General features: G+C 39.3%; 4 protein-coding genes and 1 long non-coding RNA gene across 6 annotated transcripts in view; 2 read left to right on the top strand and 3 right to left on the bottom strand.

Annotated features, from left to right (window-relative positions):
- The window catches only part of LOC307155353 (macrophage mannose receptor 1-like), an 11,725-nt gene extending 11,013 nt beyond the window's left edge, over nt 1-712 (top strand). The window contains exon 4 of the mRNA XM_079865959.1: nt 1-712. This exon is cut by the window's left edge and continues 50 nt beyond it. Within this exon, the coding sequence (XP_079722085.1) occupies nt 1-426 (426 nt within the window). The 3' untranslated portion in view covers nt 427-712.
- A 14,260-nt stretch (nt 713-14,972) lies between these two features.
- Nucleotides 14,973-35,637, bottom strand: LOC307155034 (uncharacterized protein). 2 transcript variants are annotated; one of them, XM_079865337.1, is made up of 7 exons: nt 35,594-35,637; nt 35,391-35,508; nt 35,161-35,249; nt 24,677-24,730; nt 17,607-17,697; nt 16,819-16,852; nt 14,973-16,604 (listed from the first exon to the last, which is right to left on the bottom strand). In XM_079865337.1, exons 2-7 carry the CDS (start codon nt 35,506-35,508, stop codon nt 15,713-15,715), a joined length of 1,278 nt encoding a protein of 425 aa, XP_079721463.1. In that variant the 5' UTR covers nt 35,594-35,637; the 3' UTR covers nt 14,973-15,712. The 2 variants fall into 2 exon arrangements, with proteins under 2 accessions (XP_079721463.1, XP_079721464.1); XM_079865338.1 differs by lacking the exon at nt 35,594-35,637 and having other exon boundaries at nt 24,677-24,727; nt 35,161-35,424.
- An 8,512-nt stretch (nt 35,638-44,149) lies between these two features.
- On the bottom strand, nt 44,150-45,749 carry LOC307156561. The gene is made up of 3 exons (XR_013820735.1): nt 45,470-45,749; nt 45,253-45,372; nt 44,150-44,215 (listed from the first exon to the last, which is right to left on the bottom strand). It is a non-coding gene; the product is annotated as an uncharacterized lncRNA (long non-coding RNA).
- Nucleotides 45,750-48,898: 3,149 nt separating this feature from the next.
- On the bottom strand, nt 48,899-55,262 carry LOC307155328 (uncharacterized protein). Its single transcript, XM_079865925.1, has 10 exons — nt 55,034-55,262; nt 54,364-54,858; nt 54,204-54,273; nt 53,998-54,098; nt 53,436-53,519; nt 53,159-53,220; nt 52,992-53,078; nt 52,843-52,897; nt 50,286-50,474; nt 48,899-50,157 (listed from the first exon to the last, which is right to left on the bottom strand). Exons 2-10 carry the CDS (start codon nt 54,487-54,489, stop codon nt 49,285-49,287), a joined length of 1,647 nt encoding a protein of 548 aa, XP_079722051.1. The 5' UTR covers nt 54,490-54,858; nt 55,034-55,262; the 3' UTR covers nt 48,899-49,284.
- Nucleotides 55,263-68,244: 12,982 nt separating this feature from the next.
- On the top strand, nt 68,245-71,489 carry LOC307156248 (uncharacterized protein; the record flags this gene model as incomplete). The annotated part of the gene is made up of 3 exons (XM_079867542.1): nt 68,245-68,341; nt 68,453-68,810; nt 69,893-71,489. The coding sequence occupies 3 exons, from the start codon at nt 68,245-68,247 to the stop codon at nt 71,487-71,489; spliced, it is 2,052 nt and encodes a 683-aa protein (XP_079723668.1).
- Between the last annotated feature and the right edge of the window lie 600 nt (nt 71,490-72,089).

Genomic DNA, 72,089 nt, shown 5'->3' with positions numbered 1-72,089 from the left:
GCTCAGAGTTACTGCAGACAGAATCACATTGATCTGGTCAGTGTGAGGAACCACAATGAGAATCAACAGGTTAAGTATTTCATTAGTGGTCTTGGGTTATCAGGATCACAGATCTGGATCGGTCTGTTCAGAATCAGAGACTCATGGCAGTGGTCAGATCAGAGTAACTCCTCTTTCAGATACTGGAATACTGGTGAACCTAATGGTGGAGGAAATGAAAACTGTACAGTGATCAGTCCAAATGCTCAGGGTCAATGGATTGACATCTCTTGCAACAACCAATATCCTTTTGTGTGTCATGAAGGTGAGCAGATCCTCACAAACACACACAATCCATCCATCATCTCCAGATATCTTAAAGGGTTAGTTCACCCAAAAATGTCTGTCATTAAGTACTCACCCTCATGTCGTTCCAAACCCGTTTGATCTTCGTTCATCTTCTGAACACCACTGACAGCTATTTAATTAACTCTTTGAAGGCCCAGAAAGGTAGGAAAAACATTGTTAACCCTCTGGGGTCTGAGGTGTTTTCTGGCCCTGGAGGTGTTCTGACATGCTCTGACATCAGTGTTTATTTCTGTTACTTGTGACATTTTCATGGCTAAAGTCTGATTACACTGTATTTAGCACAAACTCTGCTACAATAATATGTCAGCAGCATGTGTGTAAAAGTTTGTAGTTTTGAGATAATGACATTTATGCCTGGTTTGTGAAAAAAAAAAGAAAAGAAAAAAAGTCACTGAAATAAGGTCATGAAACCCATACTGATTATTTAGTCACAAGACTTTTGAAAAGTGTATCTCATAGCCTAGAATATTTGCTTCAAAACTATGTGAAAATCATCCTGACTGCTCATTCAGATAAGACAATATATTGATTTAAAATTTGTAAGATGTGTTTTGTGTAAGAAAGCTTTATGCGAGTAGGTATAAACACATCATTAATATTTAATGTCTTTCACACCTGAGAAAGACAAAGATACTCCCCTAATGGCCCTATTAGGAGTGATCAGGCCCTGTTATTCTGAGCAACCTTGCACAAAGAATGAGGAGATTTAAAAAAGAATGGCTTTTTGATTGTTTGGATTTATTTACAACACAACATAATCCAAAGATGCACAACAAATGACAAAAAAGCACACTATTGAAAACAATGATCCAAAGACAGAGACCCTTGTGCCATTCCTAAAAACATTGTACATACCTTTCATTTCCAAGATGTTTGATTTTTCACTTTACCATGTTCATGTACAGAGACTCATGTGAATGTTGAAGTCAGCAGGACTCATCAGTGGGGCATCAGGTCCCTGTAAAAACAACAACAACAACAACAACAACAAAAAAAACCTTTGAACATGCTGATATCAAGAGAAACTATAGGGCTGCACGATTTTGGGAATAGATTTTAGATTTTTCTGGTTAAAATTGCTTTTTAAAATTCACAGAATACACACACACACACACACAAATGTTTCCAACAATATATAATGAACACCAGGTTTGTTGTGCCTTGAAGGCATAGGCTATGCGCAGTGCTGCATAAAATAATAATAATAACAACAATAACCTATAGCAGCCTATAAATCTTTCAAAAGGATCACCTCAGTAACAACTACGCTAGAGAAAAATATATTGATTATCAAATGTTACTTCAAATGTTTTCATTCGTTATGATGATATGAAATGAGATAATAGTAAAAACATGAAGCCTAATGTTTGGTGCGTTTTGCTTTTCAAAGCATAGCGCGCTCCAAAATATGAAACATTATGGTTACCATATTATACATATCTACGTTTGAGCAGATATCCACAAACTCAGTATTTAACAGTAAATACGGTCTAAATATTATAATATTCACCATATATCTACAGGCGTGCTCAACTCCCAAACCGTTTATGGGTGCGAGTTATAAAGAAAATAAGATATATTCACATCATCAGTGTGTGGCTTAGGTTGAAACGCGTCTGTGTGGACATGGTATAAATAAATATATGAGAGTGCGGTTTTTCATCTTTATTTGATTGTAAGTGGACACATACAAAAGTAGACATCTCGCAGATTCTTTTTTCATATTTCTTTTTTCTGTATGACCATAAATGACGTTTATTGTGCTACAATGTGAAGAAAATCCAGCAAAACGCGCGGGCATGTTTGCCAACCTCAGAGGGTTAAAATAGTCCATGTGCTACAGTGGCTTATCCTTAATTTTATGAAGCAACAAGAATACTTTTTGTGAGCAAAAAAAAAAAAAAAAAATTGACTTGATTCAGTTATTTCTCGCGCGTTCACGAGAGCACCATGACGGATGTGTGTGTTGATGATGCAGGATCTGGCGTTCTGACATATGACCCCAAGCAGAGGAAGACGCACACGAGGTCACGCATGCATCGTGTTGCTCTCATGAACGCGACTCAGAGACTAATACGGAAGAGAAGAAATTGTTGAATAAAGTCGTTATTTAGTTTTTTTTAGCGCACAAAACGTATTCTCGTTGCTTCATAAAATTAAGGTTAAGCCACTGTAGTCACATGGACTATTTCAACGATGTTATAAGAATAGATTTTCCTGCTAAGACAAAAGCTGAGATAAAACTCACCATACAATAAAGCAATAAAACACACCCTGGACAGAAGATCGCAAAGAAAGAGCACAGGACATTGTCTTGTCCAAACTTTTCTCCTTCCTTATCTCTGCATCCCCCTCTCCCTCCTCAAGTCACTAAGTTCACTAAGAATGTCTATATATCACATATGATGTATCTTGTGAATCTATTGTTTTTCCTTTTCATGTTTGGTGTCATTTTAAATGTCTCAGTGCGATTGGTAAAATTGTCTTAATTTCATTGCAGTCATTGGTATTATGAGAAAGATTGAGAACTTAGGCGATCTGTTCTCCTCTTTGGGTGATGACTCTTCAAGATATCTCTCGAAACCAGGTGTTACCCCCTGGGGTACATGAATTGACCCCAAACAACCCTAAAAAAATTTGTACAAGCCTTTTGTTCTGGTCTGGGTATTTTAAGGGGAAGTGGCAAAGCAGACTTCGGGAACCTGTAACCAGGAAACCCCCATACAGTGCTGTATCAGTGTTTTCTTACACTCGTAACACGCTCACTGTGGAATGCATTGCTTACTTTTTGAGTCATCTTTGAGTAATTGATGTCATGTATTTATTATTTCTGAACTGGCTTTTAATCACTTGTGTAATTGGCATGATACAATTTTTCCTGACAAATTAAATGTTATATATGAATTATTCTGCATTATTCTGAAATCATTATTCCTAGTAGATTAATGTGTAGTCTGGTGTTCCCACAAATCACTATGAATGGAGCATGGGGCACATCATTAAGGAGACCTTCCGATTACTGACTATCAATGACTATAAATGACAATGACAATAAAAAATTACACCTTTGTTATGAGTCAGCAGTGAGCGGCCGCTTAGGGTAAAATAGTTGCACTGCACCCTCTGACTATTTCAGAACTGGCTAGTTTGTGATTGTGAGCGCACATTCGCGACATGACGTCTCAAAGCGACACCGGGTCCAACCCAACCCCCCAACCCATCGGATTTCTTCAAAAATATCTTAATTTGTGTTCTAAAGATGAATGAAGGTCTTTTGGCTTTGGAACGACATGAGCGTGAGTAATTAATTACAGAATTTTCATTTTTGGGTGACCTAACCCTTTAAAGTTCACCCTACATGTCTGACATGACAGATTCCTCCACAGTGTTTGTTCTGCATGTTGTTTTTGATCAATCTCTCTCTAGTTTTTGCTTGTGGTTTGTTTTGTGTCCAGATAAACTGATTCTGATCAAAGAGACTCTGACGTGGCCTGAAGCTCTGAGATACTGCAGACAGAATTATACGGATCTGGTCTCGGTTCATTCAGAGGAGATGCAGCGTCGTGTGATGAATGTGGTTAAACGTGCGTCTACTGAGGCGGTGTGGTTGGGTTTACGTCACTCCTGCACTGTGGGCCTCTGGTTCTGGGTGAGCGGAGAGACCGTGTGCTATCAGAACTGGGCTCCAGGGAACGGCACAGGAGACGAGGACTGTGTGTCTGGAGTGAGATCTGGAGCAGTTCAGTCTGGAGGAGATCAGCGCTGGATCAGCCGTCCTGAACACGTCAAACTCAACTTCATCTGCAGCAGATCTTAGGAGTGAAGGATATGTTTGTGTTGTTCTTAAGCAAAAGATTTTTTAACTGGCAAACACTTTTTTTGTTTTAATCATCAGATAATGTGCTTATATCAGTACTATTAAATTAAAGGGATAGTTCGCCCAAAAATGAAAATTCTGTCATTCTGTTGATGGACCCCATTGACTTCCATAGTAGGAAAAAAATACTATGGAAGTCAATGGGGTCCATCAACTGCTTGGTTACCGACATTTTTCAAAATATCTTCTTTTGTGTTCAGCAGAAAAAAAGAAATTCATACAGGTTTGAAACAACTTGAGGGTGAGTATATGATGACAGAATTTTCATTTTTGGGGCGAACTATCCCTTTAATTTCTGTAATTTAAAAGTATCATATGAGTCTTTTCTCTATCAATGTAATGTTCTTTGGGTATTTAAAATACTAATGTACACTATATGTTTCAAAGACCCCATGACATCAACATGAGTTTTCATCTGTGGCTTTTAGAAACATTTACATTTTAAATTCGCATTAGTTCTCTTCAGAAAAAACGGCTCATTATTTTCAACACAGACTGTTCAGTCAAACATAATTGCTGTTAAATATAAAGTAGAAGATCATGATTCGAGGATGTGGCTCAAAGTATATTGGCTGTTTAAAATAAAAGCAAAGCACAAGCCACGTCTGTTGATTTCATGAGATCTTGTTATTCTGGTGGTGTGGCTTCTTTCTTCTCCTCACTCCTGTGTTTTGCACTAGTCATATATTTACTAATTAAATATTTATTAAATAATTAAATATGGATTATTCTTAAAGAAAAACTGAAAGTTGAGTATAAAGTATCTCACAACCTGTAATTCAAAGGAGTGCTCAACAACACCAGCTCAAATAAACTTATTTACAAACAGCATGTTTGTGTTGTGACATTTATAAAACACAAATATATATTAAATTTTAATAATACAAAATGTTGAATGATTGTAAATGTAACAGGGACGACGAATGTAGTATTCTATGTATATGTTACTCTACAGAGGTTAAATTTGGCCTAGGTTCGGCTCTGGGAGGATTTAAAAGTAAAAGGGTGGACCAGATCAATTTCAAGTAATTAACAGCCAGCAATTTTATTTACAATGATTCACATTCAATATTGTCACAGTTGACTCTTTGTCTGGTTTCCACTCAACACTATGAACCAACAACAAACATGGTTCATATCAAACCCGAAGTTGAATGGGAATACCAAAAATAAAATAGAATAAAATGAAACAAAATAAAACACAGTCTCAATAATTTGTTCTGGATCCTTTGTATGTAAAGTGCTCAAATGTCCATATGTATAAAACTCAAATGTCCATATGTAAAGCTCCAAAGGTCATGTGTGTGTAAAGAACTTCAATGTCTTTGTGTGTAAAGAGCTTCAATGTCTCTGTGTGTAAAGGCCTTTTGTGTTGCTACCCGGGTAGTGTGTATGTGCTTAGCTCTCTTGTGTACATCCGTGATGGACCACGATGATTCTTTGAGTGGCAGATCAGGGTCTGGCTCGCCGTTCAAATGGTAGATCACTTGACAGAATCAGCATTCAAAAAAAAACAATCTGCATAAAACAATGCAGTCACATTAAACATTTTTCAATATAAACAATTTCTACACCGACATTTTCTATTAGCTGCACAAAATGTCCGTCATTACCCGTGTTAATTCAACACGTGACAATATAAGTGCAAATGAACAGCTTAAACGCATAAAAGTATTTAAATATGCAATATATCTCTCTCGTTAGAATATTTCGTTAGTTGTACAACATTTCTTTTACCATTTTCTGCATTTATAACACTTGTAGAAAATAAAATAATTTAACTAAACAGTTAAACTAGCGTTATACACGGATAGATTTGACTCCGTATCAATTTTACCTTATAAACATACAAAAAATACATTCTTAAACATAAAATATAACTCTGATTGGCTTTAAGATATATAAAGAAAAAGGAATATCACTTTGGAAGTTAAAGTAATGCATAAGCAAAACTCACCAGAGTTCTTGTAAAAGAAAAACCAGTAACCAAAAGCATTGACCGGTTGTTTTCCTCACCAATAGGATAAATAAACTACCTCGACGATTAATATTATCCTTTATAAAAGAATATGCACATTGAACCGAAGAAACAAATGGAAATTAAATCATCTTTGCAGCTACACGATGACCTCGTGCGTGCATATTCAGCAGGCTTCTTCATCTGATTTTTAACATACGTTGACTCTCAACATACCACAGTGTTAACCGCCCTCTAGAGGTTAATGATAGTACCACACCTAAAATACAGAACCTTCATTTTATGATATATAATCAACCTTACTTACTAATAAACATACTTTAGGACTAGGAATAAAGGAAAACTATAGATGTTAAATTCGAAAGGGTTACATAAACATACTTCATTTTTATTAACAACTCAACATTCTACACAGTTAAATGGACACTACTCAGTGTATGTATGGGTCCAATCTACATTCCAAAACTTCCGTTAATTAGATAATTATGTGATTAAAGTTTGACTTTATCTCAGTCATACGTCTACAGAAGTTCTTTTGGTTAGGGAATCACCCATTTAAAAATGCAGAAGAAAGGAGAGTCTGCTGGCAAAAAGAGAGGCTGACAGAGCTTGTAATAAAACAAGAATCAACATAAGCTTGGCTTTTCGGAAGATGAACTGCGAGATGCGAGAACTGAAGGATTTGAAATGTGGTAAAAGATGCAGAGATTGTGTTTTTATTACTCAACGGGTGAGTAAGGTATTTTATTGAGCAGATAAATTGCCATATGTACTGTAGCTCTAACATACTTCACTGTAAAGCATTGTCTATTGTAATGGGTAAAGCTTTCTAGTCAGCTTGAGATCCTTATTCACGAACTATACATACTGATTTACCATTTGATAAAACTTATAGTTGGTTAAATTAATTCCAGGCGTCACCTAGGTGAAGTGTACAGTAGATCAATAACACTGGAAATAGCCTCATTACATTAGGCTTGTTTGTTCCCTGCATTGAGATGACTGAAATAAGTGCAGTCAAAATGGACAGTTCTCACTTTTAGTAATGGATCAGATCAGAGTCGAGATCAAAGACGGATATTGTGTGATTCAAAGCACATTTATCAGTGCTTTGTTGCTAATAAACTGGATGAAATTTAAGTCCTGTTGATGCCAAAACTCAGTCACATCAACAAACATTGGGCCTCATTTATAAAATGTTGCGTAGAAACTGTCCTACATTTGATCTTATGATAATTTCTCAAATGTGCGAATGTGTGTCAAAGAATGAACATACTCACAGAAAATGTGCGTACATCTCTCTTCCAGAAGTGAAATTTATAAATTGCAAAATAAATGAATCTTTAAATTAAAGTTGAAATTATGCGCAGCTGAATGGTTTACAATCCCCTCTTTGTAAATGCTGGCTAATTAATGTCATTAACATATAACAGATCACCAGTCAACATCCAAATCCTTCACTTGAGAACGGCGAGCGGCAAGAAGTGCTTAAATTCCCAGATACCTGCAGTTCTCCGACTCTGTTTTTGTTCACTGTTCCTTGCTTGTGGAACGAACCCATTTACAATCTCCCTATTCTAGCTTATGCTACTCAAAGCAATATCTAAAACTTTGTCTTTTGAGCACTTCTTGTGTTTATTTGCCTCTTCACAATACATCGCTTACTGTATTCCTCATTTCTAAGTCGCTTTGGATAAAAGAGTCTGCAAAATAAATAAATGTAAATGTCCTGTGAAGTGGATCATAAAATTTGCATGAAATTGTCTTTTCGGGTGTAATTTTAGCTTGACATTTGTATGCCAGAGTATAATTTCAAATTCAAAATCAAACTTTTATTAGTTTGTACTTGGTTGGGTTTTTTTCTGTACACATTCTGATATGCTGAAGTGGCACATTTCTTTCTGGTTGTAATTATTCTAAGACCACACCTGAATTTACGTTTTTATTCAGCGATCGCCAGTGTCTGTCTTACACTAAAATCTCGTCAGACCTGCTCATGTATACATAAAAAAAAAAAAAAAAAAAAAAAAAAACATTAAAGAAGCCTGGGTTTGACAGGTCAGTCACTCTGTTAATCCTCAATCAAAACTCACAAAATATCACATATTTCCGTTCAAGTGCATTATACAAACACAGTAGAAAGAAACATTACATTTATCAGCTACTCACAAAGACAGGAAAAGTTTTTTGCTTACATTTTCAAAACATCATGTAAATAAAGGTCACGTCACGTCCCAATGTACATTGTTAACAATTAATTAGGAGTGAAAATGCTCCTTTTTTTGCTTCCTAAATTTTCTTTGAGCATTATCCTAACCAGCGATATTGATTTAGTGACTTCACTATGAAAACCCGAATATGGACCATTACCTAACCTTTGCTACTACTACTGTATAATCAATACATATTTCTACGATGAAAGAATATACTGAACATTACAAACTGCCAGCTCTGATAATTATTAGTTAGAAGTGTTTCTCAGTTTGGGTGCATTGCGTTTCGTAGTGTATCCAGGATTGCTTGAAGCTCCTCTGTTGTCTCCTTTATTTCTGTGACAAATGTCATGGTCTCAGACTTCAGCTCTTCTGCTTGTCGAGTGTCTGAGGGCAGCAGATCTGCTGTGTCACTGTTATTTGACGTCTTCTCAGTCGACCCAGTGGTTTGGTTGCTGGTGGATTCTGATTCTGGTTGACTCTCTCTTAAAGCGTAATCTTGGCGGAGTTTGTGGATTTCTCTGGAGTCGAGAAAAACAAAGAAGACGTCAACAGCTACAAAAAGTGCAGATAAAACTCCTGAAGCTGTTTCAGCCACACGGACGACTCTCGCAGCCTGAGCTGCAACTTTCCCAACATTTACAACTTCAATTACACGGAGAAGCTCTGGAATTCCTCCCAGTCCTCGTCCAAGTCGAGCTCCAGCACTCGTTCCAGCTTGTGCATTGGGAAACAACCCATTGCTTGTGGAAAACTCTTTTTCTAAAGTTTCCACTGCTATTTGGATGTTTTGGATACAGCAAATTGTGGAGGTAATTTTTTCTTGGAACTCTGTTATCATCATTTTGATCTTTTGTCGGTTTGTTTGCTGGTTAACCATGTTTGTTATGTTGCTCACACCAGATGTTACTCCACCAGCTACAGCTACACCGACTCCCACTCCTGTTACTCTCAGAGAAGCTCCGAGAGTGAACGGAGCCAGAATAAGCCCAACTACAGATGTGATTCCTCCAGCCAATCCCACTACACCTCCTGTCAGACTGCTGATGGTTGTGTTGAAGTGGACCTTCTCCAAACCATCTGCCAACTCTCTCAGTACATCTAGAGTCTTGTAAAGGTCTCCAATAGTTTGTAGGCTCTGAAAAAAAAAAAAAAAAAAAAAACAATTCTCAGTTCAGGCTTCAAAATTACCAGATGGTGCCATTTTTTCACTTTTGGCCTATAAAGCAAATACTCGCTTTATTTCTGTTTTCTGCTTTGGCATATTATAGAGCCAATTGGATAAATTATGCAGCGATAATTGTGTAATAAAAAAAAAAAGAGTGTGTGCTTGTAATATTTGAGAGACAAAAACTCTTCTATATTAAATCACAAATCCAACCGCTGTGTGCACCAGTGGAGTTTTGCTGCATTTAATGGGGAAAGTTTGGTACTGTGCCCAAACAAGATCCCACTGAAAGCTAATTTTTTTTAGATATTATCCTCAAATTTGGAACACAACTTGTTTAGATTCATGGCTTTGATTTTCTAGCAGTGTTAGATTTTAACATGTTTCATAAAATACACATTTTATATAAATTGTGTATATATATATATATATATATATATATATATATATATATATATATATATATATATAATTTATATAATAAATTTAATGTTCATAAATCTTTTTCATGTCTTTTTCAATGTTTTTAATTCAGCAATAATCTGCCAAGGGTCTTCTTTAAAATTAGACCAAAGCTACAGTTTTATAATGAACTGCACTTTAATGAACTAATAATGAACTGCACTTCTACAGAATTTATTGATCTTTGTTAATGTTAATTTCAACATTTACTAATACATTATTAAAATAGTATTATTATAGAAGTAAAACAAAGTTGTACAATTAAAGTTTAAAAAAGTTACATAAGTTTAAGTGTATGAACATTTTAAAAATATAAAATACATATTGCTGTATTTTATATAAAGTATATATATTTACAAAACATTTTCAACTTTAAAACTCCATCTATTTATCTATTGCTGTAATTTCTTTTGATAATGAGTCTCCAAATATAGGCTAAATAATAGAGTCTTAAAGCTTTCAAATTATAGTTAGTCAAGATTACTTTAGGTTTAGACTAAGATATTATTGTTATAAATGTAGAATGGCAAGTGAGGGGCAGTCTTAAAAATCGTGGTTAAAAACATTTTAATAAATCAGATATTTATTCTTTGTATTGTGTGAAAAGTATTGATATTAAAAATGTATGTTATATATAGTGTGATTTTTGGGGAATTGTATTGAATCCAGTTAGGCTCAATTTGACCCGAACCATACAGTAACCTGAAATCTAACAGTGCATGAGGGTCAACGATTTACTGACCCTTCGCTAAGCCAACCGTAACTAGGCACGGGAGGTCTGGCAAGCTTTCGAGCGAGGGAAACATGCCAAAGCTTTGAGTGTATGGATTGTGCAAATCTGATACCCGGTATCCTAAAAGTTTGGACGAGGGGATGGATTTTTTTCCCTTCCCGAAACCTAAAATCCAAGGGGAGAAATGCCGGGCGTGGATCAAGCAGTGTGGGATGCCCCATTCACAACTAAGGCCGGTGACACACTAGCTGCGTGGCGTGAGCGTGGCGTTTTCCATGTCTTTGCACACCAGAAGCGTGTCTGACGCGGCGCTGCTGCTGCTAGGTGACATAAGCCTCATTGGTGATATATTTGACATATGGGGAGAGAGTTGTAGAAGGCCTATACTTCATGTTGAAAATGTTTTGGCCTAAAAAACGCGTGACATGACTTAGCACCTTTAAACGTAAATATATAGCAGCAAAGACAACGTCGGCAGTGTTGACGGCAAAATAGGCTACAGAATATTTCGTTCTGTATTGACAGGTGCAGTATTTGAAAATCAATAATATTTTTTGAAATTGCATTTATATTTGCATTTATGTCAAACCCTAGACACTTTCAAACATCAAAATGACATTTATTAATATGTATTCGTGTCAAAATGTCATATAAACATCTTTTCCTATTCAATTTTGCCTGAAAACGCTTCCAAGACGCTTGCGTGTCGCGTGAAAAATAGGCGTCGGTTCTATTTCTAGCATGCATGAGTTTTCCGCGCGCCTCACGCAGGCAGTGTGCAAACTCTATCCTGTTAACATAGGAGCCGAAATAAAAACGGACACGCCACGCAGCTGAGACGCTTATGCCACGCATCCAGTGTGTCACCGGCCTAAATGTCGACAGGATTAACAAAAACACCTACGTTTGCTCCAAGGTAAGAACACGCTAATGTTAGCTAGCTAGCTAACTCAGCACAGCATTGCTTGGAAATAATGATGGTTCTTTGTTCATAAGGCATATATTTGAACGTAAAATAAGATGATTAAAGGCAAGACAGAGGCTCACTGACATACTTTAAAATATATTTCAGTATTTTGTAAATCGATGTCTACCCGAGTACCCCAGTCGGATCGCGGCTCTCCCAGTGTTAGTTCTAAGGAGGGAACATCACAGGGCTTGCCGGAGATCTCCAAGGAAAAGGTTGGTATGCAAACTTAATCAGTTCATTAACAGTAGTCACTTATGTGCTGGCATACCTGTTTACTATCGTGTTGACTTTATTTGGGCGAGATTTATTACAGAACACAGCATGCTCTCATGCTTTATACAAAGTGCATTTTATTTGTTTCTTGTAAGAAACATAGGATCAAAACCCCCAACAAAACAACAGTGTGATAAAGTGTTATTCCATGGGGTATCAAAAGTTAAGTTATTAGAAGGGTTTGTTAAACTTTATTGATTTCATGAAGACAACTAAACAATTGTTAAACTGATTGTTTACTGAATCATGTGTGACAGGAAGCCAGCACCTCAAACTCCACCAAGGACACATTTCACAGTACCTCACAACAGAGTGACTCTACCTATGGTAAGTTTAAACCACTATTTTTTTAAATCTGTTTTTAGTTACTGATCTAAGTTGATAGGGCTCCCTGAAGTGATCCCAAGTACGTCGTCACGTCAACGTTATGTAGAACGTGAGCGACTGAAAGGGAATTGTCGCTCTGTGTAACTGGCCTGTACCACTACACTCGCAATCTTCGGAGCGTGTGTCCCCCTTCCTTTCACATAATGGTATGATCCTAGTCTGTCCTCCCATGTGATTGGCCGCATGGTGTGCCCATCCAAATAAAGTCCCGCCCCAAATATTCATATATCTGGTTCATAGTAGTAGTGTTTCCATGTGGCAATTGTAGTAGAAGCACAGTAAAAACAACACTTACCATGATTTTACCACAGTACCCTTAGTTTTACTGTGATGAGTGTAGTAAAAGGACAGTAGCCTCAAAATGTACCATGCTTTTCCCATCGTATTAGTAGTTTTAATGCAATATTTGTTGTAAATAATATAACCACAACACTTACCATGCTTTTAATGCCTTTAAATGTAAAATCCAAAAATTGGAAAGTAAATAGTACTTTTTTCCTATATGTAATCCTATATATTATATATTATGATATTTAATTTTCTCTTTGTTCAGCTGAAAAGACCAAAAGGGCCTTTCGGACTCAGTCAGCCCATTACTGTTTGAGGAGAAGTAAATGGAGGAGACTGACAGCTGCAAAGGCAAATATTTGCAGTGGTATGTGTGTGTTGGTTTTAACCCATTATCAAACATTAAACATTTGTTGTTACTTAAACTTATTCTTACATAGCCCAATCAGTATTAACATGGTAACACTTTACAATAAGGTTCATTAGTTAACTACATTAATTAACATTAACTAATAATGAACTGCACTAATACAGCATTTGTTAATCTTTGTTAATAAAAATAAATACTTTATTAAAATCATGCAAACATAAGTTAATGCACTGTGAACTAACATGAACAAACATTGAACAACTGTATTTTTATTAAGTAACGTTAACAAAGATTAATAAATACTGTAACAAATGTATTGCTCATAGTTAGTTCATGTTAGTTTATACATTATCTAATGTTTAATAAATGAACCTTATTGTAAAGTATTACCAATAACATAGTCTCAAAGTTTGTAATCGTAAATCAGTGAAACATTTATTTGTAAATCAGTTGTGCCCCTTCTTGGAAAGTAGTCGGATGTCCCACACACTGTCAGAAAGTTTATATTAATTGCATTGTATTCTTTAAAATTATTACAAATTGGTCCCTGTCTGTTCATGTTCCAATGATACATGATGTCTCTCCACACCTCATAACCTACCTCTGTTTGCAAGAGTGGAAAATAGTCCAGTCATTTTAAGCCAAAATGGGGGTCAACCTTGAACAAATTGCAACAGAAGCAAACTCAACTGATTTTGTATCCTCAATATGTCCTGAGTAAGGAAAAAAAAAGCCTAGAAGAATCCCATTAGGGGAAAGTTCCGAAAAAGACCCAAGTATAGCCTATTCATTCTTTCTCTTACGTGAATAGGGTAACATTTTTAACCATCATGAAATGTACTGAGTTGATTACTTACATCAAGACAAACAAAAAATGTATTACAAGTTTTTTTAAATGGTTTGTTAACATGGACAAACGGTGCATAATCTAATTATGTATGTGCTAATTTGCATAAATACCACAACAGATCTAAACATTGGGTATAGCCGGGTGAAAATGTCTTGTTGACACATAACAGTAAAATACTTAATGTTAAGGTCTGAGTGGAACCCATTTAGGCTACCCATGAGCATTAATACAGAGAATCAGGAAGAAGTACTTTAGAAACCAGCCTTTATTCACTATTATTGCAGAGATGGGGTTTGGGGCTGGGTCCGTGGGACTGTTTCTGGGGATTTACTTTTTATTTTGCCTACCTTTTGTCTTCTGTATTCTCCTTACCATTGTCTCCTGTTCTTGCCTCAGTCTCGTCCCCCAGAAACAGTCCCACAGACCCAGCCCCAAACCCAATCTCTTAAAAATTAATATAGGATGGTTTCTAAAATCACTCTAAATCACTTCACAGCAGCGCTCAAAGGATCTGTGCTTATGTTGTTTTAGTTTGGTAATTTAAGAAATTAATAGTAAATAATAATAAAGCAAGATACCCTGTTGAAATATGTGAGATGTGTGGTTTATATAAACTGCAAAGGTAAAGTATAAATTAAAATGATTGTGACCAATGTGAAGGGGGAGGAGAATTTATTCGTGCGTCACGTTTAGTTGATAAAACTCTTCCACATAGGAGACACCTGTGTATCCTCGCTCATAACTCCTCTGGAAGCTCCTCACGGTGCAATTAGAGAATGGAGATGTCCTAAGATGGCGGAGCTCGATCGGTTTCCGGGTCATAGGATGGATGGAGGACGTAGGAGAGAGGAGACGGGGAGGGATACTGAGAACCACCCAATGTCTTCTGAGCAGAAATGAGTTCAGAGGTCAGAGGTCTCATCTGCTCTTGAGCATCATCTGGTGGTCAGGGAATTGCGGAACAACGGTATTGATATTTTTAAAATGATATGCTATATTTATATAACAAATTAAGTGTCCTGGAAAAAATACTTCATGCACTCTACTATAACATATCTTGTTATATTTTTATTGAAAATACAGCATTAGTTGCAAACTTGTAACTTTTTCTTCCAAAAAGCAGAAGCGCTGTTTGGCTCACTGTGTATTTATTTGGCACGAAAATAATGAAGATCTCAATTTGAACATGTACATAGCTCTAAATATTACAATATAAAGTAAATAATTACAAATACAACTAGTAAAACAGAAAACACTAGGGATAGACTGATTAATTAGCAGTGAATAATCCAACGAAATAATAGGTTAAGAATATGTCATACAAAGAACATGTCAATAATATCAGTCAGATACTGTATTTAAAGGTATATCAAACATGAACAAGGTTAAATCCATTTTTCAAATACTTTCTTTACTATTATTAACATTTAAACATATTGGATGCAATAGACTACAAGGACAGACAAAATAAAATAAACAAACTGACTGTTAACGCAAATGAAATAGCAATATAGAATAAACAAAAATGCAGACACTTCTGTCTCTCCTAACAGACCAATAAACTGGAAAAAAAACTAAACATTTTAGTTTTGATTTTTAAAATAATAATAATTTTATTTTACTGAAAAAAAAATAAATAATAATAATCCAATTAAAATTCCACACGGAAAAAAAATCAGAAACACAAGAAAAAAATGATCAAATAAATGTTCAAAAATTATCAATGTTTTCCATCTTCATTCACATTTTTTATCATCGTCTCTGTGTGTTTGCCAGGCCTGAAAGGTTGTTTTGTCTACGGTACGGCACTGTCTACGGCATCTTTAATTTTTCCCACAGTCTTCTTAAACTGATCAGCTGCTGCTTTTGTCTGAAGAATATATTTCAGTGTTTCTGATGAGATTTCTTCTTTTCTCTTGTCTGCTGGTTGATTCATTTCAGAGAGCTCTACTGAATCTTTAACAATATAGTAAACATCAAGAGCAAGAAACACAGCAGAGAGTACGCCAGCGAACGCTGATGCCGTACGGAAAAATGTGGTCGTCTCTGCAGTCGCACGCACAGCTCTGGCAGCCGATGCAGGCCCACGCACAGCTTTGACAGCCTTCACATACACACGGATTTCTTTGGCAGCCTCTGCACATAGTTTTCCAAGTATAGCCAGATCAGCTACTCCTACAATCTTTACTACATCATCAGATCCATCTCTTGCTGATCTCTCTTTTTTCTTCTGCTTTTTTAATGTCTGCTCCACCAATTTAATGTCCTCTGTGATGTTATCAATTTTACGCAGAAGCTTTAACATTGGCTTGATTGTGTTCTGTAACTCACTGATGATATTCTCAATCTTCTCACGCAGGGTTTTCTGCCTGACCTTGTTAGTGAAGTTTGATGCTCCACTTGTTACTCCTCCAGCTACTCCAGCAACAGCACCAACACCAGTAAGAGCCAAAGAAGCACCTAATGTGAACGGGGCGAAGCACGCTCCTGCTATGGCTGCGATTCCTCCAGCGGCTCCAACTGATGATCCGACCAAACTGACCATTATAGTGTTCTTGTGCACGGACTCAAGTTCATCAACGGCGTCATCCAGCTCCTTTATTTTATCATCGAGAGTTTGATGATTTCTGTCCAATTCTGAGTTCAGTTCTTCAATGCTGCTTTTCAAATCATCATTCATAAGTTCCCTGAAATATCAAACGTTTTATCACGATTAGAGTATTTGAAATTAGTTTTGAGTGCTCTATGGTTTTATTGGCCTCAAAAAGAGAATTAATTGTGTTAACTAATTGCTATATAAGAACTAGTACAAGTGTTTAACCACTAACTATGAAATATTGCAGTCCTTCTAATAACATCAATAAACAGATCAAATCAAATCTTAGAGCAAGACAAACTTACCATTTAAGAATGCCTTCTGTTTGATTCCCATCACCTGCATTACCAAACATTTATGAAAATAAATAATGGGCAATATAAGTAACTTTGAAATTTGTCAATATTTTCGATTGCAATTCATTGTTATCTTATACGGGGCTCCAGACCGTGCCTAGAATAGTCTTTTTGGCTCTCTAGAAACTTTTTTGCACTTTATTTTAATTAGGGTGTTTACTTTAATTTTACAGTTTTTGTTTGGCAGCCGTAGCTGGCGGTCACTGACCGCTTTTTATGATTTTGTACAGTGTAACAAGACATGACAAGGTTTATAGGATTCCTTGAGGAGGAGGCCGAACTACAGGTGTAAACATATGCCAGGATATCATGTTCCTTATAAAGAAACTGCATTTTAAATCTTATTTATCTCTTGGTGCGGTTTAACTTTGACTGAAAGTGAAAGCATTTGGAGGTGTTTTCAAGCAGCACAATATTGTGTATGCTGGCGCTGGGAAACTTCCCGCTAAAAATGTTAAAAGAATGTTTTAGAATATAATGTTGTAACAATGTTATCACTATATCCATGGCTCTCGTCATAATAATTTATCTCTCAGAAACACAATTTGGAGATACGTCTTAAAAAATTATACCACATATATAACTTCATAGAGGCTATTATAAATAACATTAATTATGAATTTCAGTTATTACTACATTATTTGTGAAGTAAGATTGTGGTTTCTGGTGGTGATGTGATGATTTATGCTGCTGACACAAAACTGATGTTGCTCAAATTCATTATGAAATTTACTCACAACTGAATGAAGGAGGTATTCCAATGCTTTTATTGCTGTCATCGCTGCAGTCAGAGAGTGCGCTGCTAAGATGCATCGTTGGGAAACATTCCTAATAAACACAAATTCACATATAAAATATTGTTCATTGAGCCCCTTTAGTGTTCAGCATATAATATCCTGACATATCATGCTTTTAAATGATTCCTTTTTACATATAAATCATACATTTGTAGTCTATATAAAGCGGAACTGCAATGCTTGGGTCTGAATTCCTCATTATTATAGCTCCACAGGCCCCTTTTCTACCCCTTTTCTGATGTGCGTCTGAGAGCAACTCGTTTTGGTGCGGTCTCTTTAAATACAATCGAGACACTTCATACCCCGCCCCCTCTCCAGGATGCAGAGGTGACACTCGGTTCAACTCCACCCCGTTCTGCCATTTTTGTAGTCTGATAGCAGAGATAGGATTATCTAGCGGCACAGAAACTTTTTATTCACACGTTATTAACAAAATGTCAACAACGGAAGACTTGTCCATCCAGCCTTACATGTTCGAGCCAGAGTCGGAGCCGGAGCGAGATGAAAATGAAGACGACGAACCTGCAGATCAACGTCTTCATATGGATGTATCGCAATGGTGTGTTACTGTATTTACACATGAAACTTTGGTCTTCCGACCTTTTACCACTGTGTCGATTTATTTTGATTAATATGTGCGAGGGAGAGAGAGCAAGACAGCATCTAGTTTGGAGACAGTGTCTTGTTTACACTTTCGCCTGGCTCCGAAGAGAGAGAGAGTGCGAGCGCGCGCGAGACCGGGTCTCTCTCTCTCTGCTCGTTCTTTCAGTTAAACATGCGCCCTGTCACAAGCGCGGCAGTTCATCTATATTAGACGGTGTAATGAAGCGTGTGGGTTACTACATCCAACAACCGAACATTTTAACTTCTGCATCCTTTAGCTTGGACTACAAAATTGCAGCGAGAAATAAAAATGGCGGATTGCTCGAAGTGTTGGGCTGGAAGTCAATGTCCTTATTTGGCAGTTCCGCTGCAAATACTGTGACGTAATAGTTCACAAAACGTCATAGATAACAGAAAAATCGGAACAGGTTGAAAAATAAGACCAAAACAGAATATAAAGATATCAACGAAGCACCTGAAGAGAATAATTTCAACTTTTCTGTACTTCTAAACACTAACAACAAAATGCATTTAAAGGCTAAAAAAGTGCATTTAGCATGATATGTCCCCTTTAAGATCATCTTATGAATGAAGGATGATTTTGTCCTTAATATCTATATATGAAGAGTTCAGATGCAAAAACCTCTAAGTGCCATCTGAAATTTCCTCCTAGAATGATCATTTTTATGAAGCTTGTATATTTAAGTTCAGTAATTTCACTTAAATGGCAACGGAAATTACCTATTAATTGCCATTTAAGTGAAATTACTGAACTTAAAAATACGAGCTTGATAAAAATGATCATTTTTAATTTTCAGATGGCATTTAGAGGTTTTTGCATCTGAACTCTTAAAATATAGGTGACATTAAGGCATAGGTTCTCAAAGTGCGGCCCGTAGAAACATTTCTGGCGGCCCGCGATAACATCTGATAACATGATGTTGAGATGTACTGATGTTATCCGTATGAAAGGTGCATTTCTCTCTAAAAGCGCATCTGCTTAACAGCGGAGATGGAGATATGTTTTTACCCGACATTTAGTAAACAATAGTTTATTAATAAATAATTAAAATGCCTCGCTGTTTTTTCAGACACATTTATTATCATTATTCTATAACTCACCTTTCTGTGGGCTGTGGTTCCAGAGACACAGGCTAGCCTATATTCAGCACTGTGGGAAAAATATCAATTCCAGGTTCTAATTTGGCCTTAGAAAACCAGTAAAATTGACATGTTTTCCATATTAATTTGTGAATATTTTAAAAACAAAAATCTGAAAATTCGTCGATATTTACTTTTTTTTTACGGGTTAAAAAGATCGATAATAATAGCGCAAAACATTTGCGCAAATCTGTAATAATGTAAACGCGACTGACAGGCAATTATAGATATGAATGATGATGACTTGTTTGGTAAGCTTCTATTTTAAAAGTCTCTCTCTCTCTCTCTCTCTCTCTCTCTCTCTCTCTCTCTCTGTCTCTGTCTCTGTCTCTGTCTCTGTCTCTGTCCCTGTCCCTGTCAGGTTTTCCTGTGGTGCTTTGGTAGCTGGAATTGCCCCTGAATAAGGCCTATGCTGATAAGAAGCAAGGCACACTGAGGCTGTTTGTTCAAAATAAGTTTGTTCTTGAAATGGACTGCACACAGGACTGTTATATCCCAAATTTGTCTGTTGAGGGTAGAGAACCCCAGGGATTTTGTTTGCATTGCATTTTTCTCAAGATTTGCTAGGTTTAGCCTCAGTTATATAATAATAGCCTCAATAAATGTAAACTGTAGAGATGCAACCTGGTCATTAAAATAATTTCAAATGGGATTTTCTTTTCAGTATTTTCTTTTTCTTTTTCTTCCCCACCCCTTTGGCGGCCCTCAGTTCAATGTTGGGTTCCTAAATTGGCCCTCACCTATCAAAACTTTGAGAACCCCTGCATTAAGGGGTGCTGAAACACTGTCATATTAACCAATTAATGAGCTACAGGGGTGAGATGCTATTATTTCTAATTCCAAAAAAAATAAAAAAATAAAATAAAATAAAGGTTGGGAAAAAAAACAGCCTTCCCAGACGATATGGGAGAGAAACAAGAACTACATCTGACTTCAGCCACAGCCTTAGATGAAATCAACTAAAGATAAAAGAAGACATTAAATCTGTGAAGATCTCAGCAGAGGAGGATTGAACAACTCCACTAACAGCATTACCAGCTTCACTTATTACTAACCAGACTGACTTTATTTCTGTCAGACGTCTACAGAAGTTCTTATGATAATTAACAGAGCGTTAGACTATTTTATAGACGTTTATAGCAGTAAAATAATCGTAATGACACCACACAATTGAAGATTCTTTGGGCAAAAAGTATGTGAAAAAAGTGTTTGTGATATTGGCCCACATTTATCATTCTTGCGTAGAAACGGGCGTATATGTTGGCGTAAGATTATGCTTACACTCCTCTCACCGCCTGATTTATGAAGCTGTGCGTACCTCTGAAATTCTGGTGTACGCAATACCTGCCCTTGATAAATGCCGCGGCTGAAATCGATCGTCATTAGAATAACACGCCCCTATATATTCAAGTCTCCGCTTCCCCCACGCCCTCATTTTACATGGACACACGGAAGACGGCAAAGAAGAGAAACTTGGATGAGCAAATGACCTATCACAATGCATTATTTTACAGCACGTGTTTTGAAACAATTAGCATTTAATTTCGTATAACGTCACATGTATTGGGGTGTACAATAGTAATTATGTTGTGATGTGGAGTACCATTCATTCACATTAATAATTGCATGACAATTTGTAATATTCTTCTTATTATTATGATTTTTATTATTAATGACGCTTATTGTTATTTAGAAGAAGAATGTCGTTATTATTATTATTATTATTATTATTTAAAAGAAGAAGAATGTCATTTTTATTATTTTGTCAATCTGAATTATTTTTTGGTCATTGAAAGCCTTTAATTTCTGAACCCAGTCCGTGCGCACCTGCCGGGCCTAAACCTGGCCTAACCATCGTTTCAAAGAATAGTACGACGGCGAGCGCGTCGAGTATAGAGTATAATAAACAGAGTATAATATAAACGCCTCGTCCGTTTGGGGAGGTGCGCGCGCAGTCTGCGGAGACTCGCGCTGCGGAGCCAGGCGAAAGTATAAACAAGGCTTGAAACGTCAGGTAAAGCGCACAGGCTCGCAACTGAAGGAATACATATGCCTACAAATCAAATGCTTTGGTAAAATCACACAAATTAAACATTGAAGCATGTTGCACAAAAATAAACACTGAAGTTTATAATTACTATGTTGTTGTTTTTTTACAGTGGGTCATAATATATCATATATCTTTTAGTTTGTCAGTGCGTTTTGTGGTGTTAGGAATTGTTTTTCTGCGCATTCCCGCACTCAAAACGTGTGTACATGTACACCACCTCCTGAGCTGGCGTAGGATTTTAGTGTGCCGTACGCCAACGTCCATACTGATAAATCTCAAAGTCAACGTGGTTTTGGGTGTACGCTGGAAATTTGGTGTACGCACTTTTGATAAATGAGGGCCATTGTGAGCTAGCAGTCAGGGCCGTCGCTAGTGGGGTGAAAGGTGGTGACAATTATAGGGGCCCCCACTGCCCAGGGGGCCCCACAAAATCCAGCAGTTATACTATATAGGCCCCTGTTGTGTGAATAATTCTAATATTTATATTAGTTGTATGCCTGAGATTTAAATAAAAACCACGAAAACATGCAATTTGGTTAAATATTTTTTCAAAATATTCTCTTACCTCCCTATAAATGGTTTAGTCCGGTTTAGTATTTATTAATTATTCAGTCAGTGACAAACATCAGATCGACCCTATGGATCGACCCAATAAAATTGTAAGTCCCGCCCCAGCTCGTGAACAGAACCAATCAGAGTTGAGGCGGCAGTGCCTGAAGTTAACGATGAACTTGGTGGAAGAGCAGGAGATTGACTGAAAATGTCGGGGAAAAGAAAACATAACTTAGGGCACCAGAAATGCTATGAAAAGAATGAGAGGGAGGCCAGGAGAGTTGTTGTATCCCAGTCGATCAAGACGTTCTTTGAAGACAAGTTGTATTGTTATTTCGCTGGAAATAAGAAAACTACCGTCTACAGCCTGTCGGGTAGGCTACCGGTACTCACTCTTCATTATCTATGCGCACCACATCGACCGAATGATTACGTGTTCAAAATCCCTGTCTTTTTACACTATTGTAAACAGAGTTAAAAATTGACACGAGTCACGACGCATTGCATTATGCACCTAACCTGCCGGCTCATGATGTATTTATTATAGCCTACATCAATAAAACACGAATGCACTTGAATGAATAAATTTTAGCTTTATTTAATAATATTATCTTTATTAAAAAAATAAAAATAAGAGGTTATTTTTTAAATTTGACTGCATTCTTGTAATTCTTGTATAAATGTTTACTTTTTGATTTATGAATTAGACTGTTTCCCTGATGGGGGAAAAAACATTATTTTGCTGTTACTTTTTTTACATTGGTTTTATTATTATTTAACAATTTATTTTTATTAGTTGTAATTTTTATATAAATTTAACTTTTAAAATAAAGGTTTTACAACATCACCTTCTTCTGTTATACTGTATGTGGGCCTCCATGCTCATCTATTGTACAGTATATGATATTGGTGGAGGATGGTGGGGGCCCACATCAATATTTTTTTCAGGGGGCCCCGAATCCTCTAGCTACGGCCCTGCTAGCAGTAACTGCAAGCGCTCTGAGTTCATTTAAAGTTTGTAATTTCAATGGTTTTGCTCAATATAGTGAAGTTTCAGCTATTAAGTATTTGAATGCAGTGTAAAGTTTAATTGTATATTAAAGAATACCCTTGTTTTAGTGGACTCAATTAAATAAAATAATTTTAGAGTACTCATAACTATTGTTTTTAGGGATGCTCCGATACCAGTTTTTTCAGAACCGATCCGATCCGATACCAAACATTCTGAGTATCGACCGATACCAGTGCAGTTTTTTTTTTAAATCAAGTAGAATTTCTGTAACTCTGTGTGTTGAACTGATAATCACTATTTTGTGTTAAACACAATCTACTTAATACAGACTAGACAACTTAGTTATAAAGAAAAACAAATAAAAAAATGTATGATCATAATCTATGACAAAAATGCTATTATAAACTAGATTAGTGGATAATTTATCAGTAAAATTTATTCTAGAAAAATCACAAGTGTAGTAATAAATCTGGTAAAACTTTAGACATTGCAATTTGTATTGTTGTAAAATACATTCATGAAAAACAAGTTTAAAAAGATTTAAAAAATGAAGGCTAGCCTACTATAAAATTAAGATTTTTTTTATAGCGCAGCTGAAGCAGCAACATATGAAAGATAGGGCAGAACAAGAAAGTCTATTAATAATCTTTCATTGCGCAAAAGTATTATAATACGAAAGGCTCCAATACAGTGCGGCACAAAGCGCTTATGCACAACCCGTGTGCAGAATGATGCGCTCGAAGCAACACGAGTCACAGCGCGCAGCTCAAAGCACTTGAACTTGAATTTAACGACTTAAATATTAATTTCTACCTCATATTAGACTATTAAATGTCTTCTGAACACTTATAATATAGTGCACGAAAACGTTATAGTGCTTTATAATACATTTGTGCCTTTTGTGGGGCTTAACAATGACAGAATAGTAATACGCATAATATCGGATTTGGATCGGCTTCGTCTGATCGATACCCGATCCGGCCAAAATGGCAGTATCGGAGCCGATACCGATACTGAATATCGGATCGGCGCATCCCTAATTGTTTTTTCTAAACTTAATTGAATTGAGATAATCGGTGTCCTCAAAATAAATGAGTTCGCTTAACTTGGGTTTTACAGTGTATATTTACCCAGCCCATTGACTATAAACAACCCAACTGGGTTATTTTTAACGCATTTTTTTTTTAGAGTGCTGTGACAATGCGTTTGAAAAATGGCAGATTATCACAGAGCTGCTCCTGTGGAAAAAGTGCACAATCCAAGCTGATTAAAGTTGCGATTATATTCTTCTGTGTATATACTGTATATACTGTTAGTATAGTATGTGTATATTCTCTTTTTTTTATTTATTTGTATTTATTTATTTTTATTTCTAAATTTTTGCTGCTGTAACACTGAAATTTCCCCACTGTGGGACGAATAAAGGATTATCTTATCTTATCTTATCTTATCTTATCCATGTATTTGTTACTTGTTACAGAACTACCAATTTCCTATACATTTTAAAAAAAGAAAACTAATCAATAAAACTGATTATATAAATAGATTTTTTTATTCAATTAAATGAGAATGAAACCAGAGAAATAATTTTACTCTCCAAAATAAAGCGCATTAATATAAAGTTGAACTCACCTGTAATTTATCCATGTTTCCACCTCGCAGAAGACACTGACAACTCATTTCCTGCTAAACACAAAATAATATTTATTAATAGGTCTATATGTTTTTTAGGGCCCAAGCCCTGAAAGGGCGGAGGCCCTATTGTTTTCGTAAGGATTATTATTATTATTATTTATTTATTTATTTATTTATTTTTTTCATTTTTTTTTTTTTTTTTGCCTTTTTGCCACTTTTGGGGCCCTTAACATGCTCAAAAACTCTGAAGAGGTCAGAACCCGTGGCCATCAGGGCCGGGCTGAAGCTGGTACCCGGGCGTGGCAGGGGGGCTCGACAGCGCCCCCTGGAACGGGGTCCGAAATCTTGGTCCATAAATCAAACAAGCTTGCATGTAATAATAAGAAACTCAGTACACATATAGATCTCATCGGGCCGCACAACTTTCGTGCTCTAAGTTTTACAACAGGAAGTCGGTTATTATACGTTGTTTGGAAAACGCATACAATGGAATGTGAAATACTCCTCCTAGGGAATTCATCCGATCATCCGAGTGTGAATGAAGTCAAGACATTGAGGATGAATTCTTGCGAACAGATTTTTGATATCTCGAACGGTTTGGCCGTGGCGAGGAAACAAATTTATGGCGAATAATGGGACACAGGAAGTGTGTTATAACTTCTGCATACATTAACTGATCTTGATAAAACTTCTGCAGTGTATTCGTTGTAAGAGGCCGATCACATGGATGTGACCTTTGTGAGTCAAAGTTATAGCGCTACCAACTGGCAGCAGGAAGTGTGTCACTTTCAAAATGCTTTGAAATCACCCTCTTATTTTTACCCGATTTGCTTCAAACTTTATGTGTATAATGTAGACACACGGCAGATGTAGACCTGTGAAAGGATTATTGATATCTTAGATACTGTTGCCGTGGCAACGCATCAAACTTTAATATTCTTTTCGGATGCTTTTGAGACTCTTCACATGCTTGAAAATGCATGAAACTCGACAGACACATCACATTTATTATAAAGTATGTGCAAAGTTTCAGAAACGGGCGTGGTGAGGGGCTCAGTAGCGCCACCTTTAGTCAAAAATGGGGGCTTAGTTTTTCCTAGAATCACAAAACTTGGTAGGTGTATTGTTCTCATCAAGCAGGACACCTTTCTAATTTACAGTCATAACCTCAGACCCACAGGAAGTCAGATATTTTGGTTTGAATGTGGATTTTCTGGAGAATTTTCTCTCTCTCTCTCTCTGTGTGTGTGTGGGGGGGGGGGGATTTGTCTGTTAGGATAAAGTTGCTTTTATAATTGTTTTTTTAAGGTTTCAGGGTCTTTTGGGGCCCTTAACGTGCTCGAAAACTCTTGAAACTTTGCACACAGGTCAGATCCTGCGGCCATCAGGGCCGGGCTGAAGCTGGTACCTGGGCGTGGCAGGGGGGCTCGACAGCACCCCCTTGAACGGGGTCTGAAAACTTGGTCCATATATCAAACACGCTTGCATGAATTAATATGAATCTCGGTACACATAGATCTCATCGGGTCGAAAAACTCCGCCCAACAGGAAGTTGGCTATTATGGGTTGTTTGAAAAACGCATGCTGTGGAATTTGATGTACTTCTCCTAGAGAATTCATCCAATCACCTCCAAACTTGGTCAGCATGAAGGCAAGACATTGAGGATGCTAAATTGCGGACGGATTTTTGATATCTCAAACGGTTTGGCCGTGGCGAGGACACGAATTTATGGCGAGAAAAGAGAAACACGAAGTGGTATAACTTCTGCACACATTAACTGATCTTGATGAAACTTCAGCAGTGTGTTCATGGTAAGAGGCTGATCAGATGGATCTAACTATTGTGAGTCAAAGTTATAGCGCCACCAACTGGCAGCAGGAAGTGTGTCACTTTCAAAATGCTTTTGACAAAAGTGGGGGGGTTACTTTTACCCACAGTTACAAAAATCAGTACGCATATTTGTCTCATCGAGCCGGACAACTTTCTAATTTACAGTCATTAGCTCCGAGCAACAGGAAGTCAGATATTTTGGTTTGAATGTGGATTTTTTGGGTATGTCAGACTCTGAGTTTTTAGCTACTCCTCCTAAGTGGATTATTTTATTCACACCAAACTTTTTCAACATGATAAAAATACATTGAAGATGTAACTAAAGGTAACTAAAGGCACCAGGGTTGCGGTGCCACCGGCTTGGGCCCGTAATCGCTGCTTGCAGCTATATATATATATATATCTTTTTTTTTTTAAATACTCTTTTGCTCTTTGATTCTCGTTCACACGGATCCGCAGAAACAATTAAAAATGCTGTATTATGCAGGCCAGACAAGTAATTTGGCGATGTCACTTTGTAAAGAAAGACTATGTGCCTGTCGCATAGTACACATTAAAATGTGCATCCCTATAGTCCAAACGCACGAGATACACTGAGATTATTGTTGTTTTCAAACTTGTTTTTTTTTTTTTGTAAAACTAATTACACTTTGGAACCTAGTTAAAATTTTGTGTTCTGGGCCACTAGGCACCGTTGTCGTGTGGATGAACGGCCAGAACGCATGACATTTTTTTTTTCAGTTTTCAGTTGAAAACGACCTCATTTAAGCGATACCCAAGTTAATAAATAATGATTTTACAACAAAAATGTATCATTTTTGATACATTCCATTCATTCCACTCTGTTCCATTCATTTCCTATTATCTCTGTGAAGCTGCTTTGAAACAATCTGTATTGTAAAATCTGTATTGTAAAAAGCGCTAAATAAATGAAGGTGACTTGACTTGACTGCATATTTCATATTTGCATTTATAAACAACTAAATATATTTAATTTTCAGGGCCTATTTACACTTGTCCTCTTCATGCATTTTCACTGATCAAAAAGCTATCCAATCATGCAAATTGGTGTAAATGCCCTCTAAAGAACTTTCGGGGCAGAATAAGGGGCATTCCTGACGAAATTGGACAAGTTTAAATGTGTTTGGTTATTGAAGCCACATAAATGAAATAAATGAAACCTTATGGTAAAATGATACTAGTGTCTTTTTAAATGGGAAGTACGTTTTCCATGTTTAATTTAATGTTTATTTTGCATTTTAAAATAAAAAGTATATTTGGCATCAAATATCCATACTCTGCGTCTTTAAGTATTTGTTACAAAATTAACATGAAGTGAGCTATCTTATTCCTTTGGAATTAAAATAGACCCACATAATCACATACACTTCACCAAGATTGGGATGGAGTACTTTCCATAAGATCATCTCTCAATGCAAATCAAACTAGCTATTAGGCTAACTGAAATAAAACCATGCCAATCTCTAGGTATGGTGAAGGCTCTGTGATGATGTGGGGCTATTTTAATTCCAAAGGCCAAGGGAACTTTATCAGGATGCATAGTATCCTGGATCCATGAAGTAACTGGCCTTTAAAAATAAAAATCTGCCTGCCTCTATGGGAATTTAACATAGGGGTGTCCAGACTTATGCACCCTGTATTTAGGGAAGAACATTTATTTATTTACGATACATTATTCATTCACAAAGAAAATTGGTGTCCTTAAAGGTTGGATTTTTCCTAATTTCCTAAAAGGCATTAAATTCAGTTTCCAAAAGATGATTTTTTATTCCTCTTTTTAGTCAACTTTAGCATGGGTGTCTAAACTTATGCATAGCACTGTACATACATATAATTGACATAAATATAGACAGTCTTAATTTAACCAATATAATAATTTTAACTAGTTTTTATTATTGTTATTTTTCACTTTTTGCAATAATCTTTCATTTTTAAAACAGATCCAGAAGATTTTCATAAATATTTTAGATTTATATCTTTGGAAATATATATATAATAATATATATCCATTTTATACATATATACATTTATATTTTAAACTGTTGTGACCTGTGAAATATTTGCAGATAATACATTTTATGAACTTAAGACCTATTTATGCATCTTTGTTGTTTGTGTTTGTTTGTTTGTAAGTAATGTTCTGTAATGTTGAGAATAAGAGTTTTTGTGTTGGAGTTTTGGGGGTCACTAGTGGATTGTAGTACATACACTAAGAAATGATTCTGTGGTCATGTAGATTTGAATGAATGTTTTTTGGTTAAAATGTATTCAATATAATTGTGTTTTTGATATTGAGGCAAATATTTAATTAAATTTCAAATACAAATGTTTGGAATAAAATCTACCCATTGTAGTTAAATAAAACTTAAGCATTATATTTATCTAATCCCAAATGGAGAGAATATTGAGTAAATTCAAATTAATGTAATCAGGCAAATTTTAATTGAAAAGCACTTCCTGTCAAAGTGCGCCATTAAAAAAAATAAAATGCAACAGGCTCATACTGTCTATGAGCAGGCTACCTAGTGTGGTCCTAGGTAGGTCCTTCGCGTGTTAATATCATATCCTCAGTATGTTTTTATGAAATTGCGTAAATAAGTACATTGGGTTTAATTTTAAGGTTCCATAAAGAGAAACCTTTGGGGTTAGAAGATGAAGAGCATCTTATATTTCAGACGGCACTTGACGCACTTCCGTTGGCTTTATTTACCGTGTGTGGAGCTCGTCCTCCCGAGGCAGGTAACGTAACTTCTCTCTGTTGTTTCACTGTTTTGTTGCCACTTGCAAATGTGAAGGTAACTTAGCTAAATCCACGTGAAGTCAGTCTATTAAAGGAGAACTCCGGTCACTTTTAACATTGAGCACATTTTTTTGTAAATTTGTAGTTTTTGTAAATTTTTCAGTTGAAGTCCAAAGTAGTCGATTGCCGAGTTCACGCGCGTGATCATAGGTACTAAACATATGCGCGTGAACTCGACAATCGACTACTGTGGACTTCAACCGAAAACAGGATGTAAACACAGGTATTTGCGCTGGCTTAAATAACATCATTTTTATACATATCTTCCACATCTACTGCAGTCAGATCCACTCGTGTTCACTCAGAAGCAGGCCAGCTGACAGTCTTGCCTGGGCCCGGGACGAGATAATCTTTGATGGGCCACCCCCCCCCCCCCGCGCCCAGATCTCTCCTTTTCCCTTGCTCTTCCTATCCTCTGCATTAACTATGTTAACAAATACAACTTTTGATTTCAATAATGTAGGCTATTAATAGCCTAAATATTAAAATGAAAATTAACAATGCTGTAGAAGTGCAGTTTATTAATAGTAGCCTATGTTAACTAATGTAGTTAACTATAGTTTAAAGGTGCTCTAAGTGATGTTGGGTGACCTCACTTCTAGTTGACGTTTAAAGTATTGTCAAACAAAATGGAGGCTAGCTGGACCCTCCCTCCTCCTCATCCGCGCACTAACCCCCCAAACCCCACCCCAGATCCTTCTTGTCGGTTATTGGCTGGAGCAGTTTGTTATGTTTCGTGGTGCGGATGAGCCCAGTTGGTTTTTCTTGCTGTTTGTGGAGCTTGGGTTGTCTACAGAGACCGCGTTTTTTTTTTATACAGTGTGTTCAGGGGACAGGCAGCTAGCGGATGGTGAGGAGATGTTTGTTGTATGTGACAAAAAAAAAATGGCCTAAAAAACGCTTAGACATCGCTTAGAGCACCTTTAATAAATGAAACATTATTGTAAAGTGTGACCGATTTTTTTATACACCAATTCAGTGTTGGACAGATCAGTTGTTTTAACCATTCATTAAAGTGAATGGTTCAAAGGAGTCATTTGTTTGCGTATACGGCACGCATTGTGTGATTATCTCGGGTGTTTAGGACATCGCACAAGATTTGTGTCAACACAGAAAACATTTCATCACTGGATAGGTTTTTTCGTTTACTGAAATTGTGGTTATGTCAGCTGAATGGGCGGAACGCTTTTTGGAAAAGATAAGGCAAAGTTTTTTTTAGCACAATTCACACCCCGCGTAATTCAAGAGGAAAAATCTCCCAATGCTCCACGTGCAACTGCGGTCTTCCGACCTTTTACTATCGTGTCAGTTGACTGATTAATATGCGCGAGGGAGAGAGCGCAAGACAGCGCTGGTGTTGTTTGAAGACGTTAGTGCGCGCGCGCGGCCGGGGCTCTCTCTGCTCGTTATCGCCCTGTCAAGCGCAGCAGTCGAATTCATTATATTCTACATAACTCACCGATCAAATAAGGCTTTGGCAGGACAAAAAAAATTTGCTTAAAAAAAAAATTAAATGCAGGAAAACCCCTAACAAGTCTCGTAAACGTTGGCTGCGCTGTTTCTACCTTGCTCTACGTTGACTTTACTAGTTACAGCTTCACCGTCACCACCTTTTTTTAAATATTTGTTTAGAAAATCTCCCAGGGCTCTATTTTCTTCTTCTCTTCTTCTCCTCTTTTCTTTCCTTTTCTGAGCACCGGACTTGAGCTGATCGGACATTTTGAACTGAACTGAACTTCAAAATTCAAATCAAATGACAACATCAAATTTTGATCAGTGGCCAAACCATTTTTGTGTTGGGGGGTGGAGGGGTTCTTGACCACTATTTCAAGGACAATAAGGAAGAAAACAAATAAAAAGCTTTTATGTAACTCAAATATTACATATTTATTTCCACAAATAGGCCTATTTAAACAAAATAATTTTCAATTATTCCATAATTGAATGAGGGCCCAGTTCTGGGCCCCCCCTCTAACCTGGGCCCGGGACAACAGACCCGTTTGTCCCCCCCTGTCGGCGGGCGTGCTCAGAAGGAATCACTCACATTTTATGTGCACTTGTAATGACACATCAAGGATGTTAAGAGGCTAAAAGCAGGTTTAAAACTTGCCCCATTGAAGTCAACAGGGTGCAAATTTTAAAAAGAGGATAACACGGTGTAGGCAACACCGATTTTTGTCGTTGTTCTCTGTATTGACAGCACTCCAAATGTACAAAAACTGGACTGGAGTTCTACTTTAACAGTGTTATGTTTTAGAGCCGCAATTTTATTTCTTTTAATGCATAAATCTGTTAATTTTAGTGTGGTAATGTCCGTCCATAGCGGCTAGCACTTAAGTTAGTTAGCTTACGTAACTTTAGAAGGAGGGGAGGACGCTTAACATGGCACAAACTCTCTCATTTTACAGCTAAACCGTACACTAAAAGTTTCTGAAAACATTTTAGTAACAGAATACTGTTTCATATCTGATTAGCGGTGTTTAGTTTGATATTTGGAGTTTCGTGAGCCCGGCCGCCGAACTCCAAAAAAATTAACAATTTAACATAATTTAACAGAAAGATGACAGGTGATGAATGTCTTTTAACTAGCTAGCTAAACCAAATTTTACTATTAATAACAAAAGATAAGCTAATGTGTATTATACACAGTAATTTATCTTTTTTGACTTATTATTTTTTTATAAATATATATATATATATATATATATATATATATATATATATATATATATAAAGGCTAAAGTGTGAGGCTTATCTTTTTAAGATCTTTTTTGTCAAAACTTTATTTGAACTTGTATATTTTAGTGACATTATATAACATGTTGCAAGACACTCTTTTAAAATCTGGCCATCATTTTTTATGTTTTTACTTTGTTTATGTAAACAAAAAGTACATTTTGATGCTAATTGTATTTGTTATTTGGTGATTTGATTTCATTGAAATTTGTGAGCAAACTTCTGGCTTGAAAATGAGACTGTAGTTGCAGTGTACATGTTTTGCTACACAATGTTTAGCTTCTACAGAGCTTGGGAATTGCACATCTGAAAGTGCTATGTTTGTAAGTTAGCACTGATTTGGACTCTTATCCCACGAATGTCAGTGAGATTTCTAGTTCAAAGTACGAAATGGTTTTCACTCCGTACAAATTACACTTTTCTACTTTTGTTTTGGTACATGCACCTCTGGAGGATTTTTCTTTAAGATCATTATTGACCCAATTTAGTGGCTAAGTGAGGTGAGAAAGCATGTAAACAGGTTTATGGACACATCACCATTCTGTAATATGGCATTTATTTTTGTTTTTACAAAATATTTTGAAGTCAGCATTCTGTCCTTTTCAAATGTCTGGTTTGAAATGCAAGATCCAACTTCTGGCTTGAAATGAGACTGTGGTTGCAGTGTACAATGATGTGCTACAATGTGTCGAAAGCACAAAAGTAAATTGTTAATAAAATTATTATTTGAGTATTTAAGTTCTGTACTTTCTGGGCCATATTATTCATAAGAAAGGAATATTTAGATTTAATTCATTGCATTGATTAAATTCAAATCAATGTGCAGATTAATGTAGATGATGATTACTCAATTATGATATGTAGAATTAAATAATTTTTTATTAGTACTATTTACACATAAGGGAGTTTATCTTTTTCAAATCAACTCAATATTTTTGTTTAGGTTATAATTAATTATGTACTATTTTCTATTTAAATCTACTCATATTAAATGGATAACTATTAAGGGTCTCATTTAATTAATATTTACTCAATACCAAACCTTGTGAAATTTAATTAATAATATTGCTTGTAATCTGTTGCCTCATTTTTATTGAGTAGATATGGTGTATCTTTTCTTACAGTGATGGTGCACTTTTCTGTTTTGAATTTTAAAATTCACAATAATACACAAATGAACTGGTAGGGCTATTACCATATAGCATAACTGAGTCAGAAGACTTAAATAATAATCCACATCTTAAAAGTAAGTCATTTTGTCCAAAAACTACTAGAGAATTTACAAGCCTCTCCATAGAAAGCTATACAGGCATCTAGTGGTTACACCATGAAATAACATGCTTTATTATATTTTCTCTCAACCGATGGAGCTTATCTGAATTCAAAAATTGGATTTAAAAGGCCTAGTCTCTATATTAATCTGAAATACTGCATTAATTGAAAAAATATTTTTAAAAATTTGAAAAACTTTTTTTAATGGAAAAAATGAACCATAATTATTGCATAAATGTTAATACGTAACATCAAATCCTCTCAAAATACAAACGAAAAAAAAAAATATTATTGAACAAAAATATATTACATTGGTTTTACGGGGTGGGGGGGGGGGGGGTTCATTTTTAGGTGTCTGGTCACTTTTGACTGGGAAGATAACAAGTGTGACTCCCAAATGAGGAGCACCAGAGGGTTAAGCACATTTATGTCAGGAATATTGTAAACTACAGCAATTAAAAAAAAAAAAGTTGGCTGCCAAAAATATCAATATTGTGAGCTGTCATTACAAGTATGGTTTAAAGACACATCAAGAAAATATTTATTTATTAGTTTGTTCAATATTAAAATAGTTCAACATAAACCTATTTTAGTTAATAGCTACTTTGATGATTAACTTTACAATGTAGTCTTTACAGTGGACCTTACATTTAAGATAAAGACTTTCGATGTGTTCTCATTAACCGCTAGAATCTGAGTTTTCATAGTCAGTGTTGCAATTCGTGTTAGAAAAAAAAAAAAAAAAAAAAAAAAATATATATATATATATATATATATATATATATATATATATATATATATATATATATATATATATATATATATATATAAATTTTAAATATTTATTAACTTTACTGGTATATTTAATAACTTCACTGCCACACGTGAATGACGTCTGACTGGACACGTGATTTGCGTGATTTTACTCGTCTGCGCCTTGAATTGAATAGCAGAATTAAAAAAAAAATAATAAAAAAAAATAAGACGTTGAGTGAGACGTTCGTGAGTGCATGTTGCAAAGTCATATTGAAAAGTCGAGGGGAACGCCATACAGATTCACATGGAGGTCTATTGACACGATACGTCACTGCCTCAGCAGACCAATCAAACATCTCTGAGGAAGCAGAGCACAAATCCACAGTGCGCAAATAAAACAGCCAAAGTTCCAAAATCAAACCTTCAAAGTCTCGGCTTTCAAATGATGTCATGTTTCTACACCAAACAGTTGTTGAGCACGATATGTTATAATATAGCCACTACACTTCATTCATGTTTTCTCTTCTTGCTAAAATAACGTAGGCCTATTAAAGTGGAGGTCTGATTGCAGTGGAGAGAGCTGAATTTAGCAATGAACAGGCGATCTTCAATGTGCCATATACATTTTCTTCTTTTTTGTCTCATTCCAACTCAACATAATCCAGCGCGTCATATAAAACTAATCACGAGCTCACATATATGGCGACTTTTATATACAAATTTAAAATCAAGAGAATCCAGCATGCGCTGTCTCACGATAAAGTTTACAAAAAGTAAACAAATTCAGTAATTGCATGCAGTTAAGGATATCCACTTTTGCGAGACAATTCAATTTAGGCTATTGCTACAACACTGTTAATTTAGATTATGGAAATACACATGAAAAATAAATAAGCATATGCCTGATATAAAAATGTCGCCCCAGTCTAGTTTCAGTTCCGTTAGGTTCTTATTGAAAGTGCGTCACTACTTATATTCTCAAATAATCAATACAACGTATTGCAAATTGTACATTACTGTCCCCAAACACACTCAAATACCTTCACACCATTACACTAGACTAACCTTGTTGCAGTCCTGATTGAAGCTCTCGAGTGTTTTGCGTCTTAATGCACGATCGTGAGAAGCGAGTTCCACACGAGAGAAACTCTGAGCTTTAGGCGACAGCGCGACGAAAAAGACAATAATATTACACTTAACATACAGTAGACCAAACGATCCAATTTAGTTTTACATAATTTGAGTAACACAAATAAAACATGAACAAGGCTTAGGCCTATATCGTTTAAAGTTACGTAAAATGAAGTTAACTTTCAGCGTTTTGCTCCACCCTTCTTTTTTCTTTGCGTTTTGCTCCTCCCTGGGGTCTCTTCCAGTAGGGGTTTGCACTTTGCGATATCCAATCACTAGCATCTAAAGAGTGACAGCAACCAATAATGCCAAACAGCAACCAGATAAAGGAGGCTGAGATACTTATATAAGAATATAGCCTACTTACACCCACACACACACACACACACACACACACATTTATTCATTGTCTGATGACATCCTGCAGTTATCTAATGTGTTTCCTGTTGAAATATGATCCACAGAACATGTGATTACTTTATTATTTTACCTAACGCCATGCTTCCAGCTCGGAGCCCTGTAAGCGCATCTGTAATCAGCAGGATACACGGACCCGAACTATGCTGCTGTTTTTGTCTCCTTTATAAATTTGCTGTGTTTTGTCTATTTATTTTTATGGGATCTGTAATTTAAGTGGGTTCTGTGGGTTCTCCCTGGGACATCTGAAGGGGGGTATTTGGCCCATTTGGGGTGTAGCCTAGTGTTGTGTTAAACACACTTGAGTGTGGATTTGTTTCATTGCCTTTGGGACACTAGCGTGTGTGGGTGTAGTGAGTGATTACTATCAAGGTGGGTCAGACATAGGTGTCATTTACACTGGGGACGCTGGGGACATGTCCCCACCACTTTTTGAAATGGCTGATTTTGTCCCCACCACTTTTTGAAAGCATTTGGTTAAAATGTTCTGAAAAATCAAGCGAACCAAGAAATGTTAAAGATTTATTTATCAATTATCACTTAAAATACTACTAAGATCCATATTACTATCACACGAGCCAATGGCAATTAAATGCACGGATGCATAGTCAGATTAATGAATGAAATACAACTGTTCACGAACAGAAGATTGTATTTGACTCATGCTGCATACACATACGCAATGACAGTTATGCCTACTGTAAATATAGAGTTACAACTATGATTAGAGTTGTTTGCATAAAATGCACCGTGAACATTCACATGTTTGCCCTGTGATAGGCTACAATTTATCTCCATAAATACTATTTTCTCAATTCTGCGCATATATTTTTACTTACTTACATCAATTGCTCGATCAATATTATCATCACATATTTTATTTACATTTTTTACTGTAGGTACCTGTAAACAATTTAATATAGGTTAGTTTGTGTATATTTTACACGTAGTTCAATACTATGTGCTGCTTTTAAACACCAGCCAGATAATGATTTATGAAACAGATCTATACTCATCTCACTTGCACAAAATAAATGCAGTAATAGAAAGCATAGAAACGCACTGAAAATGATATGCAGGGGCATATTTGAGTAGCCTGGTAATACCAGACTCTGCTACTTCACTTTGCTTCGTAGAGAGAGTCTGGAATAGCATAATAGAGATGTGTTTTCTCTCTCGCGGGGGGGCGCTTGTCTGAAGTTTAAAATCATTGGTTACCCGTAAGCCAATCACATAATGTTTGGTTATGGCGTGTGTTATGCGCATGCTCAGCCACATCTAACTTCCACTGTAAACACATGTATGATGCGAAAACAAAACCATCGAGCGAAATACCGGGGTGAACATGGCTGTGAACGACTTTTGCAGATTAAGTGAAGTAAATCTACGCATCCACGGTACAATCAGCGTCTACGTCACGGCTCTCAGCCCGCCCTCTGTTCGTTGATTGGCCCGGCTGTTTTCAGGCCGGTGGAAAACTGAAAGATACGGTGCTATCTCAGACTGACTACAGGAGCGAAATGAAATTAGCGGAAGTAGGAAGTCTGACGTAGTCAGGCTAATATTTGAGGGGCATGTGCTAAAATTGAAAAAGGGCACCCCCCTCCCTTTTTTTTATATCAAGATTATTTAGTAAGCCTACATAAAAAGAAGAAATGGTCACATCTTCATGACAAATTCAATAACACAAAATCATAGTCTCAAAAGCTTTAGATTTATTCACAATTAATAAAAACCATAATAATAATAATAATATAGATAATATAGATAAACAGGGTTTTAAGGGCTTCTTTAAACCTAATTACAACAGCAACCTTCTGTGAGCCAGGGATGTTAGTCTCTTGAAGGTCTCTTATTCACTACACTTTCCCTAAAATAAGCCAGCAATGAAAAAAAAAAATATATATAGTGTGAAAAGTACAGTTGCAGTGAAAAGCATTTCTGAAGGATCACGTGACACTGAAGAGTACTGAACTGGAGTAATGATGCTGAAAATGCAGCTTTGATCACAGAAATAAATTACATTTTAAAATATATTCAAATAGAAAACAGTTATTTTTATTTTGTAAAAATATTTCACAATATTACTGTTTTTGCTGTATTTTGGATCAAATAAATGAAGCCTGGGAATGAATTAAATCAGGAATTACATTCTGCATGATAAAATATAAATATTTCACAGTGATCTCCTGTAATGATTTTTTTTAGTTACTACTACAACATTACTGTAGTAAAACCATGTTTGTAACATTACATTTTCATCAACAGGTTTCAAACTAGTTTGTTGTAGCTATATAGGCCGGACGCTCAGTTTTTCCTGTTGTAAAATACATTTGTCCAAAATTGCATTTTATAAAAGATGAAATGCTACTGTATGCACAGGCTTTTTAAGTGTAGGCTATGTATTGGCTATGACTATGACTAGATGGCAAATGCTAGCCTAGACCTCTCTCTCAGGCGACGTCCAACATGTCTCAGTCAGTGAGTCAGACATCAAATAAATAAAATATGAGCCTTTATAGACACAGTGTTTAGTAGTACTTATTCAAACAACAAGATATGTATTTACCCTTCGCAAAACTTCGTTCAGCTGCTGTCTACTGTGCGGCTGCTGTGGAACTTCAGTTGATTCAGTGAATATAGAGGGGGCGGAGTTATCAGCTTACTGACAGCTTGAGGATCGAATAAGATTTACACAAGCTCGTTTTAAGAACTTTCATTGGCTAAATATTCGTAAAACAGACAGACAGACGTAAAGGGTGACCAATAGCATTGATTAAAAAAAAAACACCACTAAAAAAGGGCACTTTGGAAGGTGTAAGGGCAAAAAGGGCATGTGTGCTCTGCACAGGTTGAGCCCTACTTGTGCACGTGCCTGCAGCCCGTACCGCAGCGTCAACGGGGAATGCATGAACGCTGACTTCTCTGTTGTAACGTGACGAAACGGTACATAACGGCACACAACGATGAAGTGCTGAGGCTGTCACCCTCTGAAAGTCAAGTCGCCTCTCTTGAATCCTAAAAACACTCATTGTGAAAAAATATCTCTGTGGTAATGGAACTCGGTCGCTGTTGTCTCTCGCTCTCGCTGTCAGACTCAGATCACCGGAAGTTTTCACCGGAAGTACTGGCCCACACACATGGTGCCTTCACGTGCTATGGTAATTATGGTAAATACCAAAAGCCGACATGGAAAATGCACATGAACACCCCCTCATGTGGTATTTTCCACTGGGCAACTCGTAGAATATTTTGATGCACGAGTTGCCGAGATGAGATAACCTTTGACCTTTTCAAAATGGCGGAAAGCAACGCAAGAGTCGTGAATACTGTTAGCGGATAGTTTTTGTAGTATACAATGTTGTGTCATTAACGATTGTAATATAATGCGTTAACACTCAATTTTCAACTTCGCCGCAATTTCCTTGGTTCATATTTAATCATTTTATGTCATGTTTTATTTTTTTAAATGATTAATTATGTTTTAATCATCAGAAAGCACCACATTTACGTTTTTTTTTTTTTTTTTGTAAAGATAAAAAAGATACTCTACTGACACAGACCTTGCGGGTACTACATTACGACAACAAAAGCACTTGAACACAACACACTGGTAAATACCAGTTCACAAGTGGAAAATATCATCTTTTCCATAGCACGTGAAGGCAGCATCAAGTTCGAACGTCAACGGTCACCGTGCACGGTTAGAATTGACCCTTCGCAAAACCACGCCCCGAACACGCAGATTGGCTACTGACCAATGTTAGTCTTATATTGAACTCTACATTGTTAGAAAGAACGTGTTAGAAATTCCATGGGACTACCGCTCCTTTCCAGCTTCATGGATTTGCGCTCTGGCCTGAGCAGGAATGGATGGACATGATGCGCTACGTTCAAACCTCGAAGTGTTGGGGAGGAGGTTTCATTTATCCATGTATTAGCTAGCTAACATCGTTAGTTCTTCTTGAAGTTGTAACATTTTTCAACTTTAAGAGAAGATGTTGATCAACAGTGCAGGTAGGGGAGTTTTTATATAGCATATATTTGCACTGTGATTGATGTAGTTAATTGTAGCCGATTAAGTAATTTTCAGATCAATAAAAAAAAATTGGCTTCGTGTGTGTGTGTGTGTGTGTGCGCGCGCGCGCGCGCGTGCGTTTGCATGCGAGAGAGAGGGCCTGCGTGCCATCTTATAGTTTTTAACATAGTTTGGATTTTAGTGTGGGTTTTTTTTTTTTTTTGTGGCATACATAATGACAGTATTTGTCTGGCCTACGCTATGCCCATTTTTGATGCGCCGTTATTCAATATTTTTCCCGTCCTGCTGTAATGTTTTTTCATCTGATCTTTTGTCCCCACCACTTTTCAACACAAACTGACGCCCCTGGGGTCAGAGATTCTTTATCCTGTTAGTGTCTTCGATTAACCCCCAGTCTTTATTTATTTATTATTTTTCTTTCTTTCTTTTAAATACCTTCATGTTTGGAAGGTATTTATTACTGAATGTGGTGTTTTTCAGTGTGAGAAGATTTTATGTAATCTTTTTTTTTTTTTTTTTTTTTTTTTTTATGGTCAGAACCGTCTCAGTCCTCTTTGTGAAGAATGAACCTGTGTTGTCTAAGTATATTGGGTGAAAGTCCAGAGGTGGCTTAGTTGGCTACATTGAAAATCTTATTAGAGTTTATTTAATGTGAACTTCCTTGCTGTTTAGCTTTGCTCTTGTCCCCCACTCTGCCACACCAGTGTATGATTTCAAATTCAAAGTCAAACTTTTATTAGTTTGTACTTGGTTGCGTTTTTTTTTTCTCTCTCTTCAAATTCTGATATGCTGAAGTGGCACATTTCTTTCTGGTTATAATTATTCCAAGACCACATCTGAATTTAAAGGGATACTTCACCTCTGGGAAGGTGAATGTGTATTTAAAATAGGTCATTTAAGTAGAAGAAATGTGAAGAAATTTTTGAATTTGGAGCTTTCTAGACTGAGAAAAGCCAGAAAATGTATTTTTGACATGTGGATAAAAGACAACAACTCCCAGAATGCACTTGCTTCGCCGCCTTAGGAGGCCACGCCTACCGGTAAGGGAGAGCACTCAGCGCAGTTGAAAACAACAAGGCTAGCCTACGTGATGAGTTTGCCAGGGATTTAGAGTTCGCCCAAAATGTTTTTTCGCCCAAATGGCTTTTGCCGTTCTCCAGTCGTCATTCATCATGTTTACTGTGGCGAGCTGGACGAGGCTGAGGGCCGCGGGAGACCGGCGCGAGGCCGGTGGCGTCATTACTGTGACGCGCCGGGTCTCGCATCTCTCACGGGGGAGCGGGAATTTTCTTAGCAATGGTAAAACGCACATCAACCGATCACTTGTTTAGCGTTCATGTAAACACTACATTCAGATTCACCAATCGGAATTAATTTAGTTAGATTGAAACAAAAGGTGTGCATGTAAACAATGAATTGCGAAGGCAGAAAGCAAAAGCCGAATCCCGGACATTTTGAACGATCTCGCCCGCCGGACAAGTCCGGGAAAAGGAGGATGGTAACCCCTACTTACTCAGCTTTCTCCTACTTACTCAGCTTTCTCCATAGAACAAGAGCCTGCTATCTTAGCTTCCAAAGAAAGACGGCTGATACTGTGTACATTCTGTGAGTGAGATCCCACCCTGTATGGGCGGGTTGAAAACATGCGGGACAACGCCATCTACTGGCTGTAGTCTTTAGCCTCTGGCCAGAAAATCCTCCGATGACGCAAAATGACGATTTTTGCGTCATCTGAGGATTTTTTCCAGACAAAAAATACATAAATCTCTCCTCTCAGGGGGATATGAGGGGGGGAAGCATGGTAATTCGAAAATACTACAAGTTTTCTACTAATACAAAGCTTAATGCTAAATCCTGAAGTATCCCTTTAAAAGGAACCCCGACTTGTGCGGCATGTTGGCCTTATAAGTTTAACGTTGGCGTCAGCTATAAAAAGGTGGTACAAAAACACTTCAAATGGTTTTATTTTTATTAAAAAAAGACGAAAATCCGTTCACTCGTAGGCCGCCATAGTTATTTACGTCTCAATGCATTCTGGGTAGTGACGTGTAAAGGTTGCTTACTGTCAATGGATTGCAGCAGTACCGGCTAGCTAGCTAAGTTTTGACAGTAGCGACTAGCGAGATGAACACGTCTGCCGTTCAGCCTTTTCAGTTTGAACCCGAGCTCACCGTAGGCTTAAATCAGGAGAATAGCGCGGAAGACGATAGGCCTGAAGATTATCAGAGAGTTGAGGAAGCGAGAGTGGGGCAAAACAGATGGTGTCTGTGCGGCAACTGCTTGCCAATGCCAAGCGAGAACGAGAGCGTTTGCTGTAAAGAGCTTCACTTTTTGTCAGCAGCTGTCCAGGGTAGGCTAAGTATAGGCAAAGAGTATAGAAGCCCAGGCTAGATCAGACAATCGTACTATCAGTATAAATAATTTAATAAGTCTTACCGCCCGCGTTTGCTTTATTTTCCCCAAGCAGTCACTATGTTGAACGCGCAAAAATACCCTCTCCCCACTGAACAAAGTCAACACTGTTTTGCTCATCTACGTCATGTACATTTAAAATCTTACAATTACGATATTGTTATTAAAAATTACAATTGCACTGAATTGCCTTGCACTACATATTTAAAAACTTAAAGGAATAGTTCACTTTTAAAATGAAAATTCTGTCATCATATACTCACCCTCATGTTGTTTCAAACCTGTATGAATTTCTTTCTTCTGCTGAACAGAAAAGAAGATATTTAGAAGATTATCAGTAACCAGACAGTTTCTGGTACCATTGACTTCCATAGTATATTTTTTTCCTACTATGGAAGTCAATTGGACCCAAAAACTGTCTGGTTACTGATAATCTTCTAAATATCTTCTTTTCTGTTCAGCAGAAGAAAGAAATTCATACAGGTTTAAAACAACATGAGGGTGAGTATATGATGACAGAATTTTCATTTTAAAAGTGAACTTCTCATTTAAATCTCAAGACTATACTGATATGCACTATTCCTTCCCTCTCCAATTGTTATTGAATATTTGGTTACACTTTATTTTAAGGTGTCATTGTTACAGTGTAATTAAACATTTAAGTACTGAGTAATATTAAGTAACTACATGTACTTACTATAGGGTTATAGGATTAGGATTTGGTTGAGGGTTAGTTGCATGTAATTATGCATAATTTACTGTTATTACTATGGTAAGTAGGCTACATGTAACATATGTAACAAGGACACTATAAGTGTTACCGTATCTTTTTTTTTTTTTTTGGTACATTTCTAAATTTTATATTATTGTTATAGTGCATACTTCATTTTTTTCATTATTATATTTCATACTGACCTTTATGTTTTTATTCTTTATATGTTAAGTGAGTGTTGCACTTTTAGAGCAAATATTACCAGAGTCAAATTCCTTGTTTGTTTGCACAAACCTGGCCAATAAAGCTGATTGTGATTCTGATGAAAACAAAGTAAAATGCTATAACAACATGCTTTGATTGTATTTACAGATACTCCGTGTATCACAGCACATGAAAACTTTAATGCAGTTTGCCTCAATAAAGATGTTTTATGGGCGGCCCTCGTCAGCCTCCATGACCGGCATAGTGCTGGTCTACCAAATCGTAACCAGGTCACTAATAGGCAAGTCAAACGTGAACATGGTTATCTGAGTATGCCTACATAGTAGCCTACCTACACTGTAGCCTACAAATAGTGGAAAAAAAGTTAACTGGACTATGCGCTTTCAGTGAAGGCTTCAGTTGTTTTATTGGTTAAGACAAGCAGCTTAAATCATTATTTCATAACGTAATAGTATAATTGTTTTCAAAATTCTGCCTTTTAGGTCTTACAGATATGCTTTATATCGTCAGTTTACATGGTGGATGCATGGCTGGCTAGGGAGAAGAGTCCGCAGAGTCATTCCATCATGTGCTGTTAACAAAATAAGAAACGTCTACTCTGAACCAAGTGGAATCTATACAGGGTTTGAATATGAAGACAATGATCGTGCAGAAGTAGATGAGGCATGGAGAGATTTTAATAACATTTAGCTGGATAGTTGACATTTGAAGGCATTTTGGCAAGAGCACAAGCTATGCTTGCAACAAAATAGGGTATCATACCAAATGTTTATGGTTTAAATATAAATGTTGCATGTACTCCAATATTAAATGTTTGTTTGAAGTACTACATGTGCTTGACTAGAATACAAAATTAAAGATATTGTACATTTGAACTATGCTGGTGTGTACGTCATGTGTTCGTAATGATGCAGCTACTTGAAACGTGAAAACTGCTGTGTTTGAAAAATGATCTGTGATCTGGATAGTCTGTCTTGTGGAGCCATGACGTGTGTTGGATTAACTCTCATGCCCATGACTTGTTTTGAATCTAACACAGAGGAGAGAACATCTGCAATCATAGCTGTCATGTAGCTATAGTCCTTTTCAACAGGCACTGGTCTTGCTCTGAATGCCTTGTGGACTTTGCTCCATGTGATTTTGAACTTGGGTTCTCCAACACTCTCCCCATCTTGAAAAACAGCCTGTTCAAAAACAGAAAAATGGAAAATAGATACAAGGTGATAGGAACAGTTTGATGTGCAATATCCAGTGTCACTATGGCTGCGTTTACACTTGGCATTAACATGCGATCACCGTGATCCGATCATTAGCCAATCAGGACACAGTGCGTTTACATTTGATCATATAAAGTAGCCTCTGTATCTGGATAACGATCGGATTTCTGTTTCCTGACTAATATTTAAAGGGATACTCCACCGTTTTTTCATATTAAACTATGTTATTCCCTTAATCGCTCAGGTGCACGCCGACACTTTGATAGCACTTAGCTTAGCCCAGTATATTCAATGGAATCTAACAGCAATGAATTTAGAAGTGACCAAACACATCAACGTATTTCCTATTTAAAAACAAAAGGATAACTATAATGTATGGTGGAATAGCACTTTTGGGAGTACTTCGACTCTGCGCAGTAAAAAGTCATGCCTGATCCTGAAGTGAGAGGAAGAGGATCAGGCGTGACTTTTTACTGCGCCGAGTTGAAGTACTCGCAAAAGTGCTATTCCACCATACATTATAGTTATCCTTTTTAACCCGCTTAGAAAAGTGTCGCGTTTTATTTTGTGTCACCATACTTGATCGTATAACTACTCGTGTAACTGTTTTTAAATAGGAAAAACGTTGATGTGTTTGGTCACTTCTAAATTCATTGCTGTTAGATACCACTGAATATACTGGGCTAAGCTAAGTGCTATCAAAGTTTCGGCGCGCGCTAGAGCGATTAAGTGCACACACTGAGATGAGAGAGGTATGTATCAACTCGTCTTAGTTAAGGGAATAACAGTTTAATATGAAAAAACGGTGGAGTATCCCTTTAAATATTAGTCAGGAAACAGAAATCCGATCGTTATCCAGATACAGAGGCTACTTTATATGATCAAATGTAAACACACCGTGTCCTGATTGGCTAATGATCGGATCACGGTGATCCCATGTTAATGCCAAGTGTAAACGCAGCCATAGTGCTTGCAAATGATAGGATTTATTACAGTTCACACACCTGTTCCCTGTTCACATTGTTGTTATGATCCAGAGCAGCAAGCATGGAGGCATGGATCATCACATCATATCCAAAATGTGTTCTCTTTGGGAGGTATTTCAGGTACATGGAGTGATACACCTGAAACAAATTTGAATTTGAAATTAAACTATTAAAATATGTGAGTCACATCATAATGAATGGCAAATTTATTAAATATGTCTGTATTTGATCATACCTCTAGTTTTGTTGTGTGGATGCACTTTGTCAGATGATCCAGGTCTTTCAAAAGCCGCTTGTGTTTCACAACCTTCACAAGTGCGTTGTGGGCTTCAGATCCTGGCTTTAACCAAAGCTTTCTTCTCTGGTTCGTCTCATCAAGGGGCTCATGAGCACATTGGTGATAGTGCCTGTTCCCTGGCCAGTCGTGTCGGTTGGTAACATGGTGTATTACAGATATCCACTTCTCTTTCAACACTTCGGCATTACCCTCACAGGTTTGTGCACTCCACCAGAAATGATTTATAATGGATGGAATCCACTGTCCCAGGCCTACACATTCCCTTCTCTTAGCTTCAGTTGCCAATTTTTTGGACACTCCTTTTGCCACATGCCAAGGGTCAAATTCATGGTGTTTTTCTGGATTACTGACCCTCATTTCTTTGATGATTTGTGGATGTCTGTCAGTAGAGATGGTTGAGACCTTCACTCCATTTTCTTCTATGGTTTTGAGAGCATCTTTAAAACCTTTGATTTCCATGGTATTAGAGCTCGAAACTTGGGTGCAGCTTATTACCTTGAAGTCCACAACCTTTTCACTCTGTGCATCTAAAAAAGTGTATGTACAGTATTTTGCTGAGTGCCCCGGAGAGTCACACCGGCCATCTCCACAGAGTTCAACAACTTCTTGCGATTTCATGTTAGTTAACACTATACTCTGCTCTTTAATCCACATTTTTTCAATGACAGGAAACACAAACTTCTTCCTCAGTGATGTGTACGTGTCTTCACTTATTGTTTTGAGGTTCATGTTACTACAGAAACGCTCAAATTTAGCAAAATGGATGCCACTGAAGAAAACTGATGCTGTTAAAAGCAGGTTTCCTGTCCCTTTAGTCCCGCTCAGAGTAGGCTGAGACTGCCATCTGTAACTACAGCTGTTAGCACATGTGAGCTCTAGTGTCAACTGTGATCCTTCATTTTTTAGCTCTTTCACTTCTTCCTGGACAATCAGGGAGCCACACTTTAAACAACGCTGAAGCAATTGGTTTAACTGTTCCTCAAAAACTAGAAAAAGCCTATTTTCTTTATGTGTGTTAGTTGAAGCTTGTGATCCCTGGGTGCTTTGAGAAAACTCAGATGAACTTGCAATGTATTCCGGATCACAGTGACTGTACTGTGGTTGACTCTGTTCACTAAGTTCATCATCTGAGAGGAACAGATCCTGTGAGTTATCAACGTCATCCTCCTGTACTAGGGCTGTGTTGAAAAAATCGATTCACCGATTCTGAATCGATTTTCATATTAATTTCTAAAGATCGATCCGTAACTCAGAGGATCGATTTTCCCCGTGAACTTTAACTTTCCGCGTCCTTGAATTCACGCATGCGCGCGAGGTGGAAGGACATTAAAACAACGTCAGTAACGTTAAGCAAGCGGTTGCTTTGAAAACTCCAGAAACGCTCAAAGCTCCGATCTGGCCACAGTCTATGGATCTGGCACCATTTCGGGTTCAGAATCAGAAGCAATGCAGAGAACGAGCTTGACAAAAGCAATGGTTTTCTAAAGGTTTTGTAAGTTCAAATTTTATTTACATTCTGATAGAAATGTGCGGTTGGCGGTTACAGCCGCGGACTCCGCGGATAAACCGTGGATCGGGCGGATGACGTGACGAAAAATTATATTTTCGGATGGGTGGCGGGCGGTTAACCAATCATATAAAAAATATATGCATACATTAAGCGGATGGCGGGCGGGTGCTGTTTTGAAAATTGGTCAAAAACGTTGGTGCGGACGGATGAGTTTTGTGATGCGGTTGAAATAATAGCCCATCGCGCATCTCTACTGTGTAATGTTGTCTGTTTACTGTGAAGCCAGTAACCAACAATCTGTTTACATTTGCACTGGCTTAGAACAAATGTGTTCTAAATGTTGATCATTAAAATAAAAAATAAAGGTGCATTTGCATCTGAACTGTAGGAGCTTTTTGGAAAATTCTTAATGTCATTTTTAATAATACATCAGGTTCGCGTCTAAATAATCGGTCTACTGCTGCTGATATAAGTTACCTCTGCGTCCTCGGTCGTCTACACCAGTGCAAGTTTGTGAAAGCAGTTGTATCAACACTCTGGAAGGGGGATTGTTCTTTACAACCACCAATATTCCATTAATTTGCAGTTTAATGTCTATAATAATAGTATCAATATGTTGCATAACTAGTACAGTCATGTAATTCAGGTAACAGCTGGAAAAAATTGCTTTTTTCAAAAACTATTATCTAAATCTCGAAGATCGGATCGAATCGGATCGAATCGAATCGAATCGAATAATGATAATCGATTCAAGATCTTGAGAATCGGAATCGAATCGATTCTTGAAATTTGAATCGAAACCCAGCCCTATCCTGTACAGGTTTGCCCAACTCAATTTCATGTTTACCTGTGTAAGTATGGTCCTTTTTTACCGAGTAGTCCACATCAGCTGACCACTGTAACGTTACCGCTGCATCCGACTTGTAAACATCCGTCTGCGTTGCTGCATCGGTCATACTTGGAGAACACTGTAGGCCTACAGTTACGAATTTATTAACAGCATCTGGTGGATTGTCGGTTACCTCCATGATCGGCGTAGTGTCCGATGATTCCTCTTCCGCGACGAAAGGAGCGGGTTGTTTACATCTTAGCAGGAGAGTGTCCAGAGTCTCTTGCCTTTGACGCTTGTTAGCGCGGCTTTCACTCGCTACACGCGGACGTTTATGCTCCTTGTGGGGGAAAATTGAAGGCACGGCATTTGGTTTTAGCCTTCGCTTGTAACCAGCTGCACCTGTGAACTCTTTTAGCCGACTAAATGCCTCAAATGCATCAGGGCTGAAGTGGCGGGAACACAGCCGTGGGTCTTTAGGGAGTTGTACTCGTCCACAAGCAACTTCCCACTCTTTTCGTATTCTTTTCTCCTTTGGAAAGCAGTGGAGGCTTACATCACTCCCCTTATTTCCTTTGGATTGGAAATTGCAACCAAACGCTGCGCAATGTGGCATTATATTAACGTTTACGATGTAGCTACAGTTTACAGCGCCATTAGCTCGCCTCTCTCTGAACTGAACGCAACCAATACACGTCATCGACCCAGAATGCACTGCGCGCGCAAAAATAATGGCTGCCTCCGTAGCTCAAATTCTGTAAAACACTTTGAGGATTTTTTAAATAACGAAAATATTTTATGTATTTATAACTATGTATTTTGTAGGAGAGAGCAATTGTAGCATATTTAGGCCTATGTGTCTTAATAATCGGGGTTCCTTTTAAGTTTTTATTCATCGATCGCCAGTGTCTGTCTTACACTAAAATCTTGTCAGACCTGCTCATTAAAGAAGCCTAAAGACACATTACAATGGGTTTGATAGGCCAATCAGGTTTCACTCTGTTAATCCTCAATCAAAACAACACATCAATGTTCACATTTACGTGTTTATTTCAGTTCAAGTGCATTATACAAACACAGTAAAGAAACATTACATTTATCAGCTATACTCACAAAGACAGGAAAAGTTTTTTGCTTACATTTTCAAAACATCATGTAAATAAAGGCCACGTCCCGATGTACATTCTTGACATAATTAATTAGGAGTGAAAATGCTCAGTTTTTGCTTCCTAAATTTTCTTTGAGCATTATCCTAACCAGTGATATTGGTTTAGTGACTTCATTATGAAAACCCGAATATGGACCATTACCTAACCTTTGCTACTACTATAATCAATACATATCTCTACGATGAAAGAATATACTGAACATTACAAACTGCCAGCTCTGATAATTATTAGTTAGAAGTGTTTCTCAGTTTGGGTGCATTGCGTCTCGTAGTGTATCCAGGATTGCTTGAAGCTCCTCTGTTGTCTCCTTTATTTCTGTGACAAATGTCATGGTCTCAGACTTCAGCTCTTCTGCTTGTTGAGTGTCTGTGGGCAGCAGATCTGCTGTGTCGCTGTTATCTGATGTCTTCTCAGTCGACCCAGTGGTTTGGTTGCTTATGGATCTTGATTCTCGTTGACTCTCTCTTAAAGCGTAATCTTGGCGGAGTTTGTGGATTTCTCTGGAGTCGAGAAAAACAAAGAAGACGTCAACAGCTACAAAAAGTGCAGATAAAACTCCTGAAGCTGTTTCAGCCACACAGACGACTCTCGCAGCCTGAGCTGCAACTTTCCCAACATTTACAACTTCAATTAACCGGAGAAGCTCTGGAATTCCTCCCAGTCCTCGTCCAAGTCGAGCTCCAGCACTCGTTCCAGCTTGTGCATTGGGAAACAACCTATTGCTTGTGGAAAACTCTTTTTCTAAAGTTTCCACTGCTATTTGGATGTTTTGGATACAGCAAATTGTGGAGGTAATTTTTTCTTGGAACTCTGTTATCATCATTTTGATCTTTTGTCGGTTTGTTTGCTGGTTAACCATGTTTGTTATGTTGCTCACACCAGATGTTACTCCACCAGCTACAGCTACACCGACTCCCACTCCTGTTACTCTCAGAGAAGCTCCAAGAGTGAACGGAGCCAGAATAAGCCCAACTACAGATGTGATTCCTCCAGCCAATCCCACTACACCTCCTGTCAGACTGCTGACGGTTGTGTTGAAGTGGACCATCTCCAAACCATCTGCCAACTCTCTCAGTACATCTAGAGTCTTGTAAAGGTCTCCAATAGTTTGTATGCTCTGAAAAAATATATATAATCCCAGTTCATTTTGGTTAAAATTCATGCCAATTTCCAAAACATTGTTACTTTATCATTTCATAAAACCTGTTTTTGTATAGTAAAATGTAAAAATAAAATCTAACTCACCATTTTATGAAGGTGTTGAATGATGAAAGGCCTGGTCAGGATTTCACTGACAGACGGGCGGTTCGCTGGATCGGTCTGAAGTGTGTCGGTCTGAAGCTGACGAAGGTCCTCAGAGAAGGTCTCAGGAAGACATTCATAGGAGGAGGTGAGTATCTTTGTAATAATCTCAACTGTGCTTCTTGCTGTAAACTAAATGGAATTAAAATATTAACCAGTTAACCAGTTGCAATCGTGAAAATTACAACATACAACTTTTACGCCAATTGAGACAAAACAACCTATACTTTTGAACCAACACAATTTCAAATCAATAATCCCTGCTAAACCACAATCTAACCCGAACCCCAATGCTGAGGTTTGAAATATGCTTTATAGCATTGAAACTGCAATATGAACACAACATGTGCAGAACAAAATTTAGAACAAAAACCTTTTCCATATACTGTAGGTCTACATATAAAGTGACTAAACACAAAAGTTCTCCATTGGATTTGTGTGCTATTGTATTAGTTTCTATAAATCATGTGAAGCCATTCAATAGCTTTCAAATTAATATCTGCCGTATATTAGATGCACACCAGATGAGACAAGTACTGTGTACTAAAATTTTTAAACGTATCATAAATTGGATTATTATATATCTTATTATATTGTATAAATTATTGATACATTATACAGAATATATAATTCAGATATGTTCACTTAGGGTAATTGTTTATTTTTATAAACAATATTTTGGTTAATAAACCAGCTAAAATAATTGCATTTATTGTATTGGTTTGAAAATGTGATGAAAGGTTGATTGATTTGTCTCAATAAGAGTAAAGACCCATTCACACCAAGGACGATAACTATAAAGATATATATATATACAACATATATATAGTTTTAAATATAAAATAATAACAGATAACAACACAGAGAAACAATATCAGCCTGTCATCTTCGAGTATTCAAAAAATGAGCCAATGGACATGTTTTGGAAAAACATTTTTTTGGAAAAACAGCCTTTTTCAGAGGCTCCTGCCGCCAAACCCTCAGCCCGTGTACAGACCCTTCGTTTCTCCGGGCCGGAGTGCCCCTAGAACAAGTGTCCAGGTATTCTGTGGTCTCCACAGATGCCTCCAACACTGGCTGGGGGGGCATGTACAACGGGCATGCAGTAGTGGGGGTCTGGGCGGGCCCCCGACTGCATTGGTGTATCAACTGCCTTGAGTTGCTAGCAGTACATCTTGCTCTGAGACGCCTCAAAACGCCGCTGCTCAACAAGCATGTACTGGTCCGTATGGACAACAATGCGACCGTTGCGTACATCATCAAGGTGGTCTATGCTCCCGTCGCAGACACTGTGCAAAGTCAGGGAGGAAGGTGAGCAGGTCTTGCTAGTTTTCCCTTAACCGGACCTGGTTCCCCAAACTGATGCTCCTCTCGACAGCCCCTCCCTGGCCCATTCCTCTGAGGGAGGACCTTATCTCTCAGGGACGGGGCACCTTATGGCACCCACATCCAGACCTCTAATGAAACTCCATGTCTGCTCCCTGGACGGGACGCGGAGGTTCTAGGTGATTTACCACAAGCTGTCGTAGACACCATCACTTCGGCGAGAGCACCCTCTATGGCATATCAATCCCAAGAAGCACCATGCCCCCCCGGGTTGCGAGCCCACTCCACTCGGAGTGAAGCTCCTTCCTGGGCACTGGCACATGGTGCCTCGCAGATATCTGACAGATATTTGTAGAGCTGCGGGCTGGGCGACACCAAACATGTTCGCTATATTCTATACCCTATGTGTCGAGCTAGTAGCTTTCTGTGTGCTCTCATCACAAAGAAGCCAGTCAACACCGTAGCCCCGCTCGAAGAGTCGGCTTGCTGCGCCATTCCCCTCCCATGGACTGGATACGTGCGCTATTCTTGCTCCTGTAGAGTTCCTCTTTAGCCGAACCCTGTTGAGTTTCTCCAAACTCCCTTTCCACCGAAAGGGCGCGCTTTCTCAGTTATCCAAGTCTGTCTGAGTGGGTCAGTTACGTATGTAACCCTTGTTCCTTGAAGGAGGGAACGGAGACGTAGTCCCGTCGCCACTATTGCTGGATCACCGCTGACTCCGGGCTCCACTCGGCTCCTCAGTGAAAAACAAGTGGTGCATCCGCTTCCGTATTTATACTGCGTATTTATACACGCTCTGCCCCGCAGAGATGCAAATCTCACACGCCAATGTGCATTGGCTCGTTTTTTCAATACTCGAAGATGACAGGCTCCCTAAGCGTGATCCCAATCAGTACTCTATGTCCGACTACGTCTCCGTTCCCTCCTTCAGGGAACGAGGGTTATATACGTAACCGAGACGTTATCGTTCTTAGCATGGATGGACCTTAAAATAAATGTTTTGAGTCCGAATATTGTTTAATATCTTAAAAATGTTTCCAACTGGTTAACTTGTATGAATTATCACCAATATAACAGTGTTGGAATTTTAATTTTCAATTAAATCTCTGCAATATCTTACAAACTCAGTGTGTATTTAGTTATACAAAGCGTTAAACTAAACCAAAGATCTTACAGCACACTTCAGCATGCAGAGCTCGTAGATGACACATCCCAACCTCCAGATTTCACTGTAAAAAAGCGAATTTTATAAAGGCTTTAGTTTTTGGGGTTCGGATATGGAAATATAAATAGTCAACTTTGCTAATGTAGGATGCTTATTACGATTTCTCATCATAAGGTTTGCCACTCAAATTCTCCGGTGCAACATATGAGAGATCTTCAGTTTCTGCTGTTTGTGCATCACTGGACCTGATAAAAAAATAAATATATGGTAAAGAACATTATGTTTGCACATATGGACTATTTTGCATTTGGTTTTGAAGAGTTACCATTCATTAATCTCCCCAAACTTTCCAAGACGAACGGTTCCACATGCAGTGAAAAATATGCTCTGTCATGAGAAAACACATATTTGAGAAGTTGATAAGGAAGGTGGGAATGAGTGGCTTGCAATAATATCCGTCAAATTCAAATCGATAGAGCCTCTAGATATGTTGTGACCATGTCTGAAATAAAATCAATACACGTCAATAATGAGCTCCATAATGAACATCTGTGAAACATGGAAACATTTCAGACCATATATTATCTGATTTGCATTCGTACCTTGGGCTGCAGGTTTTTATGTTGAATCTGTTGATCATGCAGGTACTTTAATGCCATGCTTATCTTCACAGTCCAGTCCAGAATCTGTAAATTGATAAAATGTCAAATCAGAAGTGTTTGCAATAGTTTTGTATTTTTTGTTATACAAGTATGGTGACACATTGTTTTTTGTTTTTTTTTCTTAATTCACATAAACAGAACATTATACATCACTATTTAGAGCATTGCAAATTGTATGGATTATTTGGATACGTTTCTTTATTAGGTTATATTAATAGATTTATATATGTATACACACTTTCATATTATTATTATTATTTTTATATTAGATTGCTACTACTGAGTTTACAAAGAGGACGAACTACCCACCTGTTGTAGGAAAAGTATTGTGGGTTATATATTTACAAGATTATTGACATCCTATTACATTTTATATGCATGAAAAGATTGATTACCATTGTTTGTTGACTCAAATGCTTTGAGTCATGGGGACAGCAGTTATTTATACAGTTTGGTATCAATAAAATATTACACGATTTAAATTTGACCCTGACAATCATACCTCATTCTCAAATGATTCTGCGGCCTCTATTTTGCGTTTGATTTTCTGAGCGAGATCTCCTCCCTCACAGTTCTCCAGTACAAGATACAAACAGTCACCATCTGAAAGAAGATTCATTTAACACTTTAATGATTTACAAATATTAAGTGAGAATAAATATACTCCTATAGCTAACAGAATATGAAGAATATTAAGTTTCTTTCAACCTCCGATGACTTCCTTGTGATGGACGATGTGTGGATGACTGAGTTGTAGGAAAGAGTTTAATACATTTTCCTAAAAACAGACAGACACATATCAGAATCTCTCTTTCCATTTAACATTTTTTTTTTTAAATTATAATGTTAACCTTTGTGTCCGTCTTACCTGGCCAACACTGAACTTTTTAATGACAAACTGATCTCCACCTTCATTTTTCACCAGGATCATCTGCTCGTCTTCACTCACTAATGTGTAGCCGGGATATTTGGTTTCTGACTGATTGTTGCCCATCTCTGAAGCTTCTGCAAAGCGAAAAGTTTGAGTAGAGAAGGATTTTATGTCTGTGTATATATAAGGACATCACACATGCTTTCTGTCACGTCTGTGTTTGGTTTTAGTTCATGTTTTCTTCTTTTCTTCTTTAAAATTTGCCATAGTCATGTTTCCTGTCATGTCATGTCATTCCCTTGTTCCTCATGTGATCATATCATGTGCTTCTTTTGCTAGCTGTGTTTGAAATCGCCCACTAATATACCCTCATTCACTATTCCCTACATTACTCATATAGTCCACTGAGTGAATGAAAACGTGTGAGTGAATTCGGACACTGACTGCGCCGGGAAATTGCCATATAACCCACATCATCGTTCAGGGAGAAAACTGGACAATATAATGCGTTTTTTTTTGCCTTTTCTAAGTGTAAAAACACTAGGGAAGCAGACTGAGGGGGAGACGAGAAGATGCCGGATAGCAGATCTATTAATAATGTCACTGATTAAATCCACTGCCTATCACTCAATAAAATAATCACACTGGGAAATGACAACAATAAAACTCCAGTTACATTGGGCCTACCTGCGAACAGTCCCAAACACTCCTGTTTCTTATTATGGCTTTATACAAAGCACAAAGAAAACAAAAATATCAGTGTGAATGCAAATAATAGTTGAATGTAGAACTTTCGTCCTGCTTGTTTCATGATTCAGGCTGATTTATACTCTTCTATTTAAATTTTGCTGCTGTGATAGTTAAGAAATCCATCTCGTCTTTTTTTGTTCTGTATTTATAAGTCACTGAACTCATTTCATTTGTGCAAGAGTGCTGATGGTTAATAATTTATAACAATCACACAAGATCGCAGAGATCCAGTTAGAAGCGTACAGGTATAGCCACACACTGGTCAATTGCGGGTACATTTACTGTACAGGACCTTAATAATTTCATACATTGCATTATTATGATTTTGTTCCTCTTTGTAAATCATCTATATTGCACAAAGTTGTCAGAAAAGAAAAACAAAAACATTTAGGCATTTGCCAACTTTTGATGGCAAATTTTCCACGAGGGAATGATTTGCTAGGAGTCGTGTGAGGTGAAGTTTTCTTAAGTAAATGGTTTGATTTGAATCTCATCATTCCATCAATATCTGTCATTCTTGCAGTTCATGTAAACATGTATCATGGTGCAGTTCCTTGTGCAGAATAAATGCGCCATAATTTGGCTCTTGGTGAGGTTTGACTTTAGACCCTGAATGAAAGTGAATGCATTCGGAGGCGTCTGGAAGCAATATAATATTTCAGTATGAACCTTAGAACTATTATCATTTTTATTCTGTTTATGATGATATAAGTGAATAAGCTTTAATATATTTAACTTATCTTACTTATTATTATTTGAATTATTCACAAAATGAGTCATACATGGAGCCCTAATGGGCAAAATGCATAATCATATATATTTTTTCACAATGACTTTACATAAATTAATTAGTACACCATTAGTTGTTGTTGTTTTTTACTTCGTTTTGTTAAAGGCAATCGGTTTACATGCTTTTGTTTATAAGTAAGGTTAACTAATTAGATTTTACAGTGTATATGTACAGGTGACTAAACACATTTATGTGCAAGACGCAATATTGCAGAAGATGTATTTATGGGTAATGTGCATGTATTGATGCACATATTAATGAAGTGCATAGACTTCATCAAGGTGAGGTGAGCCTCTGAAGTTGCTGCCAATGGGTAAAGTTTGTCTGGTTAGTCGTCCAATCAGAAGTCGTTACTACACCATCTGGCCACAGTGATGTCTCTCTACTGACCATTCAGAAGTTGTGTTACACCTGGCACCACGTAAACAGCTTATATGCTCTCTCTGGAAACAGGAGAAATGAGTGAGACGGGGCTAACTCTGCATCCGTTTTTCATCTCGCTCAGCAGAAAGAGGAGAGAGGATTTATTAAACATTCACAATTTAAATCCTTCTCTGTTACAAACACTCAATGTTCTCTATGAAATAAACACGACTTCAAAAAAAAAAAAAAAATTGTCTTTTTTTTCATCTTTCAGCAAATACTGAGTTATAAGTTTTGTGTGATTAAATAAATCAAAATGACAATAACCACTATTACCCTATAAGTTCTGTTTTCAACTTAATAATACATAGCGTCTCGGTTACGTATGTAACCCTCGTTCCCTGAGTAGGGAACGGAGACGTTACGTCGGATGACGACGAATGGGGTTTCGCTTAGAAATCCTATCATCTTCGAGTATTAAAACGTGAGCCAATGGCAAAGAAATGCCATGGGTCTGCGGAATTTGCATAGCGTAACTCCGCCCCGCCCTGGGGGTATAAAGGAAGTCGCTGGCAACATGCAGATATGTCTTCGCTGAGGAGCCGAGACTGAACTCAGGCGTTCCAGCGGTGCAGCGGAAGTGGCAGGGAGACGTAACGTCTCCGTTCCCTACTCAGGGAACGAGGGTTACATACGTAACCGAGACGTTCCCTTTCGTTGTCACTCCGAGTTACGTCGGATGACGACGAATGGGGTTCCCAGTGTAATCACGCCACCTCTCGACTGTCTTCCAGTGCCCTGCGTAAGTCTGAGCTCCCTGTCGTGAGACTAGCACGGACGAAGGAGTCCTACTTAACACAGGAATACCAAGGTACACTGGGAAGCATATCCAGTGGAAATATGCAATCATGCCCAACCCGAAGGGGGGGACTTGGAATACACATATGACCCCGAAGGGCTGCATACGGAGTAACACTGGGGTGTCCAGCCGCAGGTGGAATATTTCAACCCCAGGGGTGGCAAGGTGGCTTGCCAAGGGAAAAACACATGCTCAAAGAGGCTTACAGTGGAATACACATGTGGTGGTCGCCCGAAGGGAACCATGCACATGGAGGCACCTAGCCAAGCGCGAAGCTGCCAGTGGCATAACTCTGGCGTTGACGTCGTCAGTGCTGGAGGAGACTCAGGGCTTATGAGGCTCACCTGAGGAATATCGCACGTATCCCGTCCGTGGAGAGGAATGGCGAGCAAGCGAAGACACCTGAGCAGAATCTAGCACCGGCTAGTTGAAGCGAGTACATGAGAAGAAACTGGCTCTACTCGGAGATTGTAGAATCTCGCGAATGTGTTAGGTGTCGCCCAGCCTGCAGCTCTGCAGATGTCTGTTAGCGAGGCGCCATGCGCTAGAGCCCAAGAGGATGCCACACTCCGAGTGGAGTGGGCCGTCACACCAAGGGGGCACGGTCGACCTTGCTGCTGGTAAGCCAAAGCAATGGCGTCCACTATCCAGTGAGACAACCTTTGCTTGGAGAGAGCCTTTCCCTTCAGCTTCCCACCATAACAGACAAAGAGCTGGTCTGAGGTCCTGAACACCGCGTTCTGTCTACGTAAGCACGAAGGGCGCGTACTGGACAGAGCAGTGCCAAGGCTGGGTCTGCCTCCTCCAAGGGCAGCGCTTGCAGGTTCACTACCTGGTCTCGAAAGGGTGTGGTAGGAACCTTGGGCACGTATCCAAGCCGGGGTCTCAGGATCACGTGAGAGTTAGCCGGCCCGAATTCCAGGCACGCTTCGTCAACCGAAAATGCCTGCAGGTCCCCTACCCTCTTGATGGAGGCCAATGCAACCAGGAGCGCTGTCTTCATTGACAGGAACTTAAGCTCCACTGATTGCAGAGGCTCAAAGGGAGCACTCTGCAGGGCAGTTAAAACCACTGAGAGGTCCCAAGAGGGAACGAGGGGAGGCCGAGGAGGATTCAATCTCCTGGCTCCCCTCAGGAACCTGACGATCAGGTCGTGCTTTCCCAAGGACTTACCATCAACTGCGTCGTGATGTGCGGCAATGGCGGCAACATACACTTTCAGGGTGGAGGGACACAGCCTTCACTCCAACCCTTCTTGCAGGAAGGAAAGCACGGCACTGATGGGGCATTTCGTGGGTTCTAGATTCTTAGAAGAACACCAGTTGACGAAGAGGTTCCACTTCAACGCATAGACATGTCTCGTGGACGATGCTCTAGCGGAAGTGATGGTAGCCACCACCGCTGGTGGTAGGGTACTCAAACCTACCTCGTCCCGTCCAGGAGCCACACGTGGAGGTTCCATAGATCGGGACGAGGGTGCCATAAGGTGCCCCGTCCCTGAGAAAGCAGGTCCTTCCTCAGGGGAATAGGCCAGGGAGGTGCTGTCGCGAGGAGAACTAGTTCTGAGAACCAGGTGCGGTTGTGCCAATACGGGGCAACCAAAATTACCTGCTCCTCGTCCTCCCTGATCTTGCGCAAGGTCTGCGCAAGAAGGCTCACTGGGGGAAACGCATACTTGCGGAGGCCCCGCGGCCAGCTGTGCGCCAGTGCATCCGTGCCGAGCGTGCCCTCGGTCAGGGAATAAAACAGGTCGCAGTGGGACGAGTCGTGGGAGGCAAACAGGTCTACCTGTGCGTCGCCGAACTGATCCCAAATCAGCTGGACCGTCTGGGGATGGAGTCGCCACTCTCCAGCGAGAGGCCGAACTCGAGACAGCTCGTCGGCTGCCTGGTTCAGGTGTCCCGGGATATAAATGGCTCGAAGCGACCTCAGATGCTTCTGACTCCATATGAGGAGGTGGCGGGCGAGTTGCGACATACGGCGGGAGCGTAGACCACCTTGATGGTTGATGTACGCTACTGTGGCGGTATTGTCTGATCGGACTAGTACGTGTTGACCCTTGAGCAACGCCCGAAAGCGGTGCAGGGCAAGGCGTACAGCCAGCAACTCGAGGCAATTGACATGCCAAAGGTGCTGGGGTCCTGTCCAGGAGCCCGCGGCAGCATGTCCATTGCACATGGCACCCCAACCCGTGGCGGAGGCATCTGTTGATACAACAACATGCCTGGAAGCTCGTTCTAAGGGAACTCCAGCCCGTAGAAAATTGAGGTTCGACCACGGGGGGAAGGTCTGACGGCAGGCCAGAGTCACTTGGACTCGGCGCGTGCCGTGTTGCCATGCCCACCTCGGGACTCGATCGCGAAGCCAAAGCTGAAGCGGTCTCATATGAAGCAAACCGAGCGGCGTTACTGCGGCTGCGGATGCCATATGCCCCAGGAGCCTCTGAAAAAGTTTCAGTGGAACTGCACTCTTGCCCTCGAATTGACGAAGACAAGTCAGCAGTGACTGCGCGCGCTCGCTCGTAAGCTGCGCGCCCATGGCGACCGAGTCGATTTCCATACCGAAAAAAGAGATCCTCTGCACTGGGCAGAGTTTGCTCTTCTCCCAGTTGACCCGAAGGCCCAGACGAGCTAGGTGCCGGAGCACAAGGTCCCTGTGTTCGCAAACCTGGTCTCGAGAGTGAGCTAGAATCAGCCAGTCGTCGAGATAGTTCAGGATGCGAACCCCGTGTTCTCGTAGGGGAACAAGGGCTGCCTCGACGACCTTCGTGAAGACGCGAGGAGACAGGGCTAGCCCGAAAGGGAGAACCGCGTACTGGTATGCCTGCCCCTCGAAAGCAAACCGAAGAAACGGTCTGTGTCGAGGAAGAATGGAGACATGGAAGTAGGCGTCCTTCAGGTCGATCGCTGCAAACCAATCCTGTGGCCGTACGCATTCGAAAAGGCGTTTGGCCATGAGCATCTTGAACGGCAGCCTGTAAGGGGAGCGGTTCAAGATGCGCAGGTCGAGGATTGGCCGTAACCCACCAGATTTCTTCGGTACAATGAAGTAAGAGCTGTAGAAGCCGGACTTCATTTCGGCTGGAGGGACAGTCTCGATCGCACCCTTCGCCAGTAGGGTGGCGACCTCCGCTCTCATGACAGGGGCATTGCCACCGACCATAGTGAAGCGGACTCCCCTGAAGCAGGGAGGAGACCGCGCGAACTGAATCGCGTAGCCGAGCCTGATGGTTCTCGCGACCCAGCGGGACATTACGGAACCACAGACGTGCCGTCGGTGGTGCAGCGAGGCGGAATGACCGGCCCAGGCGTGGGTGGCATAGCGGCCCTGTGCGGGGGCACGGACATTAAAGGCGTCCTGCCAGAGGAGGCCAGGGGAGGACCAGCGTCCCACGAGGGCGTGCTCTGGCAGGGGTCTGGCGACAGAGGGGGATGAGAGGAGCATGGCCCGTGGCCTCTTGGGGCTTGGAGGAAGGGACATCAGTTCTTGAAACAAGAATTTTTCCCCGGCCCTCCACCGGGGGAAGGAGTGGCCCTGCTACCAGCTCCTGAGAAGAACTGAGCCCTAACCCCAAGCTGCCCGTCTCGGAAGTGCTGCTTAGCATGGCGTTTAGCCGGCTAAGGGGCGGAGACAGGCGGTGCCACCCTCCTGCGACCTCCTCGTACTCTGGACCAGTGAAGGCTCGAGGGGAGGAATCGCAGAGGGGCGGTGTCGGCGGGAAGCAGGCTAAGGAGACTGCACGGACAGATGACCGTCGGTGCAGAAGGTCCTCAGCCTGCTTATAGAGTGATCGAAGACTGTTGGGCGCAATCCTCAACCAGACCGCCGACCAGGCTGCCCGTTTCAAGAGTGCTGCTTAGGCTGGTGTGGCAGTCTAAGGGGCGGAGACGGGCAGCGCCGCCCTCCTGCGACTTGCTCCTGCTCAGGGCCGGTGAAGACCCGAGGGGAGCAACCGCATGGAGGGGGCCTTGGCGGGAAGCAGACTAAGGAGACCACACGGATGGATGACCATCGGTGCAGGACCCGAGTCTACTTCAGGTGGTCGAAGCCACACCGCCAAAGAGCCCAGCCCGGGACATGGGGAGCTTAGAAAATGAACTCTCAGACACCCCCACATCAACCTGGCTAAGCCCATGTCTGGACCACACTAGTGGACATCACCTGACCCAGGATCACGCAGGTGCTGATGTCGCCTGAGCGAGGTCGGCAGTGTGCGCGGCGGAACAAACCAGGCCGGGCATGGGAGGCATAGCGTCCCAGCATAGGGGCGTGGTTAGAATTTCCGCGTTCTGCCAGGGTTGGCCAGGGAAGGACTAGCGTTCCACTGCGGCCGGTTCGACAGAACTCCCGGGACAGCACTGCATCGAAGGCGCAGGCGACACACAGCACTGCATGACCGTGCCACGATAGTGACAGGGAACATGCAGACCATGATCGCCGTGCGATCGAAAGCAGCGAAGGCGGAGGACACCCGCGGGCCACGAAAGTCACGTGGAGTCTCGCGCAGCGCAGGCGTCCTGATGCACGTCCGGGAGAAGCTTACAGCGCTCGGGGGGAGGGCGGGGCCACTCCAGCCGATGCTTTCAGCTGCCCGGGAAAGCATGGCTGACAGCTCTGGATCGGTCCCGGCAACGATGGCACTCCTGTGGGAGGCAACGCAGTCGAAACTTCATTTCCAGAGGAATCAAGCCCGCCTTGTGATGCTGTGAGTGCATGGTCTGCGATGTGGAGGGGGGTGTGGCCCGAGGAATTGACTCGTCGGTTGTTGTGCCACACCGAACCCTCAGATCACCCTGGCCACCAGCCAAAGTATCCCTTCTCGAGGAAGAGATAAATTGGGGTGTGGCAGAGGGGACTCTCACACAGAGATCATAGAGTCTCGATCTATAAACATCGCGATGGTCATGTTCCCGCAATGACACGCCGAGCGTGATTAAGCCCAACACGCAAAACAGCGCTCGCGACCGTTAGGCAGATGAATCACGCACACACATCCAGAAAATAGAAAATACACGGGCGAACCGTCTTGAAAAAGACGTGCCGCGTGCAGCTCTTTTAGACAGTGGAAAAGCTCAGCAGAGTGCTGAAGCGCCCGGGGAGAAACACACTCACTGTAGGCAGATTTACTGCACAAAACAGCAGCAGGAAATGCGATCTCGCTGGAACACGCCGTCACACCAACACACTGAAGAGCCGCTCGTCTCGAAGAGATTTGAGATGACACTCAGAAGGCTTGTGGAGTGAAGTACTGAACTTGGCTCCGAAGCGAAAACATATCTGCATGTTGCCAGCGACTTCCTTTATACCCCCAGGGCGGGGCGGAGTTACGCTATGCAAATTCCGCAGACCCATGGCATTTCTTTGCCATTGGCTCGTGTTTTAATACTCGAAGATGATAGGATTTCTAAGCGAAACCCCATTCGTCGTTATCCGACGTAACTCGGAGTGACAACGAAAGGGAACTTATGTTACCACTTACATATGGTTCCTAAATGCATTTTCCATTTCCAACTAAAATCATTTTTTAATCTTCCAAAATGCATGAGCTGACAGATTTTTTAATTGTTTTTAACCACTTTTAAAATATATATTTGTTTTTAATATTAGCTTAACCATTACATAAACTCCGTTTTTAACATTAGCTTTTCACATTTTACACAATATCATACATTTCAAAACTATTAGACTTTACAAAAATGTTCAAGGAGCTAAAAATAAAACTCTGACCGACGTGACTTTGCTATATGTAGCCTACATATATGTCCACATATTCATAAAACAGCCTTATTAGCTGACATTAAAACATTAAGCAACATGTCAACATATTACACTTCAGGTACTTAGCTTAATTTACTATTCCACCAACCAATAAATAAGTGAGACAGGGCAAACTCTGCGTCTGTTTTTCATCTCGCTCAGCAGAAAGAGGAGAGCTGCAAAGCGGACCAAACTGACGTAAAGCACAATAAGCGCCATACTGCCCCTGCTGGCGACCTCACAATTACTCCTGACATAATATAGAAAATAATTTAGTGCAAGGATGGTGGGAACAGGTTCATTACCCCTGAACAAATATTCAAAACATTAATTATAAAATTACAGAAACTACCACAAATGTGGTAACACCACAGTGGGCATCACAGTTGTCATGTATCTAATGAAACATTGTGTGTTTAAATTGCACATACTTTGTTATATAATTAACACAAATCTTGTTTATATATTTTAATTTAATATGTAAAAAAAAAAAATTAAATCTGAAAATAAGATTTGTTTTGCATTGCATGTTCACAGCACTGAAAGTATTTTACAAGTTTCAGAAATAAACTGGATCAAAGCGGTTATCAGAACCAGGAAGATTGTAAAACTCTCTGTAGTTGTAAGATCTCAAACACCACGCACGCCCTGTAACGAGTACAAAGGTTGTTTTCATCAAATGAAATCAAGAATGACTGTGATTTACTGTTGGTTGAGCACCTTCTAATGCGCTTTTGCCTTACACCTTTCTGAAAAACTTCTGTAGGCCCATAATAGTCGTCGTTGGTTCTCTGACTGAAAATATCTCTGCTTTTCTGGATTATTCCCTATCCTGACCCAGGAGTGTATTCTCTGAGGAGGTAAGGGAGATCGTTCACTCTTATTCCTCTGTATGTTATGGCCAGTGAATAATCTGTGTATTAACCCTTCATATGTATGGCATTTGAAGGCATTCAGTAGCTTGGATTTGATATGTGAAAAATAAGAACATTACAGGAAAACATTATGAATGCGTTTAAAAAGGCCTCTAAAAGTGCAAACATTTGAACAATGACTATATTAATTTCAAGTATGTTAAAATATATTGTTTTGGTAATGGGGAAGCATACAGGGTTTTTTTTAGCATACAAAGGGCAGCTTGTAATTTGGGTTGTTTTGCATCCACTGATGGGTCAAATAAACCCAACCGTGAGTAATTTACACTTAGCATGTTGAGATGTTCATTTAACTTGACATAATGGGTTTACATCTTAACTTACTGTATCTTGAAAAAAATTGCAATATATAGTACACAAGCACTGTTTACACGATACATCCTTTATTTCAGAAAAATACACCAAATATAGCACATTTATAGAGTTTGCATTAATGTATACCATCTACATTTAAACTCGTTTAACACACATTTTTAGAAGTAAATATTAAACATTTAAAAGTAACATTTTAAATCACATGTGAACATCAGACACCGCTGAGCATTTTTCATAGGCAATGTATATTGTGACAGGCTCCTTATAACCTGCACATAAACAAACAGTACATCTATTAATATCCAGAGCAGTTAGATTCAGTATTATAAAGAATAAAATCAGTTTATTTATGCAAGGCAAAGGTGATTTAATCATGTGAGCGACATATGCTGACTAACATATTGTGTGTATTGCGTTGCACAAAATATCAAATGAATACAAACCTTTATTTCACAGAATAAATGCACCAATTCTGCGCCGTTAAGAAGCTCTCTCATGACGAGGATACACAAATCCCATGCTCTGTAAATCAATAGCTGGGTGGGTTGTTATTATGTTGGATGGTCACCTGGCAAAAATTGGAGTTTTTTAGAATGTATAGATTATTTAATCATAAAGGTTTTTTTATATAACATACAAAATACACAATTTTAACAATTAAAACAGTCATATTCTGAAGAGACTAATGTTTTTGTTGTTGTTGTTGCTGTAAGCAGACTGGAGATTGACAGTGAATGTCTTCTGATCACCATGGACTCCAGGTGAGTTAAAATTGACATGCTTTTATAGGCGGGTAAATTATTTACTTTTTTTTTTATTAAATTGAAGGCAATGAAGTGATACGTTCATCTGTTGTGATAGTCTGTGAACTGACTTTTTAAATCAATCCAACAGTCATAGCCTATATTTCTGTCAGGACCACTATCGTCGATAATGCATACGCAATTAGCATACAGTTTGGATTGGCGATACAGTTCTGTTCTGGGTAAGAACTCCCTAGCATGAATAAGAGCAGGGAGAGCAGCGATAACCCCCCTTAGGGTAAACAGAACAGAACCAATTTATATCTGATAATACTGAATTGACATATATATATATATATATATATATATATATATATATATATATATATATATATAGGTAGTAATATATATATGCTGTGATAGGTGTCGTATTCCTACAGGTAGATGTGGATCAGCTGAGGGTCAGCTGATGCGAGCTTGACTAACATGACCTGCCAGAACTAACGCTACGCTTTATATTTCCAACACTGACTGTGTCAAAATCAAAGAAACAGAAAGATCAACAGAATAAGCATCAGTAGCTATATCTGGGTTTTATGTTAATAATAACAGTTGTTTTCAATCCTGGTTCTGCTCTGCACATTTTGTATTCTCTCTTATCTGGCACATTACACGACACCGGTTTTAACCAAAAACTGATTATTATTTTTTAAATGTTTGGGCCATTCATTTACATGACAATGGCATTTTGGGGGCCTGAAAATGCACACTTTTGAAAACAATACTGTTACCATCTCTAAAAACTACAAAAACGTACATTTGTGAAAACGGTGACGGCATGCGCATACGAATTACTGTACGTGTTCAGTCTATAGGTGTGCAACCAGCTGCATAGGCCATTTGATGAGTAAAATAATGCCAGAGCCTAGCTATCGAGTTCTGAAGTTTCAGAACTTCTGAAGACTAGGGCCTAGTAAGTCATTGATTAGCTAGTTGAGGTGTGTTTAATTAGGGTTGGAGCTAAACTCTCCAGGACAGAGTTTGGAGACCCCTAACCTAAACACTCCAGAGTCCACTGCAGTCCTCAAACTTAAACTTCTACTACTTGTTAATTTGCATGTAAAGGCTGACTCCTCTCTCTGATGTTGATATCTGCATACCAGAGAAAATAAATCAGTTAAAATTGATTCTTCACTCTGTAGTGTTCTGACCAACACATGGTTCACTGCGATCTGAAACTAGCCCTAACAGCTTCAGGTAGCCCTTCGCTACATTTTGTGGCTCTTCAAGCGGGCCCACCCACTTGGCCCAAACATCAGTGAAAACAGCCATCCTATTTGAAGGGTTATGAGGTCAGTGCAGTGCAACCGAAGATACGTGGCCCATTGCGTGCAAGCCTGGCACCACACATGTCGAAAGGGGAAGATTGGAGCTCACAGCCTCATGTGAAGTGGAGTAGGCCCCACAGGACAATTATTCTGAGGAGAGATTTAACAACACAAGCTTAGGATGCCCACACACCCCGCCGTGCACTGAGGATGGAGCAGAGCTTCATCTCATGACACTAGAAGGGAACTGTGCGTGTCACCAGTCAACAGAGCGCAAGCAGCAGTGCAGCAGGATCAGTCCTCGGAGCGATGGCCAATGCCACCCCTTCCACTACTGGATGACCAGTGCCAGAAGAAAGAGGAGGATGACGAGGCCCCCTCCGCCATGATCTTCGTCTTACTACCCTCAAATGTTTGAGGCTGCCTAGGAACAGCGAGTGGTCATTGTCATAGACTGAATGATGAGCAAGCTACAGCTCATGAGGGACAGTGTAACATCCAGAAACACAGCCCACACTCATCCACATTCTACCACTTGTAGCTTGAACCTCTCGAGTCTAGATGAGGTCATGAAGTGTATTATGTTTGGTCCCACACTCTGAGGCCAGAATCCTACTCGCCCATCTACCGTCCGCAGCGTAGTATGTATCACACGGATGCGGGATCCTCAACTCAATACCCAGACAGGCCTGATATAAACTAACCATGCCCCACCCGAGGAAGACAGTTCTCATCGGTGTCGGCGACTCCTGGGAGGAAGAGAGTAAAGGGGTCCAGCGCAGAAAATTCCTCTCTTCGTCCATAAGGACACAACGGAGTTCTCTCGGCTGAAACTAGCCCTAGCAAATCTGCTACCTGCTGACACTACAGAGCTTTTCAAGTATCATATTCTTGTGGATCATGTGAAACTTGAAGAGGCCTGTCTCATCGCCAACACCTTTATCAACTCACCCAGGCCATACAGGGACACCATGGCAGCCTTGACCGAGAAGTTCGGCCAACCGCACCACGTAGCCTTGGAGAGGACCGCTGCAGTTATGGATTATGAGATCAGAAGAGGAGATATAGCTGCCTTTGAGAGGTTCTCCCTGCATGTACAGTAACTTGTGGACATGCTACAGATGGAGAAGTCGAGCTGAGATGTGGCTTACATGTGGCCCGAATCCTCACAAAGCTTCCGATAGAGATGAGCTCATGCTCTGCTTGACCTGGAGGAATGGCTTTGATACAAGTCGTGGTGCCAAGGTTACAATAACTTCAGACATCCATGCCCAAGGGCCATCAGGCTAAATGAGAGCTAAATGCCAAACCAAGAGGGTCAGAGCGCATCCACGGCATGATGGAAGGGCAAATCAAAACCTTACTCTCCATATTGTGAGGGCACAGAGCACTTCTTAAATAAGCGTCCAACTATTCAGAAACTAAACAGAGAAGAGGTCATGGAATAGATTAGAGTTAACAATAGATGCTGGAGATATGGGAAACCATATTAAGCAGCGCAATGTGACCTCAAGAGGCTCAGCGATTTGTGTCAGGGGAAGCATTTGAGAGTACTGCTTGATGCCAACGCACGCCCCAAGGCTGAGCAGCTAAAGGCTAGAAGTTGTCTGGTGAGGACCAGTATGTAACTTCTCTACCTGGACAGACCATCAACCCAATCTCATGTACAATGCTCCTCCCTGATCCAGTTGACAAACTGGGCCTGCATAAGAAGCCTGGGGACCTTGCTCTCTGCACAATTCATCAGGAAGTCCAAACCCAGAAGGGATCCGCCATCTCATTCAAAATCTCATCCCCTACCAATCCCAAGAGAACCTCCCAGATAGTTGCAGCCTTCACAATGCTTGGGTCTAGCAGACCACTCCTACCCCATTGCCAGTTTGAAGAGAAAGTACAAGCACCTGGCGGACCTCCCACTTAAACCATTTGATCACGTAAAGCTGCTTGAGGTAATTGGTGCTGACTACCCCCATCTACTTGCCTCTATCGAGCCGGTGAAAATGGAGGACCAGTGGACATTTGCGCGAGACTGGGATGGATGCTTCAAGGAACTGCACACCTTACCCAGTGGGCACAGAGCACCCAGCAGTGTCTCTTCATACTCCATACTGCCATACCAGAGCAGCAAACTGATTGTGAGATCAAAGCAGGATAAGAAATAGGTGGAGCTCCTGGAGGCCAAGACAAGGCGAGTACAGGTAGCAGGTGTTCTCAGACATGGAAGTGAAACATTGCCCCACTCCAAGCTCCCAAGGAAGCCGTCCTTCCCAGCCTCAGAAGTCTGGAGGGACGTTTGGCCTGGGACCCCCTACGAGCAGATGAGTACTGTGCAGCGAATCGCAAGTTGGTGAAGACAGGAGCTGTCAAGAAGAGTGACCCAAGGGAAGCCTCAACCACAGATAAGTCGTGGTACATACCCCACCACTTAGTGATCCATAATGGGAAGAGTCGTTTAGTCTTCAACTGCTCCTTTCAATTCCAGGGTCGAAGCCTCAATGACACCCTCAATGACACCCTCCTTCCTGGACCAACTTTGGGAGCCTCTATTCTGGGAGTCTTACTGCGCTTCAGGGAACATGTAAAAATCTACAGAAATCATGGAAGGTGTGGGAATCGGAATTACAATAGGTGTGTGGTGTTTCTTTAAAAAGTGACTTTGCCAACTACTGGCCTGGCATGAGAGTTTTAATTGTTCTCGTGGATCCGTGTGAACGGGGATCATTTGGGCAACATTGTTGTCTATACAAACTTCTGTTTTTAGTACATCATTGTCGCGTAAACGTACCTTTAGTTCAGTTCACGGTGATCTTTCTGAACGAGCTGATGATCTGAATCAGGTGTGTTAAATAAGTGAGACATGCAAAATCTGCAGAGGGTGGTTGAATCAGGATCGAAAACCACTGAATAATAATATAGGTTAATAATATAGGTTTTATGATTTTACATCAATCTCCTTGAGTCCATGTCATGATGATATGCAATGGATGCTAGATTATACAGCATCAGTTCACAGAATGTGTATTTGCAGTCCACTGTGTTGGTTTTTCATTGTTTTTTATGTGAACATGAGCTGACATGACCATTGCTCCCACGTTTTTTTCAGTGTCTCCCGCGTGACGCCACATTAAAATAAAAAAACGTGGCGCTCAATTTTAGCATTGAGAATTTGTGCTCTATTCCATTACACCGTAATTTTTCTCATTTTGTGCTTATTCAGCTCACCACAGTTTTAAAGCCCAATTATTAAGATGCAGTTTTTATTCTGTTGAACACCACCTGTTCCAGACAGTAGGTGAAGCTGTCAGTCAAAATATCCTTTTCTTCTCCAACTCTTTTGAGAGGAAAATTATGGTAATGATAAGTGGTCTCATATGTTGAAGTCAAAATAATTAATGCAAAACTCTGCATTCCAACCATCTATATCTAAACGTAACATGGAAACATGCCATTAGAAGACTGCTGACCTCAAGATAAATATAAATGTTTTAAATGTCAACTATAATATTATTAAATATTACAGTTAAATATTGTTTCTTTACATTTTTATTCATGTTGAAAAATTATATAATTCAAAATGTCTGCATTTTGATAGGTGTTTATACTCTTCAATTCTTTCTACAAAAAAAAAAAAAAAAAAAAAACTGATATTTGTTTAGTGTTTATTAATTTACATGTTTATTTTACAGAGAGCTGAGTCTTCCACTAAACAGATCAACTCTGATTGATCAAGGTCCTCCAAAACGATATCGTCTACATACAGAGAGAAAAGTGCTTGATGATCATGGAAAAGTCCGAAAATGGACTTATGGGAAAAAAGACACCAGTAAAAAAAACAATATTGTTCTGCTGGTGGGAGAAACCGGCGCTGGCAAGACGACTCTCATCAACACCATGGTCAACTACTTACTGGGAGTGAAGTTTGAGGATGAAATATGGTATGAAATCACAGAAGAAGAAGCCAGAGACCAATCAGAATCACAAACCTCTGAAATCACCATGTATGAGGTCTGTCCTGAAGAGAGTCCCATAACTCTCACCATCATTGATACTCCAGGATACGGAGACACTAGAGGACTGGAAAAAGATCTGGAGGTTGCTGAGAATTTATCCATGTTGTTTCAGAATAATGATGGGGTTCGTCATATTGACGCTGTGTGTTTTGTGACTCAAGCATCTAAGAATCGCCTCTCGGACAGACAGCATTACATTATCAGTTCAGTTTTGTCTTTGTTTGGAAAAGACATTGTGAACAACATTGTGTTTCTAATCACACACTCTGATGGTCTGCCACCCAAAAACGTCCTCGGCGCCATTAATAAAGCTAGAATCCCCTGCAGACGAGACCACAGCGGCCAACCTGTTTATTTCTTATTCAACAACCGACAGGCTGAAGCCCAGCACAATGAGACACGTTACATTCGTGCTCAAAGAGACGCCTGGGAGGACAGCATGGAAGAGATTAAGCATTTCCTTCAGTCACTGGATGAAAAGAACAGAATAAGTTTAGAGTTGACTTCAGATGTCCTGATAGAGCGCATTATATTAGAAGCGTCCATGTGCAACTTACAGCTGAGAATTCACGAGAAAGAGCTGAAAAGGGCTGAAAAACTTCAGATTCAGCAGGCAATGACCGAAAACAAGGAAAAGATTGAGGAACGTAAAAACTTCACCATTAAATTCAAAAGGTCTGTCAAAGAGAAGGTTCCCATTGAAAGCGCTTCATGGAAGAGCAGGAAGGCGACGACCTGCACCGTCTGTGAGGAAAACTGCCATGAGTTTGACTGCTGGTGGGTTTCTGATCCCAGCAAATGTAAAGTCATGAAAAACGGCTACTGTACCGTGTGCACAGGGAAGTGTCACCACAGCAAACACGTCAAAGAAGACAAGAAATATGTCATCAAAAACTCGAGCATGATGATAGATTTTGATGATTTTAGAAAGGAATATGAAAAAGCTCAAGAAGAGTTAAAGAGATTTTTGGTTATAATGAATGATCTTGACAAAGATCTGCAGGAGATTGAGGACCAAAAATTCATTCTTCTGTTCAATGCTTACAAGACCATCAAGCATCTGTCTCAGATCGCATTAAAGCCAGACTCGGCCTTCACTCTTCAGCATCTGGACTTCTTCATCCCCAAACTGAGGGAGGCTGGGAAAAAAGACTGGGTCCGAGAGCTGGAGGACTTGAGGAAAGCTGCTGAAGCAGAAGAAGCCAATAAAGACGCTCTGAGTTATCTTCAAGCAGGCCTGTCAAACTGGAACATTTCTTTGGTGGGCAAGTGAAGAAAAGAGATGAATTAATTAAAATTAATTAATTAGACTGCTTAAAATGAGAAATTAATGCAGTTGACTTTCGGTAGATCTGAAAGTAGTGAGATATTTTGTTTTATCAGAGGATCAAGCTAATTTGCATCTGTTTTTAGTATTAAAAGGCAAGCCATTCCAATCCAATTAATTTTGGGTTAATGGATGGTGGTTTTAACAAAAGATGTCACATCTATGAAAGTTGATGTGTTTACTCTTGTGTTAATCCTTTGTGGTGAACTTTCTACATTTTATCTTTATCATTTGCTGGAGTCTTTCCTTTTTATATCCTTTGCTTTTATTATGTTATTTCCCTCAGATTGTCTTTCTTTACATAATTATTGTTAAATAAAATAAATACAAAAATAGTTTGACGTTATAAGTGTTTATACTACTATATTTAAAATGCATTTAATGATCTAACACAGTTTTGATAAGTGATAAAACTTGGGATGAGATATGTGACCCAGAACATTCAATGTTGATTATGTTATCATCAATAAACACCCAACAGATTATCCACAGCATTTATTTTTGGCATTTTTGCTATAATGTCTGTATCTTACAAAAACAGTCACA

Source organism: Squalius cephalus, assembly GCF_949319135.1.
Source record: "Squalius cephalus genome assembly, chromosome: 3".
NCBI lineage: Eukaryota > Metazoa > Chordata > Actinopteri > Cypriniformes > Leuciscidae > Squalius > Squalius cephalus.
This window is presented reverse-complemented; position numbering and strand designations above follow the sequence as displayed.

Bases quoted from the DNA above. Each gene is read 5' to 3' on its own strand.
- LOC307155328 (XM_079865925.1), bottom strand. From the start codon at position 54,489: ATGGGCAACAATCAGTCAGAAACCAAATATCCCGGCTACACATTAGTG. The intron at 54,099-54,203 runs GTTGAAAGAAAC...ATCTTCTTTCAG, and splicing joins TCACAAGGAAGTCATCGGAG to ATGGTGACTGTTTGTATCTT. The intron at 53,221-53,435 runs GTACGAATGCAA...TTCTCATGACAG, and splicing joins ATAAAAACCTGCAGCCCAAG to AGCATATTTTTCACTGCATG.
- LOC307155034 (XM_079865337.1), bottom strand. From the start codon at position 35,508: ATGCTAGTGATTGGATATCGCAAAGTGCAAACCCCTACTGGAAGAGAC. The intron at 24,731-35,160 runs GTTAGTCTAGTG...TTTTGTGTTTAG, and splicing joins TCAATCAGGACTGCAACAAG to CAGGAAATGAGTTGTCAGTG. The intron at 17,698-24,676 runs GTGAGTTCAACT...TGTGTTTATTAG, and splicing joins GAAACATGGATAAATTACAG to GAATGTTTCCCAACGATGCA.